Below are 72,089 nucleotides of genomic sequence, written 5' to 3'. Positions count from 1 at the left end.
GTCTCGGCCCTGAAATGTTCAAGGTCTCAGCCTCAAAGTTTCCATGGGTAAAGAGTTCAAAAGTTTCCCCACTCTCTGAGAGAAGAAATTCTTCCTCGAATCCATTTTAAATGAACACCCCCTTATTTTATGTCTGTGACCTCTGGTCCCTACACTCTCGCATAGTGGAAACATCCTCTGAACATTTACACTGTCTAACCCCGCACCCCCCACCCCGAGAATCTGACATGTTTCAATCACATCACCTCTCATTCTTCTGAGCACCAAGGAGAACAGACCAAACCTGTTTAATCTTTCCTCATATCGCAGAACCTCCGTAGACGGGATCATCCTTGTAACTCTCCTCTGCACTGCCTCCAAAGATAATATCAACTTTGCTTTAATAATGGGACCAAAACTGCAAACAGTATTCAAAATGTGGCCTCACATTTGTGCCCTTGTACAGTTGCAGTAACACCTCAGAACAAAAACAAAGAACAAAGAATGTTACAGCACAGGAACAGGCCCTTCGGCCTCCAGGTCTGTGCCGACCATGCTGCCTGACTGAACTGAAACCCCCTTCCACTCCGGGGACCATATCCCTCCATTCGCATCCTATTCATGTATATGTCAAGACCCTTAAAAGTCTCTATCAAATCTGCTTCCACTACTTCTCCCGGCAGCGAGTTCCAGGCACCCACCACCCTCTGGGTACATCTCGTACATCTCCTTTAAATCTTGCCCTTTGCACCTTAAACCTATGCACCCTATTAATTGACTCTTCAACCCTGGGAAAAACCATCTGACTATCCACTCTGTCCATACCCCTCATAATCTTGTAGACTTCTATCAGGTTGCCCCTCAAGCTCCATCATTCCAGTGAGAACAAACCTAGTTTCTCCAACCTCTCCTCATAGCTAATGTCCTCCATACCAGACAACATCCTGGTGAATCTTTTCTGTACCCTCTCCAAAGCTTCCACATGCTTCTGGTGGTGTGGCGACCAAAATTGAACACTATATTCCAAGTGCGGCCTAATTAATGTTCTATAAAACTTCAATATGACTTGCCAATTATTAAACTCAATACTCCGGCCGATGAAGGCAAGCATGCCGTATACTTTCTTGACTACCTTCTCTAACTGCGTTGCCACTTTCAGTGACCTGTACACCCAGATCCCTCTGCCCTATCAATACTCTTAATGGTTCTGCCATTTACCGTATATTTCCTACCTGTATTAGACATTCCAAAATGCATTACCTCACATTTGTCTGTATTAAACTCCATCTGCCATCTTTCTGCTCAGGTATCCAACTGATCTATATCCTGCTGTATCCTCTGATGGTCCTCATCGCTCACCGTAAATCTTTGTGTCGTCCACAAACTTACTAATCAAACCAGTTACATTTTCATCCAAATCATTTATATATATATTACAAACAGCAAAGGTCCCAGCACTGATTCCTGAGGAATGCCACTTTTCACAGTCCTCCATTCAAAAATGCACCCTTCCACTGCTACCCTCTGTCTTCTATGACCGAACAAGTTCTGTATCCACATTGCCAGCTCACCTCTGATCCCATGCGACTTCACATTCTGCACCAGTCTGCCATGAGGGACCTTGTCAAAGGCCTTACTGAAGTCCATGTAGACAATATCCACTGCCCGACTCTCATCAATCATCTTTGTCACTTCCTTACTTTAAAAGTCCAGCCCACTTGAAATAAAGGCCAGCTTTCCATTTGCCTTCCCGATTATCTTATGCACCTGTATGCTAGCTTCCTGGGTTTCATGATCAAGGACCCCCAAGACCTTTTGTGCTACAGCTTCCTGCAACCACTCTCCATTTAAGTAATAAACCTCCCCCTCATTTTTTCTTCCAAAATGAACAATCTCACATTCTCCCACGTTGAATTCCATTTGCCAGTTTTCTGCCCACTCACTTAAACTGTCAGCATCTCTCTGTAAACTATTTATTTCTGTCTTACAACCTACCTTTCTTGTCACCTTTGCATCATCTGCAAATTTGGCCACAGTGCACTCTGTTCCTTCCTCGTATCACCGAAGGTGGCACAGTGGCAGTGGTCAGCACTGCTGCCTCACAGTGCCAGGGACCTGGGTACAATTCCAACCTTGGGTGACCAACTGAGAGGAGTCTGCACGTTCTCCCCATGTCTGCATGGTTTTCCACCGGGTGTTCCACTTTCCTCCCACAATCGAAAGATGTGCAGGTTAGGGGCTTGGCCATGCTAAATTGTCCCTTATTGTTCCAAGATGTGTATGTTCGGGGGATTGGCCATGCTAAATTGTCCCTTATTGTCCCATGATGTGTATGTTCGGGGGATTGGCCATGCTAAATTGTTTCTCATTGTCCCAAGATGTGTATATCCGGGGGATTGGCCATGCTAAATTGTCCCTTAGTGTTCAAAGGTATGTGGGTTAGGGGAATTAGCCATGGCAAGTGTGTGGAATTATGCGGGAAGGGTGGAAGGGAGGGCCTAGTTTCGACTTCTCTCACAAGAAGAAACATCCTCTCCACGTCCAACCTGTCAATACCCCTGAGGATCTTGTGTGTTTCAATTGAGTTGCCTCTTACTCTTCTAACCTCCATACGACCATAAGACCATAAAAAATAGGAACAGGAGGAGACCATTCAGCCCTTCGAACCTGCTCCACCATTTAATAAGATCATGGCTGATCTAACACTCACTAAGTCCACTTACTGCCTTCACTCGGTAACCATTAATTCCCCCGACTAATTAAAAACCCGATCTGTCTCGGCCGTGAAAATGTTCAAGGTCTCCACTTCAAAGGTTTCCATGGGTAAAGAGTTTAAAAGGTTCCCCACTCTTTGAGAGAGGAAATTCTTCCTTGAATCCATCTTAAATGAGCACCCACTTATCCTGGGACAAAACTATCTGGTCCCTACACTCTCGCACGAGTGGAAACATCCTCTGAATATTTACCCTGCCTAAGCCCCCCTGAAAATCTGATGTGTTTTTAATCATATCACCTCTCATTCTTCTGAACTCCAAGGAGAACAGACTCAACCTGTTTAATCTTTCCTCATACCGCAGACACTCCTTACCCAGGATCATCCGAGTAAACCTCATCTGCACCTCCTCTAAAGATAATATAAACTTTGCTTCACTAATGGGACCAAAACTGCACACAGTATATGTAACATGGCTTCACTAGTACCTTGTACAGGTGCAGCAACTCCTCTTTACTATAAGACTCCTGTCCCCAAATATAAAGCACAGCTTTCCATTTGCCTTCCTGATTACAATCCGTCCCTGGAAGCTAACTTCCTGGGTTTCATGAACAAGGAACACTAAGTTTCTTTGTGCAACAGCTTTCTGCAACCACTGTCAATTTAAATGATAATCCGCCTTCTCATTTTTTCTTCGAAAATGAACAATCTCGCATTCTCCCACGTTGAATTCGATTTGCCAGTTTTCTGCCCACTCACTTACCCTGTCAGTATCTCTCTGTAAACTATTTATTTTCACCTTACAACCTGCCTTTTCTCTCATATTTGCATCGTCTGCAAATTTGGCCACAGTGCACTCTGTTCTTTCCTCGCATCACCTCAGGTGGCCTGGTGACCCAATGGAGGTCTCGACATCTTAAGCTTCCATGGATAAAGAATTCAAAAGGTTCCCCACTCACTGAGGGAAGAAATTCTACCTCAAATCCATCTTATGTGAGCTCCCCATTATCCTGGGACGACACCCTCTGGTCCTTATACTCCCCCATGAGTGGAAACGTCCTCTGAACATTTACCCTGCCTAACCCCCCTGTAAATCTGACATGTTTCAATCACATCACCTCTCATTCTTCTAAACGCCAAGAAGAACAGACTCAACCTGTTTAATCTTTCCTCATACCGCAGACCCTCCTTACCCAGGATCATCCCAATAAACCTCCTCTGCACTGCCTCCAATGATAAAACAAACATTGCTTTAATAATCAGTCCAAAATTGCACACAGTATTCGAAATGTGGCCTCACTATTACCTTGTACAATTGCAGCAGCTCTTTCCTTTAAAACTCCATCCCTTTTGAAATAAAGACCAACTTTCCATTTGCCTTCCCGATTACCTTCTGTACCTGTATGCTTGCTTCCTGGGTTTCATGTACAAGGACCCCCCAAATATTTTGGCGTGACATTTAAATAATATTCCACCTTCTCATTTTTTCTTCTAAAATGAACAATCTCGCATTCCCCCACATTGAATTCCATTTGCCAGTTTTCTGTCCACTCACTTACCCTGTCAGTATCTCTCTGTAAACTATTGATTTCCACCTTACAACCTGCCTTTCCTCTCACCTTTGCTTCATCTGCAAATTTGGTCGCAGTGCACTCTGTTCCTTCCTCGTATCTCCTCAAGTGGCCTGGTGACACAGTGGTCAGTACTGCTGCCTCACAGTGCCAGGGAACCAGGTTCAATTCCGGTCTTGGGTGACCAACAGTGAGAAGTCTGCATGTTCTCCCCATGTCTGCATGGTTTTCCTCCAGTGCTCCACTTTCCTCCCACAATCGAAAGAAGTGCAGGCTAGGTGGATTGGCCATATAAGTTGTTCCTTAGTGACCCAAGATACGTAGGTTAGGGAGATTGGCCATGGTAAATTGCCTCTTAATGTTCAAACGTGTGGGGATAGGGTGGAATGGAGGGCCTGGTTTTGGATTCTCCCACGAGAGGTAACATCCTCTCCACGTCCAACCTGTGAATATCCATGAGGATCTTGTATGTTTCAATTGAGTTGTCTCTTACTCTTCTAACCTCCGTATGACCATAAGACCAGACAAAAAAGGAGGAGGCCATTCTGCCCTTCAAATGTACTCTACCATTTAATAAGATTATGGCTGATCTAACACTCACTAAGTTCACTTTCTGCCTTCGCTTCGTAACCCCCGACTGATTAAAAACCCGATCAGTCTCAGCCCTGAAAATGTCCAAGGTCTTGGCCTCAAAACCTTGCATGAGTAAAGAGTTCAAAATATTCCCCATTCTCTGAGAGAATAAATTCTTCATCGAATCCATTTTAAATGAGTACCCGCTTATTCTGTAACTATACCCTCTGGTCCTACAATCTCCCATGAGTGGAAACATCCCCTGAACTTTACCCAGTCTAACCGTGCAGAGAATCTGACGTGTTTCAATCATATCACCTCGCATTCTTCTGAATTACAAGGAGAACAGACCCAACCTGTTTAGTCTTTCCTCATACCGCAGACCCTCCTTACACGGGGTCATCCTCGTAAACATCCTCTGTGTTGCCTCCAAAGATAACATAAACGTTGCCTTAATAATGGGACCAAAACTGCGCACAGTATTCTAAATGTGGCCTCACTCATAGTTTATAGAGTTGCAGTAACACCTCGTAACTTTAAAACTCCATCCCACTTGAAATAAAGGCCAGCTTTCCATTTGCCGTCCTGATTACATTCTGTACCTGTATGCTAGCTTCCTGGGTTTCATGAACAAGGAACCCCAAGTCCCTTTGTGCTACATCTTTCTACAACCACTTTCCATTTAAATAATAATCCACTTTCTCTTTTCTTTCTTCCAAAATGAACAATCTCACATTCTCCCACATTGAATTCCATTCATCAGTTTTCTGCCCACTCACTTACCCTGTCAGTATCTCTCTGTAAACTATTTGTTTTCGCCTTACAACCTGCCTTTCTTCTGCAAATTTGGCCACAGTACACTCTGTTCCTTCCTTGTCCCTCCTCAGGCGGCATGGTGGCACAGTGGTCAGCCCTGCTGCCTCACAGGGTCAGGGACCTGGGTTCAATTCTGTCCTTGGGTGACCAACTGTCTGCACATTCTCCCCATGTCTGCATGGTTTTCCTCCGCTTTCCTCCCACAGTTGAAAGAAGTGCAGGTTAGTGGGATTGGCCATGCTAGATTGTCCCTTTGTGTTAAAAGGTATGTGGGTTCAGGGGATTAGCCGTGGAAAGTGTGTGGAATTATGGGGTTAGGGTGGATGGGAGGGGCTGGTTTGGGATTCTCCCATAAGAGGAAACATCCTCTCCACGTCCACCCTGTCAATATCCCTGAGGATCTTGTGTGTTTCATTCATAGAGCCATTGAGTCATAGAGGGTTAAAGCATGGATACAGGCCCTTCGGCCCAACTTGTCCATGCCGCCCTTTTTTTTTAAAACCCCTAAGCTAATCCCAATTGCCCGCATTTGGCCCATATCCTCTATACCCATCGTACCCATGTAACTACCTAAATGCTTTTTAAAAGATAAAATTGTACCCGCCTCTACTACTACCTCTGGCAGCTTATTCCAGACATCACCACCCTCTGTGTGAAAAAATTGCCCCTCTGGACACTTTTGTATCTCTTGCCTCTCACCTTAAACCTATGCCCTCTAGTTTTAGACTCCCCTACCTTTGGGAAAATATATTGACTATCTACCTTGTCTATGCCCTCATTATTTTATTTTATTTGAATTGCCTCTTACTCTTCTGCCCTTCACAAGCCCATAAGACCAGAAAATATATCAACAGGAGGAAGCCATTCAGCCCTTCGAACCTGCTGTACCATTTAATCAGATCATTGCTGATCTAACACTCACTAAATCCACTTTCTTGCCTTTGTTCCGTAACCCTTAATCCCCCGACTGATTTAAAACACGATCAGTCTTGGCCCTGAAAATGTCCAAGTTCTTGGCGTCAAAAGCTTCCTGGGTAAAGAGTTCAAAAGGTTTTCCACTCTCTGAGAGAAGAAGTTCTTCCTTGAATCCATCCAAAATGAGCACCCCCTTATCCTGGGACTGTGCCGTCTGGTCCCTACACTCTCCCATGTGTGGGAATCTGATCATTTATCCTGTCTAAGCCACGTGAGAATCTGACATGTTGCAATCACATCACCTCTCATTCTTCTGAACTCCAAGGAGAACAGACTCAACCTGTTTAACCTTTCCTCATACCACAGACCTTCCTTACCTGGGATCATTCTAGTAAACCTCCTCTGCACCTCCTTCAAAGATAATATAAACTTTGCTTTAATAATCGGTCCAAAATTGCACACAGTATTCAAAATGTGGCCTCACCAGTATCATGTACAGTTGCAGCAACTCCTCTTTACTATAAAACTCCAGTCCCCTTGAAATAAAGACCAGCTTTCCATTTGCCTTCCCAATTATCTTCTGTACCTGTATGCTAGCTTCCTGGGTTTCATGAACAAGGATCCCCCAAGTTCTTTTGCACTACAGCTTTCTGCAACCACTCTCCATTTAAATAATAATCCGCCTCCTCATTTTTTCTTCCAAAATGTACAATCTCGCATTCTCCCACATTGAATTCCATTTGCCAGTTTTCTGCTCATTCACTTACCCCGTCAGTATCTCTCTGTAAATTATTTATTTTCTCCTTACAACCTCTCACCTTTGCATCATCTGCAAATTTGGCCACAGCGCACTCTGTCGCTTGCTCGTATCTCCTCAGGCAGCACGGTGGCACAGTGGCCAGCACTGCTGCCTCACAGTGCCAGGGACCTGGGTTCAATTCCGGCCTCAGATGGCCAACTGTGAGGAGTCTGCACATTCTCCCCATGTCTGTATGGTTTTGCTCCGGATTCGAAAGAAATGCAGTCAGGGGGATCGGACATGCTAAATTGTCCCTTAGTGTCAGAGGCATGTGGGTTCGGGGGATTAGCCATGGTAAGTGTGTGGAATTATGGGGATAGGGTGGAAGGGAGGACCTGCTTTTGGAATTTCCCACAAGGGGGAAAAATCCTCACCATGTCCAGCCTGTCAATATCCCTAAGGATCTTGTATGTTTCAATCAGGTTTCCTCTTACTCTTCTAACCTCCAAATGACCATAAGCCCCTAAAAAATAGGAGGGGGCCATCCAGCCCTTCAAACCTGCTCCTTCATTTGATAAATCATGGCTGGTCTAACATTCACTAAGTCCATCTTCCCACCTTCTCTCCGTGACCCTTAATCCCTGACTGATGAAAAACCCGATCAGTCTCGGCCTTAAAATTGTCTGAGGACTCGTCAGTTTCCAGGGTAAAGAAGTCCAAAGATTCACCGCTCTCTGAGAGAAGAAATTCTTCCTCCAATCTGTCTTAAATGAACACCCCTCATTCTGGGATTGTGCCCTCTGGTCTGCACTCTCCCATGAGTGGAAAGATCTTCTGAAAATTCACCCTGTCTAAACCCCCCCGAAGAATCTGACATGTTTCAATCATGTCACCTCCCATTCTTCTGAACTCCAAGGAGAACAGACTCAACCTGTTTAATCTTTTCTCATACTGCAGACCGTCCTTACCCGGGATCATCCTCGTAAACCTCCTCTGCTCCTCCAAAGATAATAAAAACTTTGCTTTAATAATCGGTTCAGAATTGCACACAGAATTCAAAATGTGGCCTCAGACATGCCTTATAGAGTTGCAGCAACTCCTCTTTACTTAAAACTCCAGTCCCCTTGAAATAAAGGCCAGCTTTTCATTTGCCTTCCCAATTACCTTCTGTACCTGTAAGCTAGTTTCCTGGGTTTCATGAACAAGGACCCCCAAGTCCCTTTGTGTGACAGCTTTCTGCAACCACTCTCCATTTAAATAATAATCCGCCTTCTCATTTTTTCTTCCAAAATGAACAATCTCGCATTCTCCCACATTGAATTCCATTTGCCAATTTTCTGCCCACTCGGTTACCCTGTCGGTATCTCTCTGTAAACTATTTATTTTCTCCTTACAACCTGCCTTTCCTCTCACCTTTGTATCATCTGCAAATTTGGCCACATCGCACTCTGTTCCTTCCTCCTATCTCCTCAGGCGGCACGGTGGCACAATGGTTAGCACTGCTGCCTCACAGCGCCAGGGACCTGGATTCAATCCCCAGCTTGGGTCACTATGTGTGTGGAGTCTGCACATTCTTCTCTTGTCTGCGTGGGATTCCTCCGGGTGCTCCGGTTTTCTCCCACAATCCGAAACAGGTGCTGGTTAGGTGAGTTGACCATGCTAAAATTCTCCCTTAGTGTAAGACCATAAGACCATAAGACATAGGAGCGGAAGTAAGGCCATTCGGCCCATCGAGTCCACTCCACCATTCAATCATGGTTGATTTCAACTCCATTTACCCGCTCTCTCCCCATAGCCCTTAATTCCTCGAGAAATCAAGAATTTATCAATTTCTGTCTTGAAGACGCTCAACGTCTCGGCCTCCACAGCCCTCTGTGGCAATGAATTCCACAGACCCACCACTCTCTGGCTGAAGAAATTTCTCCTCATCTCTGTTCTAAAGTGACTCCCTTTTATTCTAAGGCTGTGCCCCCGCGTCCTAGTCTCCCCTGTTAATGGAAACAACTTCCCTACGTCCATCCTATCTAAGCCGTTCATTATCTTGTAAGTTTCTATCAGATCTCCCCTCAACCTCCTAAACTCCAATGAATATAATCCCACGATCCTCAGACGTTCATCGTATGTCAGGCCTACCATTCCTGGGATCATCCGTGTGAATCTCCGCTGGACCCGCTCCAGTGCCAGTATGTCCTTCCTGAGGTGTGGGGCCCAAAATTGCTCACAGTACTCCAAATGGGGCCTAACCAGTGCTTTATAAAGCCTCAGAAGTACATCCCTGCTTTTGTATTCCAAGCCTCTTGAGATAAATGACAACATTACATTTGCTTTCTTAATTACGGACTCAACCTGCAAGTTTACCTTTAGAGAATCCTGGACTAGGACTCCCAAGTCCCTTTGTACCCGAACAAGAACCGGAGTGTGATGACTAGGGGACTTTTGCGGTAACCTTATTGCAGTGTTAATGTAAGTCTAATTGTGACTAATGAATAAACTTTAACTATAAGTTGGATGGGATGATGGGAGATGTTGAGAGAGGTGATGGTAATGCTGCTGAAGATGCCAGTGAAACAGTCGGACATGGCAGATAGGTTTGTGCAAGCTTATAGCCGCTTGGAAGGCAAATGATATGTTGGCCTTCATTCCAAGTGGATTTGAGTTCAGAAGTAGGGGTGTCTTAATGCACTTATTGAGCAGGCCTTGTTGAGACCACACCTGAGGTGCTGCATGCAATTCTGGTCTTCCCTACTATGAAAGGTTATACTTGCCATAGAGAGTGTGCAGCAGAGGTTCACGAGGCTGAGATTAGGGTTGGTGAGACTCTCCTATGAGGAGAGATTGGTTCAACTGGACTTGTAGTTACTGGACTTCAGAAGGAAGTTTGCTGCTGACATGAACATTGGTGGTGCAGTTAACAGTGAGGAGGAAGTTATGAGGTTAAAGGAAGCTATTGACGGATGGATCAGATGGGCAGATCAGTGGCAGATGGGATTTAACGCTGAAGAGTGTGAGGTGATGCACTTTGGAAGGGTAGTCAATGAATGGCTGGACACTGGGGAGATCAGACAAACAGAGAAATCTGAGGGCGCTTGTCCACAGATCCCCAAAGGTGGCAGGGCAGGTTAATAGGGTATACCAAAATGCATATGGGACACTTTACCAGTTATGGCACAGATTTTAAGATGTGGAGATGCCGGTGTTGGACTGGGGTAAACACAGTAAGAGTTTTAACAACATCAGGTTAAAGTCCAACAGGTTTATTTGGTAGCAAATGCCATTAGCTTTCGGAGCGCTGCTCCTTCGTCAGATGGAGTGGATATCTGCTCTCAAACAGGGCATACAGAGACACAAAATAAAGTTACTGAATACTGATTAGAATGCAAATCTTTACAGCTGATCAGGTCTTTAAGATACAGGCAAAGATACACATTGTCTGTATCTTTCAGACCTAATCAGCTGTAAAGATTTGCATTCTAATCAGTATTCAGTAACTTGATTTTGTGCCTCTGTATGCCCTGTTTGAGAGCAAATATCCACTCCATTTGACGAAGGAGCAGCGCTCCGAAAGCTAATGGCATTTGCTACCAAATAAACCTGTTGGACTTTAACCTGGTGTTGTTAAAACTCAAACAGATTTTAAGAGCAGAGAAGTTATGTTGGAGCTGTAGAAAACTTTGGTTAATGCACAGTTGGAGAGCTGTGTGCAGTTCTTGTTGCCAAAATATAGGAAGGATGTGATGGCACTGGAAAGGGTACACAGGAGATTCACCAGGATGTTGCCTGGGATGGAGCATCTGAGCTATGAAGAGAGGTTGGAAAAGTTTGAATTGTTTTCTTTACAGCAGAGAAGGCTAAAGGGTTACCTGGTTGAGGTGTATAAGATTATGATGGGTATGGACAGAGTGGATAGGAAGCAGCTGTTCCCCTTATCTGAAGGGTCAATAACAAGGGCATACTTTTAAGATGAGGGGAAGGAGGTTTTGAGTTAATCGGAGGAAAAAGTCTTTCACCCAGAGGGTGGTGGGAGTCTGGAATGCACTGCCTGTGAAGGTTGTAGAGGGGGGAACCTCACAACCTTTAAAAAGTATGTGGATGAGCATTTGAAATGTCATAACATTCAAGGTTATGGGCTAAGTGTTGGAAAGTTGGATTGGTGTAGATTTAGTGTGGTTTTGTTGGTGCAGACTCGATGGGCTGAATGGCCTGTTCTTTACTGTATGATTTCATAGCTCCATGGATGGGAGCAGGTCTGATTGAAACATATACAATTCTAACAGGGTTGGGACAGATGAGATGCAGGGAGAATGTTTTCCTTGGCTGGGGAATCTAGAACCAGGGACACAGACTCAGGATATGGGGGAAACCATTTAAAATTGAGATGAGGAAAGATTACTTCACTCAGAGGCTGGTGAACCTGTAGCATTCTCCATGACAGAAGGCAGTAGATGCTTGTGACTGAATATATTCAAGAAAGGGAAAGATGGGGTGGCACAGTGGCACAGTGGCTAGCACTGCTGCCTTATAGCGCCAGGGAGCCGGATTTGACTATGGCCTTGGGTACAGTATGGAGTTTGCGTGTTCTCCTTGTGTCTGCATGGGTTTCCTCCAGATGATCCGGTTTCATCCCACAGACCAAAGATGTGCAGGATTGGCCATGCTAAATTGCCCCTTAGTGTCCAAAGATGTGCAGGTTATCAGATTAGTAATGGTAAATGCATAGAGTCATGGTGACAGAGCAGAGGGGAGGGCCTGGGTGGGATGCTCTTTCAGACAGTCGGTGCTTACCCAACAGGCCGAATTGCCTCTTTCTGCACTGTAGGGCTGCTACTGTAAGATGGCATCGAGGGGGATGGGAAGAATGTGGGAATTTGACATTGAGATAGAGGATCATCCAACATCATATTGAATGACAGAGCAGGCTTGAAGGGCAGAATGGCCTATTCCTGCTCGTGGTGTCTATGAGTATGTGTTTCTAGGGTCAAGGCCGAAGGAGTTTCTACAAATGTACAAGGTCACTCAGAGTTGTGAGCAGGCTGAGGCCTTTCTGCCTCTCAGTGGAATTAATTTCTGTTACTCCCCAACTCCTGTGTGACAGCCCTCTGTGATCTCAAACTTACAATGGTTCACATCCTGATTGAGTGTGACTTTGCATTGAGTAGAAAATGACACTTAACCCTGGCGAAGTGCGGCAGATCAAAAATTCTGTTCCCTCCTCCAAATCATGAATATATGTGGTGAAGAGCTGCGGCCCAGCACTGATCCCTCCGATACTCCACTGGTTACTGCCCTCCAAGCTGATAAAGACACCCATATTGTGACTCGCTGCTTCCTGCTAGTCAGAAGATATGAGCCTCACCCTGTCAAACCTTTCCTCATAAGACAACACACCCATTCCTGGTATTAGTCTGGCAATCGTCCTCTGAACCACTTCCCGCAGATTTTCATGCTTAAGTGCTTCAGAAAGGGAGTGTCGCAGTGTGGATAGTTGTAGACTTTTGGGTGAGTCATTTGAACAGTGGTTACGACTGCTCTTTCTGAAGGGCACAACAGTGATCCCGTGTGACCAATTCAAAAGAGAGCTGGGAAGTCCTCTCTCTCTGGTGTTACATAGAAAACATAGAAACATAGAAAATAGGTGCAGGAGTAGGCCATTCAGCCCTTCGAGCCTGCGCCACCGTTCAATATAATCACGGCTGATCATGCACTTTCAGTATCTCACTCCCGCTTTCCCTCCATACCCCTTACTCCCTTTAGTGCAAGGCCCACCTCCAGCTCCCTTCTGAACATATCTAACAAACTGTCCCCAACAGCTCTCTGTCGTGGAGAATTCCACAGGTTCACAACTCTCTGAGTGAAGATGTTCTTCCTCATCTCAATTCTGAATGGTTTACCCTTTATTCTTAGACTTTGACCCCTAGTTCTGAACTTCTCCACCATCGGGAGCATTTTTCCCGCATCTAGCCTGTCCAGTCCCATTTTATTGCGGCCATTATTCTCCAATCAGCCTTACATAAATTGACTGCATATTTACGATGTGACAATCAAGTCCTCACTTTCCAGCCAATTAATTATTGTTGTTTTGGAGGTCTGTAAGGTTGGTAATCTGATAAGGTGACACAGTAGTTAGCAGTGCTGCATCACAGCGCCGGGGACCTGGGTTTGATTTCAGCCTTGATTAACTGTGTACACAGTGTTTGCACAATCTCCCCGTGTCGGCACAGGTTTCTTCCGAGCGCTCTGGTTTCCTTCCGTAATGCATATTAGGTGCATTGACCATGCCAAATTGTCCCTTTGTGTCCCATGATGTGTAGGTTAGGAATATTAGCAGGGCAAATATGTTGGGTTACGGGGATAGGGCCTCGGTAAGACACTCTGTTGGAGTCAGTGTAGACTCAATGGGCTGAATGGCCTCCTTCTAACGGACGGATTCTATAGATCTGTCCTGGGTGTAATTAGCAGCAGAACAAACCTTCTCGGGTGGCATGGTAGCATAGTGGTTAGCACTGCTGTCTAACAAAGCCAGGGACCTGGGTTCGATTCCAGCCTTGAGTGACTGTCTTTGTGGTGTTTGCATGTTCTCCCCATGCCTGCTTGGGTTTCCTATGGGTGCTCCAGTTTCCCCCCACAGTTCAAATATGTGCAGATTAAGCAGATTGCCTTGCTAAATTGTCCCTTAGTGTCCAAAGATGTGCAAGTTAGGTGGATTGGTCATGCTAAATTTCCCGCTGGTGTCCCAAGATGTGTAGGCAAGGGAGATTCTTGGGGTAAATATGAGACGTTATGGGGATAGACGCTGGGTAAGAAACTCTTTTAGAGAGTCAGTATCAGAGAATTGGTACAGACTTGATGGGCCGAATGGCCTCCCTCTGCACTGTAGGGGTTCTTTGATTCTTTTCTGACATGGACTATGAGTTAGGGAAAAATAATTCCAGAATATTGAAGAACTTATCCCTGTTTCGTTTGATTTCAGCTCCAACATCACAGCAAATGGAAGAAATACCTTCACGACAGAGGAATTCTGGAAGGAGTATCCAAGCCAACTTTCCCCAAGCTATACAGCGTGATTGAGCGTGACAAATTCTACATCTCTGTCAGCTACTCATGCTGGGTGGGAGCAGTGGGCATGATGTCCCCATGATAGCTTATGATGCCATCCGGGATGCAGGCAGTTCCTGGGACCAGCTCTGCGACAAGCACCATGTTTTTCATGGTGGTGATAATGATTCCAGTGGTGCCATTGCGGCAGCCTCGTGGGGGGCTTTGTATGGCCTCAGCCAGCTTCCCACACCCACAAAGGTGTGGAATATCGGAGCCAGTTGACATTGTTCCACTCGAGCAATCCCGATTCTTGTCCATCTCAAAAGAATCAGATGGAATGAGGGCTGAGGAAGGATCTAGTGCTGCCTTATAAAACCCTGGCTGCCATTCCTCAATCTTTCGTCTAAGTTGGAATATAGCTAGGCTGCACACAAAATATGGCCACTTTACTGTTCATAGATACAAATTCCATTGCAGATCATGCCTATCCACCTTTGCTTCTGTTTTACCTGGGCTAGATTCACCCCTTATCCCATCCATGCTAGCTCGCTTCCAAGTTACAGCATCAACCTTTGATTGATCCACACCCTTCTCCATTCCTAGCCTGATGATTATATATAATGGTCACTCTTGCCTGAATGCTCTCCCAGGGAGACCTGGTCCCATGTCTTTTCCCAGTGCCAGATCCAGCGATTCCTCCTTTCTAGTTTGGCCGAGCACTTACTGATCAAGGAAGTTCTCCAGGACACATTTTGGGAACTCCTCCCACTTCCTATCCTTTACTCCAGGGTTTCCCAAATCTTTCAAGCTGCTGACCTGGTGACCTCTGAAATGCTTCAGGGAACCCCAAGCACTCTCAGAATGTTCTTTGCTGCAATATGGGTGCTACTGGAGAAATGAAATGTGAACAGGAGTTTTCGAGCTAAAACTGTGCATCTCGATAGAACCAGAAAGAGTTACACAGTCACAAAAAGATTTGCAAGAAATATGGCTCCTTCACATTAACCCCAGGTCAAACCACACTCCACTGCCCTTTAACATTAATCCCTGGAGCAGGGCTCAGTCGAGGAGTGGGGAATCTGAAATGTTCAGTTGTTAAAAAATATTCAAATCTCTTTGTCATTTTTGATGGAAGAAGTGATGCTGCAAAATTGATACGCGCACACGCGCACACACACCTCTCTCTCCTAACAGTCACCCTCTTCACTCACATGCACACATCCTCCTCTCTCACACACTCACCCCAATCTCTCATACACATGCTCACCCCAATCTCTCATACACACTCATCTCACTCTCTTGCACACACTCACCCCACTTTCTTGCACACACACTCACCCCTCCCTCTCACACATACTCACCCCTCCCTCTCACACATACTCACCTCTCTCCCACAAACACTCAACCCCCTCTCTCACAAAGTCACCCCCTCTCACACACACGCACCCCTCTCTCTCATACACACTCACCTCTCTCTCTTAAACACACACTGCTCTCCCTCACACAGACTCCCACCCCTTCTTTCACACAATCCTCTCTCTCACACCTCTCTCTCTCACACATACACTTCTCTCACCCACACTCATCCTTTTCTCCCTCTCACCGACTCATCCCACACACACTCACCCCTCTCCCATATACACTCACCCCTCTCTCATACACTATCTCATATTCCCTCTCTCTCACAATCTCACATTCCCTCTGACATTCAATCACAGCTGCCACACATATTCACCACCATATTGGATGGATTACAATATTGACAAATGATTTGACACTCTGACCTCAGCTGAGTTACATTACCTGTCTCATGCAGTGCCAGAGATTATCAGAACATTTACCCTTGAATAAAAAAGATATATATAATGTACAGCACACTCAGAATATTCCTCTGACACAGAAATTACTCAAAAAGGCCAGGCGCAGTTCCAGAGATTTCCATAGAAACACACAAAATCAGATGCAGGAATAGGCTATTCGGCCTGCTTGGATATTCATTATGATCATGGCTGATCATAACATAATAGCTTGATCTCACCTTCCACTCATATCCTTTGATCTACTTCACCTCAAGTGCTATATCTAACTGCTTCTTGAAAACATACAGGGCACAATTTTCCCACCATGCTGCACTGGTTGAGTCGTGTCGTGGGGTGGTAAAACACAGTGGGAAGGAAAATTCTGAATTGGGTCCAGTGTCCCTTGCAGAAACAATATATTGCAGAAATTAAAAGCATTGTGAAGTGTTATAGGGAGGACATTTAGAAGGTGACTGCATTTGCCTCTTGGCAAAGGCTACTTTAATTGCTCAAAGTGCAGCATCAGGTCCATTGCTTTCCAGTTTTCTGTTTACAGACAGCAAGCTCCAATTTGTTGTGAGCTGTTGCCATCTGCTAGTTGAAAATGAGACATATAACAATCAGAAGAACATACGAACATAGGAATTAGGAGCAGCAGTTCGCATATGCAGCCCTTCAAGCCTGCTCCGCCATTCAATCAGATCATGGCTGATCTCTCCCCCATCTCAAATCCACCTTCACTCCTGTTCCCCTAATCCCTCTTTCCCTTTTTTTATTAGAAAGCTATCTATCTCCTTGTTGAAACCATCCGACAATTCATACTCCACTGCATTATGGGGCAGCGAGTTCTACAATTTAATTTTCCTTTGCGAGAAGTAATTCCTCCTCATCTCAGTTTTAAATCTCCCACCTCTCAACCTATATCTTTGACCTCTTGCTCTAGATTACCGCAAAAGATGAAACATTTAGTCTCCATTTACTTTATCAATCCCTTTTAAAATGTTATGTAACCACAATCAGATCACCTCTAATCTTTCTATCCCAGAATCATTACAGAATCAAAGCATCCCTACAGTGCAGAAGTGGCCATTCTGCCCATTGAGTCTGCACTGACTCTCTGGCAGAGTACCTTACCCAGGTCCTCTTCCCTGCACTATCCCTGTAAATACACACATTTACTAAGGCTAACCCCATCAAACCTGCATATCGTGGGACAGTAAGGGCAAATTAGCATGACCAATCCATCCAACCCACACATTTTGGGACACTAAGAGGCAATTTAGCATGGCTAATCCACCTAACCCAGACATCTTTGGAAACTAAGGGACAATTTAGCATGGCTAATCTACCTAACCTGCACATCATTTAACACGAAGGGGCAACTTTCCATGGTCAATCCACCTAACCGATACATCATTGCACACTAAGGGGTAATTTAGCATGGTCAATCCACCTAACCTACAGATCTTTGGAGTGTGGGAGGAAACTGGAGCACCTGGCGCCAGTGAGGAACAGTGCTTAGCACTGCTGCACCACAGTGCCAGGGACCGGAGTTCAAATCCGGCCTTGGGTCACTATCTGTGTAGAGTCTGCACATTCTCCCGTTTCTGCGTGGGTTTACTCTGGGTGCTCCAGTTTCCACCCACAGTCTGAAAGTCGTGCTGATTAGGTGCATTGGCCATGCTAAATTTTCCCTCTGTGTACCTGCAGGTGCCGGATTGTGTGACGATTAGGGGGTTTTCACAGTAATTTCACTGCATTTTTAATGTAAACCTAATCTACTTATGACACTAATAAATAAACTTTTTAAAAAACTTAAAACACAGACACAGGGAGAGAATGCAGACTCCTCACATTCACCCAAGGCTGGAATTGAAACAACATCTCGGGCACTGTGAGGCAGCAGTGCTAACCATTGTGCCACCACACCTGCCAAGTAAATATTCATTCAGAAACATTGAAGTAACAGGAACTTGATATCTACAGATCCAATTGTTCGCATATCCTTATATTAATCAAATTTAAAGTCCCAAAGTTCAAGGGTGTGAAGCATTTCTACAAATGTGCGTTTAGTGTGAAGTTCAGTGATGAGATAGCAGTGAAAAATCCAACATGGTTTGATGGCCAGTTTTTACAATGATCCCTTATGAACCATCCTGTTAATGCATTTCATGAACTAGTTCCAACATTGAACTAAGTCACTATTAAAATGAGAGCAATAAAAAAATCCTTTCAAAACTGTGTTTTCAATGTAAAATTCTGTTTGTTATCCAAAAGAAACCTTGTTTCAATGAAAGCATAGGCCTGTAAATTAATAAATGAATTTTAAGTCAAAAACAATTGTTAAAATAGTACTGGGTTGAAACATACAATTTAAAAAATGAGCAAACCCGGGCAATGGATACTCCTGATGCCTGCTGAAGTCACTAATTGAGGTAGATACAAAATAGCATGAATTTACAAAGACAGAATGTAAACACCTGAAATTCCAAGCTAATTCTGACATAATGTAGATAAAGCATCACTCACAAAGTACACAGAGATACTGCCAGGTCATTAGGCCCAATGTAACAAAGAAAATAATTATTCAGTCTTGCACTGTTCCCAAGGTAAGAGAACAATTTTCAATCCAAGAGTTAAACAGAGCGCCATTGAGTGACTTTACAAAATTTCTCTCTAACCCAGGTGAGAGGTGCAGACATCAATTGCAGAATGTTGTAAAAAAGCCACTATCAGATTTATGTATCCTTTGTGACATTGCCAGAAATAAAATAGCTATTCTTAGCTGGAACGGACAGAGTATAACTTATAGACAGAAGCTATATAAATTGCCCAAGAATTCAGTCAAGGCCACATGTTGCATACTGGTCCAACATAATAAAAAAATCACATTACATAAAACTGAAAATTAAGATGACAATTCCTTTACTACACACTCCAAGAATTACATATGATGCCATAGATCTGATTGAAGCATCCACATTTTATTATTCACATAGTTTCAAAATGAATACCATTCCACAACTCAAATACAACTAGTGAGATTAACCTGTTACTATAACACACATCAAATCCGTATCATAAATTGGACCCCATGGGTTAATGTATTGATAAGGTGTTTAATGAATAGTTTCCAACATGGTGCCTGAGATAAAAATAAAGTTCAGATATAGCATACTCCACACTTACATGCAACAAGAGACAGAGATGGTGAATGAAAACTAAATGGATAAGCAGAGAATCATAGCTGCAAAATGAATCAATCATTCACATTCTTGCCTCAGACAGACACAAGGACAATACCATCAAATACATATTAGAGAAGAAACATACACACCATATTAGAGGCTGACAAATTTAGGATGCAGCCCTTAGTTATAGAAACTACCAAGAACCTGGAAAATAATTGCATTCACAAAAAATCTAAATGAATACAGGAGCTACCCTACAATCAAATATAAGCCAGTCCCAAAATGATGCAATGTATCAGCCACTGAAAGACACAGATAGTGGTACATTCACTCACAATGGCATTCAACACAGGGAATTTAAATGAATCACACACTCAATGTCAGCTAGATCTTGATGAGAACTCAGTTAATTTATACTGACATTTGCTTTGAGAAACTGACTGACATAGAATCGTGTCCACACTCACAGGCTGTCCAAGAAACTCAGAAGCAAGACAATAACCCCACATCATAGACATCACAAAATAAAGTGCAGAGCTATAACGGCAGTTGTATATGCAGTAGATTTCTGGAGAAAAGTCTAATAGACACAGAGCTGAATCCATAGACATATGACACGCCACAGATTGAATGACACAAAATAAAATTAACACAAAAGCTTTGATTGGATTACAAGCAACTACAACTTCAGACTTGGTACAGAATAAAAGCAGAAATAACATAACATAAAATGGTACAGAATAACACCAAAAATAATAGGCCAGAAATGGACAGGTACAGAACAAACCAAAAATAGTAGATCGGAAGAGGACAGAGAGAGAGTAACACATATATCAGAATGTGGCAGGTACAGAGAGATCCCACATTAACATACCAGAACATAAAATGTACAAATAAATGACTTTTCATCCATACCCAAAACTGCCATATATCAAGTAAAATAATGATTTACATAGCTGTAACTGACAGGCACTGAGAGAAATCCAGATTCACAAATTAGAAACTGATGTGCAAGCGCGCAATTTTAAGATAACAGATGAGACACTGACAGGTTAACAATGATGCTACAAGTGGTCCAGATTAAAATCCATATTCACACATTTGAATATGAGATGCAAAAGAAAGCACCAGATTTTCATCAATATGGCAGCCAAATACAAAATTGTAAGCAAAGACACGTAAATACCAAACACATACTGATACAAACACAATTCATATTCCGTAATAAAAACAAAAATCTCCCCAGTACAGATTAGAAACATCAAAATGTGAGAGAACCCGATAATTTGATGGAAAAACATAATCACATACAAGTGAAAGAGTGTGAAGAATTATTCCACTCTCACACACCAGAAACTCACAGATACTGAGCAGAATAGCAATTAGTGAAGCAGAATATGACAAGGACTGGACCATTATAATTTACCTGGGATGGCAGGTCTGTCACTTAAGGAGAGACTAAATTGGTTATGATAATATTTGCTGGAATTTAGAAGAGTGAGGTGGCATCTCAGTGAAACTTATAAATTTCCAACCGTTTTAGACAGTGTTGATACAGAAAGGATGTTCCTGATGGTGGGGGTATCCAGAATTAGGTGTCATAGTGCAAGAATAAGGGGTAAACATTTTAGGACTGAGGTGAGGAGAAATTTCTTCACCCAGAGGCTGTGAATCTGTGGAATTCTCCCCCAGAGGAAGTAACTGAGGACAAAACGCTGTGTGATTTCAAGAAGCAATTAAAAATAGGTTTTGAGGCTAAAGAGATCAAGGGATATGGGGGTGGTGGGAGGTGGGAACAGGATATTGAATTTGATGATCAACCATGATCATAATGAATGGAGGAGCAGGCTTGAAGGGCTGAATGGCTGACTCCTGCTTCAGTTATCTATGTTTCTATGTCTACTTCATCAGAAACAGTTAGAAACAAACAATAAATAACATTTGATTTTGATTTAACATAGAAACATAGAAAAACGACAGCACAAACAGGTCCTTTGGCCCACAAGTTGTGCCGAACACATCCCTGCCTTCTAGACCTACCTATAACCCTCTATCCTATTAAGCTCCATGTACTCATCCAGGAGTCTCTTAAAAGACCCTATTGAGTTCACCTCCACCACCACTGATGGCAGCCGATTCCACTCGCCCACCACCCTCTGTGTGAAAAACTTACCCGTAACATCTCCCCTGTACCTACCCCCCAGCACCTTAAACCTGTGTTCTCTCGTAGCAGACATTTCCACCCTGGGAAAAAGCCTCTGAGAGTCCACTCGATCTATGCCTCTCAACATCTTATACACCTCTATTAGGTCTCCTCTCATCCTTCGTCTCTCCAAGGAGAAAAGACCGAGCTCCCTCAGCCTATCCTCATAAGGCATGCCACTCAATCCAGGCAACATCCTTGTAAATCTCCTCTGCACCCTTTCAATCTTTTCCACATCCTTCCTATAGTGAGGCGACCAGAACTGAGCACAGTACTCCAAGTGGGGTCTGACGAGGGTCTTATATAGCTGCATCATTATCCCCGGACTCCTAAACTCAATCCCTCGATTGATAAAGGCCAGTACACCATACGCTTTCTTAACCACCTCCTCCACCTGCGGGGCCGATTTCAGAGTCCTATGGACCCGGACCCCAAGGTCCTTCTGATCCTCTACAGTACTAAGAGTCTTTCCCTTTATATTGTACTCCTTCATCCCATTTGACCTACCAAAATGGACCACGACGCATTTATCTGGGTTGAAGTCCATCAGCCACTTGTCCGCCCAGTCTTGCATCCTATCTATGTCCCTCTGTAACTTCTGACATCCCTCCAGACTATCCACAACTCCTCCAACCTTCGTGTCATCGGCAAACTTACCAACCCATCCCTCCGCTTCCTCATCCAGGTAATTTATGAAAATGACAAACAGCAAAGATCCCAGAACAGATCCCTGGGGCACACCACTGGTGACACACCTCCATTTAGAAAAAGACCCATCTATACCCACTCTCTGCCTCCTTTGGGCAAGCCAGTTCTGGATCCACCGGGCAGCAGGCCTTTGGATCCCATGCCCTCTCACTTTTTTCTAGAAGCCTTGCATGGGGGACCTTATCGAACGCCTCGCTAAAATCCATACAAACCACATCTACCGCCTTCCCTTCGTCAATGTGTTTAGTCACATTTTCAAAGAACTCCACCAGGCTCGCAAGGCATGATCTACCCTTGACAAAGCCATGCTGAGTATTCTTGAGCATACTAAACCTCTTTAAATGCTCATATATGCTGTCCCTCAGGATCTTCTCCATCAGTTTACCAACCACTGAGGTTAGACCCATTTGATTGATACTTGTCACATGTATTAACATACAGTGAAAAGTATTGTTTCTTGCGCACTATACAGACAAAACATACCGTTCATAGAGAAGGAAACGAGAGAGTGCAGAATGTAGTGTTACAGTCATAGCTAGGGTGTAGAGATAGATCAACTTAATGCAAGGTAAGTCCATTCAAAAGTCTGACAGCAACAGGGAAGAAGCTGTTCTTGAGTCGGTTGGTACGTGACCTCAGACTTTTGTATCTTTTTCCGAAGGAAGAAGGTGGAAGAGAGAATGTCCAGGGTGCGTGGGGTCCTTAATTATGCTGGCTGCTTTGCCGAGGCAGTGGGAAGTGTAGACAGAGTCAATAGATGGGAGGCTGGTTTGCATGATGGATCTCCTTAGATCGTATCTGGCTTTCTTGTACAGGTCAGTGTCGCCTGACTTGAACGCCTCAGGTCTAGACTTCAGCAAGCAGTGGATATCCCTGTTTATCCGTGGTTTCTGGTTGGAATACACGGATTTGCTTCTTTGGCACACAGTCTTCTACAGACTTACTAATAAAGTCAATTACTGAAGTGGCGTACTCGTTCAGGCTGGTTGCAGAGTGTTTAAATGCTGACCAGCCCACTGACACCAAGAAGCCCCATAGGGGATCATCCAATTCCTCAGACCAACATTGCATGACTTTCTTTGATGGATTCTCCTGCTTCAGTTTTTGCTTGTAAGCCGGAAGCAGGAGCACAGCCTTGTGATCTGATTTGCCAAAGTGTGGGTGGGCGATAGAGCATAGGCACGTTTGATATTTGTGTAGCAGTGGTCTAGGATGTTTGGTCTTCTGGTGGAGCAGGAGACATGTTGGTATTAACTTGGTAGTACGCTCTTGAGCTGGGCCTAATTGAAGTCATGAAGTGGAGATGCCGGCGTTGGACTGGGGTAAGCACAGTAAGGAGTCTCACAACACCAGATTAAAGTCCAACAGGTTTATTTGGTAGCACGAGCTTTCGGAGCACTGCCCCTTCATCAGGTGAGTGGGAGTTCTGTTCACAAACAGGGCATATATAGACAAACTCAATTTACAAGATAATGGTTGGAATGCGAGTCTTTTCAGGTAATCAAGTCTTAAAGGTACAGACAATGTGAGTGGAGAGAGGGTTAAGCGCAGGTTAAAGAGATGTGTATTAAGATAACTGTCCTGGCTGTAGACAATACACACCTCTTTAACCTGCACTTAACCCTCTCTCCACTCACATTGTCTGTACCTGTAAAAACTTGATTACCTGAAAAGACTTGCATTCCAACCATTATCTTGTAAATTGAGTTTGTCTATGTATGCCCTGTTTGTGAACATAACTCCCACTCACCTGATGAAGGGGCAGTGCTCCGAAAGCTTGTGCTACCAAATAAACCTGTTGGACTTTAATCTGGTGTTGTGAGACTCCTGACTGAAGTCCCCAGCCACGATGAACAAGGCCTCAGGATGTTTTGTCTCAAGGCTATCCGTAGTGGTGTATATTTTGTCCAGCACGCTCTTCACATCTGCATGGGGTGGGATGTAAACTGCCATCAGGATAACGGAGGTGAACTCCCACACAAGATAATAGGGGTGACATTTTAGCTTCAAGCATTCTAGATCTGGGGAACAGGAAGTTGCCAGTGTTGCTACGTCTAGGACAACGAGGTGTTGATTCGGAAGCAGACCCCACCTCCCCTAGCCTTGCCTGAGGCCATTGTATGGTCCATTCGATTGATTAAGAAGCCTTCTGGTTGTAGGACACTGTCCGGTGAAGCAGGAGTGAACCATGTCTCCGTGAAACAGAGTACACAGCAGTCCCTCAGTACTCACACACATGTGGTTAACAGAATCAGGTTGCCACACTGCCACAATTAACAAAGTTTAGCAGCTATATAGAAAAAGCCCACATCTTCCATGCACTGACATACACAAAGTATAAAAAACACGTCATCTGCAGCAACTCAGCTTTTCGGTACAAAACGCCACTGGACATATGCTCCAAGGTAGAGACTTAGTTAAAAAAAAATCTTCCATGTCAGAAGCTGTAAGTTATGGAATAGTATCAATGGAAATAAGGAAGAATGTCTAGTGCAGAATAAAACCACATCTCTGCATGAGGAACAGATAGATGGCAGAGTTGATTTTCAGTCAGGTTTATGATATTGCCCCGATACATGTGTCAGATGGGAGACTTGGAGTTGCTGCTTATCAAACTTTACAACCCCAAAACATTCACAGCAATTTACACATGACCCACCGTTTCATAGAATCCTTACAGTGCAGAAGCAGACCATTCGGCCCATTGAGCCTGTGCCAACTCTCCAAAAGAGCATCTCATCCAGGCTGCTATCGCCATAACCCCACATATTTACCCACAAATCCCTCCGTAATGTACACATCTTGGGACACTAAGGGGCAATCCACCTGACCTGCACATCTTTGGACTGTGGGAGGAAACTGGAGCATCTGGAAGAAACCAATGCAAACATGGGGAGAATGTGCGACACAGACAGTGACTCGAGGCTGGAATTGAACCCGGGTGCTAACCAGCAGTGCTAACCACTCTGCCACCCAAGTAGCAGTCCAGAATACTTGAGCTGAAACTCAAAAGGTGATTAGCATTGCTGCCTCACAGCACCAGGGACACAGGTTCGATTCCACCCTTGGATCACTGTCTGTGTGGAGTTTGCACGTTCTCCCCTTGTCTCTGTGGGTTTCATCTTGGTACTCTGGTTTCCCCCCACACTCCAAAGATGTGCAGGTTACGTTGCTTGACCATGCTAAATTGCTGTCAAGTGTCAGGGGGATTAGCAGGGTAAATTGTGGTGAGGCAATGGTTTGTATCAACAGGTACAGAGCTTGCAAAATCTTACTAACTGTCCTGGCTTGAGACAATTCACACTTCTTTAACCTGACATTATCCTTCTCTCCACTCGCATTGTCTGTACCTGTAAAGACTTGATTAGAACATAACATAAGAACATAAGAACTAGGAGCAGGAGTAGGCCATCTGGCCCCTCAAGCCTGCTCCACCATTCCATAAGATGATGGCTGATCTTTGTGGACTCAGGTCCACTTACCCGCCCGCTCACCATAACCCTTAATTCCTATACCTGTAAAGACTCGCATTCCAACCATTAGCTTGTAATTTAAGTTTGTGTCTATATATGCCCTGTTTGTGAACCCAACTCTCCATTCACCTGATGAAGGAGCAGTGCTCCAAAAGCTGCTGCTACCAAATAAACCTGTTGGATTTTAACCTGGTGTTGTGAGACTTCTTGCTATTCTGCACAATGAGGTGGTACTACCAGCAGAGACAATGTGCTGGTACCACCAGAGGGAGTCAGGGCGTCAGGAAATTGTGTGAATAAGGAAAAGGAGTGCAGGACGTGACTGCACTGAGAATTTGTGGATGTGAGGAGCAATAACTGTGATTGGCTATCTGAACTAACCAATCAGATAAATCTTTAAAGTCACATCATTCTAAATTCTCCATGTCTTTCTCCTATCCCTCATTTGCATAGTTATCTGGGTTCGGTCTATAAAAGAAGAATTCTGGCAGAAATTTCAGTTATTGTGTGTCTGTTGACTGTATGTACCATGCCTGAAGAAAAGAAACCCCAACTGTCTAAGAAGGGCGCTAAGAAAGCCCAGAAGAAGACGCAAACAAAGACCGGCAAGAAGAGAAGAAAGTCCAGGAAGGAGAGTTACTCTATCTACATCTACAAAGTGATGAAGCAGGTTCACCCCGACACCGGCATCTCGTCCAAGGGTATGAGCATCATGAACTCGTTCGTTAACGACATCTTTGAGCGTATCGCGGGTGAGGCTTCCCGCCTGGCCCATTACAACAAGCGCAGCACCATCAGCTCCCGGGAGATCCAGACCGCAGTGCGTCTGCTGCTGCCCGGGGAACTGGCCAAGCACGCCGTGTCGGAGGGGACAAAGGCAGTGACCAAATACACCAGTTCCAAGTGAAACTACAATGCACTAAAATACTCAACCCCAAAAAACCCAAAGCCTCTTATAAGAGCCACCCACAACTTCTATGAAGTAGCTGAACCCACTTTTAGTAATTATTTGCTGATGTTTTATTACAAATAGTCATCCAAAAAAAGTTAAGATCCTGCAAGTTTGGCGCTTTTATTTTTGAGCTAGAGTAAAAACAATAAATTCAGCCAGTCTGGCCGAATGTGGTGAGCACAGTAAGAAGTCTCACAACACCAGGTTAAAGTCCAACAGGTTTGTTTGGTAGCACAAGCCACAAGCTTTCGTAGCGCTGCCCCTTCATCAGTTGAGTGGGAGTTCCGTTCAGCAACAGGGCATGTGAAGAGACAAACTCAATTTACAAAATAACTGTTGGAATGCGAGTCTTTACAGGTAATCAAGTCTTAAAGGAACAGACAATGTGAGTGGAGAGAGCGTTAAGCACAGGTTAAAGAGATGTGTATTATTTCCAGCCAGGACACTTAGTGAGATTTTGCAAGCCCAGGCAAGTCGTGGGGGTTACAGATAGTGTGACATGAACCCAAGATCCCGGTTGAGGCCATCCTCATGTATGCAAAACTTGGCTATCAGTCTCTGCTCAGTGATTCTGTGTTGTCGTGTGTCGTGAAGGCCGCCTTGGAGAACACTTACCCGAAGATCAGAGGCTGAATGCCCGTGACTGCTGAAGTGTTCTGAAATGTGGTGAAACAGTTATGGCTCTGGGTGGAAATTACCCTTGCTCAGATACAAACCATTAACTGTTGTTTCTCCACAGGTGCTGAGTTTATCCAGCATTTTCTGTTTTTAATTCCGATTTCCCGCAGTATTTTATTTTTCAAATAATTTGGGGTTTGCTGTCAGAAATCTCACAAAATAGAACTGACTTATGAGGAAAAAAATGAGGTTGGGGAGAGATTTGGAGTGTTTCCAATAATCTTGAACTGAAATCTTAATATATTAACATTTTTTGTTACAATTCCTCCTGGAATTTTTCTATGTATTTTGGCGCTTATTTAAGATTTGAAATAAAGAATCGGTTGGAATCTGAGAATTTGGCGCCCTTACTTTCCACCCTCAGCACCGTGGCCTTTCCCGATTGGTGCTTTAAACAGATATCTGATTGGTTTTGTGGAGAAGATGTCATTAGGCTTTCCCCATAGCCAATCAGCAATGTGTGCACCGCCATCCCTCCCCAAGCTATAAGAGAAGTGAATCTGGGCGGCTTTTCTCATTCTCTGTCAAAATCTTTGTGAGATTGTTACAATGTCTGGAAGAGGAAAGACCGGCGGGAAAGCTCGGACCAAGCCCAAGTCTCGCTCCTCTCGGGCTGGACTGCAGTTCCCGGTGGGCCGTGTTCACAGGCTCCTGAGAAAGGGCAACTATGCGGAGCGTGTGGGTGCCGGAGCCCCGGTCTACCTGGCTGCAGTGCTCGAGTATCTGACGGCTGAAATCCTAGAGCTGGCCGGCAACGCGGCCCGGGACAACAAGAAGAGCCGCATCATCCCCAGACACCTCCAGCTGGCCGTGCGCAACGACGAGGAGCTCAACAAACTGCTGGGAGGAGTGACCATCGCTCAGGGCGGGGTGCTGCCTAATATCCAGGCCGTGCTGCTGCCAAAGAAAAGCAGTTCTGAGCGCTCCCAGAAGAAGTAAGGCGGCCATTCGTTAATCTAACAACCCAAAGGCTCTTCTCAGAGCCACCCACTTTCTCTGGAAAAAGGGCTGATCGTTGGCAATGAGGTGTTATTTATATTAGACAGCCCCTGTACTATACTATCATCCTCAGCGTTGTTTCGAGAGCTTTTTTATTCCGGCTTTAAGGCCAGTTATACATTAGAGTCATAGGATTTGCAACAGAGAATTCTAACAATTTTAACATTCTAACATATACTAGTAAATGTAGGAGGGGAGAAAGTGATAGAGAAACTACATCAGTGTCGTTCGATTTCGACATGTTCAACAGTGTCATGTTTGAGATTCTGTTTTGATGTTGGTAAGCAGTTAGAATCATAATTCCTGCAGTGCAGAACGAGGCCATTCAGCCCATCGAGCCTGCACTGACCCAGGACGTATGCTCGTAACCCCACGCATTTTCACTGCCAACCGCCTAAAGGAGGAAACCCACGCAGAGAACGTACAAACTGCACACACCAAAGCGAAAGTGACCCGAAGCCGGAATTGAACCCGTGTCCCCTGGCGCTGTGATGCATCAGTGCAAACGACTGTGCCACCGTGCCGTCCACTCTGCAACACCAGGCTCAATATCAAATGCACTTTTACAAAATACTTAATGCCCCTGTGTAATACCTCCCAACTAATTACTGGGGGTGCGGGAGGACAACTGTATCAAACTCCATAGCCTTCCCCACCCCAGACTGTATGCTTAACCCTAACTGCTTGTAACTTTATTGCAACACGTCACAATGCAACATTACCGAAGTATATAGAATCGTAGTATCCCTACAGTACAGAAGGAGGCCATTCAGCCTCGGAAGGATGAGGGGGGATCTTATTTGAAACTTGCAGGATACTGCGAGGCCTAGATAGAGTAGATGTGGAGAGGATGCTTCCACTAGTAGGAAAAACTAGAACCAGAGGGCACAACCTCAGATTAAAGGGACGATCCTTTAAAACAGATGAGGAGGAATTTTGTCAGCCAGAGAGTGGTGAATCTGTTGAACTCTTTGCCGCAGAAGGCTGTGGAGGCCAGGTCATTGAGTGTCTTTAGGACAGAGATAGATAGGTTCTTGATTCATAAGGGGATCAGGGGTTATGGGCAAAAGGCAGGAGAATGGAGATGATAAAAATATCAGCCATGATTGAATGGCAGAGCAGACTCGATGGGCCGAGTCGCCTAATTCTGCTCTTTCGTCTTATGATCCTATTGCCCATGGAGTTTGTACGGACCACAATCCCAGCCAGGCCATATTCCTGTAACCTCACATATTTATCCTGATAATCCCCTGATGTTAGGATCAATCAAATATGGCCCATCAACCTAACCTGCACACCTTTGGACTGTAGGAGGGAACCGGGGCTCCCGGAGGAAACCCACGCAGACACGGAGAATGTGCAAACTCCACACAGACAGTGACCCGAGGCCGGAATTTAACCCAGGGCTCTGGCACTGAGGCAGCAGTGCTAAACATTGTGCCACCGTGCTGTCCAGTTTCTGTTTATAGAGTTTGAAAAAAAAATATCCTCTAGTGAACAAAATGAAAGAAATGTATTCTTATTACTACGGGCGGCACGGTAGCACAGTGGTTAGCACTGCTGCTTCACAGCTCCAGGGACCTGGGTTCGATTCTCGGCTTGGGTCACTGGTTGTGTGGAGTTTGCACATTCTCCTCGTGTCCACGTGGGTTTCCTCTCGGTGCTCCGGTTTCCTCCCACAGTCCAAAGATGTGCGGGTTAGGTTGATTGGCTATGCTAAAAATTGCCCCTTAGTGTCCTGGGATGCGTAGATTAGAGGGATTAGTGGGTAAAATATGTAGGGATATGGGGGTAGGGCCTGGGTGGGATTGTGGTCGGTGCAGACTCGATGGGCCGAATGGCCTCTTTCTGTACTGTATGGTTTCTATGATTTCTATGACACTAAACTGAATCACATCAGAACACCAGAAATAAAGGCCACGAGGGCCTTGAAGCCTGCCCTGCCGTTCAATATCATGGCTGATTTACATCGGTCTCAACTCCTTTTCTGTGTCATTTTGCCGAAGCCCTCCATTCCTCAATCTATCAAATCATTTATCCACCTCCAACTTAAATGCTTCAAGTGTTCCACCCACCACTATCCTTTGGGGCAAAGCATACCAGAAACTCACCACCATCTGCGAGAAGTAATTTCTACACAACTCAGTTTTAAATGACCAACCCTTAATCTGTCCCCTTGTTTGAGACATTCCCACTAATGAAAACATCTCACCATCTACCATGCCAAGTCCTCTCAGGATCATACATGTTTGAGTAAGGTCATCCATACTCTTCGCAACCCCAAGGAATACAGACCCAGATTAAGTCTTTCTTCAAGAGAACTTCCAATCTCATAGAAACTCAGTAGTCTCACAAGACCAGGTTAAAGTCCAACAGGTTTATTTGGTAGCACAAGCTTTCGGAGCTCCAAAAGCTCGTGCGACCAAATAAACCTGTTGGAGTTTAACCTGGTCTTGTGAGACTACTTACTGTGCCTAGTCCAATTCAATGCTGGGAACTCCACAGCATAGAAAATTATAACATTCTAACAGTATTATACAGGGTAGATTCAGAAACAGTGTCCTCACTGGTGGAGTTGAAAACTAGCGGCCACAGTTGGATAGGGCACAAACATTTAGGACTGAATTGAGGAGGAATTTCTTCATCCAGAGAGTGGTGAATCTGTAGAATTCATGACCACAGAAAGTAGTTTAGGTCAAAACATTGAGTGATTTCAAGAAGATTTCTTCTGTCAGGAAAAAATACAGAAGTCAGAGAACATGTACTAACCGATACAAGAACAACTTCTTCCCTGCTGCCAACAGACTTCTGAATGGTCCTATTACATGTTAAGCTGATCTTTCTCTTCACCCTGTCGGTAACTGCAACATTATATTCTGCACCCTATCCTTTCCTTCTCCCCATGTACTCTATAAACGGTATGTTATTTTCTGTAACAACCCGGAAGAAACAATACTTTTTACTGCATTGGAATACATGTGAAAATAATAAATCAATCAAGAAATTAGGTATATCTCTTGGGGCTACTGGAACCAAGGGATATGGCCGAGAGGGAGAAATCAGGATATTGAATTTGATGATCAGCCATAATCATAATGAATGGCGGAGCAGGCTTGAAGGGCTGAATGGCTCACTCCTCCTCCTATTATCTGTTTTTATGTTAAAACATCAATATCATTGCATTTTTACCATTATAACAATTTGAACTGGGCAGCATGGTGGCACATGGGTGGCATTGTCGCAAAGTGGTTAGCACTGCTGCCTCAGCGCTAGGGACCCAGGTTCGATTCCCAGCTTAGGTCACTGTCTGTGTGGAGTTTGCACGTTCTCCCCATGTCTGCGTAGGTTTCCTCCGGGTGCTCTGGTTTCCTCCCACAGTCCAAAAGACATGCTGGTTAGGTTCATTCTCCCTGAGTCTACTCGAACAGGCGCCGGAGTGTGGCGACGAGATTTTTACAGTAACTTCATTGCAGTGTTAATGTAAGCTTGCTTGTGGCACTAATAAATAAACGTTTCAATGTTTTGTAATGTGTCTTTCAGATTTCAGATGAATAAAGTAGAGTTTTGCAAAAATAATATCCACTTGTCATATGTCAGGATATGACCAGTGCAAAATCAACCACCAATGGGAAAGAGGTAAATCACAGAAATTGACATAATCCTAAATGAGCCAATCATGAAAACTGGTCTCAGCAATCCTTCATTAGCATAGAGCCCAGGGCTTGGTTATAAAAGAAGCGGCCCTGGCGCCCTCTCACTTATTCCGTGTCTGCAGTGAAACAGTATCATGGCTGAGGACAAGAAAACAGCAGGAGCACCCAAGAAAGGGTCCAAGAAAATCGTGAAGAAAACCGCCCCAAAGGGCAGCAAGAAGAGGAAGAGGACCAGGAAGGAGAGTTACTCCATCTACATCTACAAAGTGATGAAGCAGGTTCACCCCGACACCGGTATCTCCTCGAAGGCCATGAGCATCATGAACTCGTTCGTTAACGACATCTTCGAGCGCATCGCGGGTGAGGCTTCCCGCCTGGCCCATTACAACCGGCGGCAGACCATTAGCTCCCGGGAGATCCAGACCGCCGTGCGCCTGCTGCTGCCCGGGGAACTGGCCAAGCACGCCGTGTCGGAGGGGACAAAGGCGGTGACTAAGTACACCAGCTCCAAGTAAAACTGCACAATGCACTGAAAACATACCCCAAAGGCTCTTCTAAGAGCCACCCACAACCTCTCAGACAGAGCAATGCCATCTGCACAGAATCCTTTCCGAGTTTTGCCTTTGAACAAACATTTGTTTCTGTAATTGTATGTCTTTGTCTCAAACACAAAGGGTTATGCAGTTTCAGTGCCCGTGTTTGTCTGTCTATGTCTGAATTTAGTCATTACGTATGATAACATTGTTACTGTAAGCGGGTGTGTGAGTTTTGGCAGTATTATTTGTCGGTGTGCGGCTGTTTTATCAGAATGTGTGATAGCTTTGACCGTGTAGCTATGTGTCAGTGTGTAATCGCTTTGTCAGTATGTGTCTGTCAGTGTGTCTGGTTTTGCATGTTTGTTTCAGTGTATCTGTGCCGCCCGTTCAAAGTCGAACCCTTCAAGCTTCAGTCACTTGATGCTTGCCCTCCGTTTATACAGTGAATTTATTATATGCCATTCTGTAGCAGTTCAGTCACCAGTTTACACAAGTTTAAAATAAAAACCAGTCCTTCATTTTGACATCCTCGATTAAGATTCACGCTATAAGACTCATCCTTGCAAAGATTGGCCAGAATAGTGTTGGGTTACAGCATGCTGTGAATGGGGTGCGATGTCCAAGGAATGGAATACACCAGAAAAGAGTAAGTTACAGAAGGGAAGCTGTGGCTTGAGGAAATGTGCAATAATCAGTGAGGAGAAATGTTTTTGATGAATCTAAGAACGTTTCTCATTAAGAGAAGTATTACCTCTTGATGTGATATTTTATATAATGCCATTGCTTATTTCACAAATATATTGATGGGCTTTTCAAATATGAGCCTAAAAGAAAATCGTTTGGCATCCTGGAACTTTGGTGTGCTTTATTTTATGGCCTCGTCGCATTTCCCTGTCTGGACTGGCGCAGAATGACAAGCTGTTTGGTAGAATGAGCCATGCGATGGGATCCAATGCAGAAGGTCCAAGCGCAGGTATATCCAGTATTATTCCGGAGGGAGGTAAATTAGTGGGTGAGTTATACCATTCTCCTGTGAGTGAAACAAGCTGCTGGGAGGGGTGGGTTGCTGTCCAAGAAAAACAGCATTGCGAGCTCCCAGAAGAAATTAAGCAGCGACTCTTGAATACTTGAGTAACCCAAAGGCTCTTTTCAGAGCCACCCACATACTCAGTGAGAGGGCTACTATTTCTGAATGTTCATTTCATTCATTCATTGTTGTTGGAAGAGGTAGGTACTTTAGCCTTTGATCTAGTGTAAGCACCTCCCCAGATGTATCACATTTATTTACAACGATCAGAACGATAAGAATTTAAAAAAATATACCATTGTAAGTCCAAAGATGTGCAGGTTAGGTGGAATAGCCATGCTAAATTTCCCCTTTGTATTCAAATAACAGAAAATTACAACACAGGAACAGGTCCCTCGGCCCTCCAAGCCTGCACCGGCCATGCCGCCCATCTAAACTAAAACCCTCGACTCTCCCTTGGACCATATTCCCATCTATTCCCATCCTATTCATGTATTTGTCAAGATGCCCCTTAAAAGTCACGATTGAATCTGCTTCCACTACCTCCATCGGCAATGAGTTCCAGGCACCTACCACATTCTGTGTAAAAAAAAATTGCCTCGTGCATCTCCTTGAAACTTTGTCCCTGATACCTTAAACATATGCCCCCTGGTAATTGACTCTTCCACCTGAGGAAAAAGGTTCTGCCTATCCACTCTCTCCATGCCCCTCATAACCTTGTAGACTTCTATCAGGTCATCTCTCAACCTTTGTCACTCCAATAAGAACAAATCAAGTTTCGCCAACTGTCCTCATAGCTAATGCCCTCCGTACCAGGCAACATCCTGGTAAATCTTTACTGTACCCTCTCCAGAGCCTTCACATCCCTCTGGTAATGTGGCGACCAGAATTGAGCACTATATTCCAACTGCGGCCTAAATAAGGTTCTGTAAAGCTGCAACATGTATATTTGAACTCAATGCCCTGGCCAATGAAGACAAGCATGCCAGAGGCCTTCTTGACTACCTTCCCCACCTGTGTTTCTGCTTTCAGTGACCTGTGTACCTGTATACCCAGATCCGTCTGCCTATCAGTACTCTTAAGGGTTCTTCCATTTACTGTATCTTTCCCATCTGTATTAGACCTTCCAAATTGCATTACTCACATTTGTCCAGATTAAGCTCCACCTGCCATCTCTCCGCCCAAGTCTCCAATTGATCTATATCCTGCTGTATCCTCTGATGGTACTCATTGCTATCTGCAATTCAACCAATCGTTGTGTCATCTGCAAACTTACGAATCAAACTAGTTACATTTTCCACCAAATCATTTATATATATTACAAAAAGCAAAGTTCCCAGCACAGATCTCTTAGGAGCGCCACTAGTCACAGCCCTCAATTCGGAAAGGCACCCTTCCATTGCAACCCTCTGTCTTCTATGACCAAACCAATTCTGTATCCATCTTTCCAGCTCACCACTGATCCCATGCGACTTCACCTTCTGCACCAGTCTGCCATGAGGGATCTTGTCAAAGGCCTTACTGAAGTCCATGTAGACAACATCCACTGCCCTATCCTCATCAATCATCTTCATCACTTTCTCGAAAAGCTCGATCAAGTTAGTGAGACATGACCTCCCCGTCACAAAACCATGTTGCCTCTTGCTAATATGTCCACTTATTTCCAGGTGGGAGTAAATCCTTGAAGAATCCTCTTCAATAATTTCCCTACTACTGATGTAAGGCTCACTAAATTGTAATTACCTAGATTATCCTTGCCACCCTTCTTAAACAAAGGAACAACATTGGCTATTCTGCAATCCTCTGGGATCTCCCTGTAGCTAGTGAGGATACAAAAATTTCTCTCAAGGCCCCAACAATTTCCTCCCTTGCCTCTCTCAGTATTCTGGGGTATACCCCATCAGGCCCTGGGGATTTGTCTATCTTAATGTTTCTCAAGACCCCCAACACCTTCTCCTTTTTGATCTCAACGTGACCCAAGCTACCTATGCACGCTTCCCCAGACTCATCATCCCTTCTTTCTGGTGAATACTGACGTAAAGTATTCATTTAATACCTTGGTTATTTCCGCTGGCTCCATGCATAGATTCCCTCCCCTGTCCTTGAGTGGGCCATCCCTCTCCCTGGCTAACCTCTTTATATATGTATTAAAAGCATTGGGATTTTCCCTAATCCTGCTGGCCAATGACATTTTGTGACCCCTTTTATCCCTCCTGACTCCTTCCTTAAGTTTCTTTCTACTTTCCTTGTATTCCACACATTCTTCATGTGTTTCCAGCCTCCTAGCCTTGATAAATGTTTCCTTTTCCTTTTTGACCAGGCTCACAATGTCTCTCATTATCCAAGGTTCCCGAAACTTGCCATACATATCCTTCATCATTACAGGAACATGCCGGTCCTGAATTCCTATGAACTTACACTTGCTATCACTTCCATATGCCAGATGTTGATTTGCCCTCAAACATCTGCCCGCAATCTACATTCTTCAGTTCAATATTACAATATTGTTGTAAATAGTCTTCCCCCAATTTAGCACCTTCACCTGAGGCATATTAAAAGGGGAGGATAAAGAAACAGGTGTCATTGTACACATTGGTGCAAATGACGTAGATAGGAAGAGCAGGGGGATCCTACGAGAGCAATTCAGGGAGATGGGAAATAGGCTAAAAAGTAGGGCCTCCAGGGTGGCAATCTCTGGGCTGCTCCCAATACCTAGGGCCAGTGAGGCTAGGAATAGGGAGATAGTACAATTGAACGCTTGGCTAAAGGACTGGTCCAGGAGGGAGGGCTTCATATTCCTGGATCACTGGGAAATTTTCAAGAGAGGAGGGCACATGTACAAGAAGGATGGCTCACAACTAAATTGGAAGGGCACGAATATCCTGGCTGGGAGTTTTGCGAATGCAGTTCGGATGGGTTTAAACTAATATGGCAGGGGGGTGGGGATCAAAAAATTATGTCTACAAGTGTAGAGGCTGGGGATGAACTTGGGGCCAGGACAAGGCTGGCAAAGAAGAAGAGCACTCTGGGGGAGGATGGCCTCACTGGGCCTGGAGGTCTGGTGTGCATCTACTTCAATGCAAGGAGCGTAGCAGGTAAGACAGACGAACTTAGGGCCTTAATGCTTACGAGGAATTTGGATGTGGTTGCGGTGACAGAGACTTGGTTGAAAGAGGGGCAGGACTGGCAACTGAATATTCCAGGGTATAAGTGTTTTAGGCGAGACAGAGGAGGGGCCAAAAGAGATGGGGGAGTAGCAGTATTAGTTAGAGAGCATATTACCGCGGTGCAGAGGGAGGACAATTCAGAGGGGTCGTGTGACGAGTCACTGTGGGTGGAGCTCAGAAACAGGAAGGGCGCAGTCACTATGTTGGGGGTATACTACAGGCCCCCCAACAGCCCAAGTGAAGTGGAAGAATGGATATGTCGGGAGATAATGGATAGATGCAGGGAAAATAGGGTTGTTGTAGTGGGAGACTTCAATTTCCCTGGTGCAGACGGGAAATTGCGTAGGGCTGGGAGTCTGAATGGGGAGGAATTTGTAAAATGCATACAGGAAGGTTCTTTGGAACAATATGTAGATAGCCCGACTAGAGAGGGGGCTGTACTGGACCTACTACTGGGGAATGAGCCTGGTCAGGTCTTCAAAGTTTCAGTAGGGGAACATGTGGCAAATAGTTACCACAATTCTGTTAGCTTTAGGATAGTGATGGAAAAGGATGAGTGGTGTCCCAAGGGTAAGGTGTTGAATTGGGGCAAGGCTAATTTTAGTGGGATTAGGCAGAAATTGGCAGCTGTTGATTGGGAGAGGCTGTTTGAGGGTAAATCCACATCTGGCATGTGGGAGTCTTTTAAGGAACAGTTGTTAGGGCTGCAGGATAGGCATGTGCCTGTAAAAAAGAAGGATAGGAAGGGTAGGATTCAAGAACCGTGGATAACTATGGAAATTGAGGGATTGGTCAAAAAGAAAAGAGAGGCGTACGTTAGGTCCAGGCAGCTAAAAACAGAGGGAGCTCTGGAGGAATACAAAGAAAGTAGGAAAGAACTCAAACGAGGAATTAGAAGAGCAAAAAGGGGTCACGAAATGTCCTTGGCAGACAGGATTAAGGAGAATCTCAAGGCATTTTATTCATACGTTTGGAACAAAAGGGTTGTCAGGGAAAAAATCGGACCTCTCAGGGACAAAAGTGGGGAATTATGCTAAGAGCCCAAAGAAGTAGGGGAGATCCTAAATGAATATTTTGCGTCGGTATTCACAAAGGAGAGGGATGTGTTGACTGGGAGTGTCTCGGAGGGGAGTGTTGACCCATTAGAGAAAATCTCCATTACAAGGGAGGAAGTGTTAGGCTTTTTCGGGAATATAAAGACTGACAAATCCCCAGGGCCTGATGGAATCTATCCAAGGCTGCTCAGGGAGACGAGAGACGAAATCGCTGGGCCTCTGACACAAATCTTTGTCTCGTCACTGGACACAGGTGAGGTCCCAGAGGATTGGAGGATAGCTAATGTGGTCCCATTATTTAAGAAGGGTAGGAAGGATAACCCGGGAAATTATAGGCCGGTGAGCTTGACGTCCGTGGTAGGGAAGTTGTTGGAGAGGATTCTTAGAGATAGGATGTATGCGCATTTAGAAAGGAATAAACTCATTCATGATAGTCAGCATGGTTTTGTGAGAGGGAGGTCATACCTCACTAACCTGGTGGAGTTTTTTGAAGAAGTGACTGGAATGGTTGACGAGGGAAGGGCCATGGATGTCGCCTCTATGGACTTTAGTAAAGCGTTTGAAAAAGTCCCTCATGGTAGGTTGGTGCAAAAGGTTGGATCTCATGGGATAAAGGGGGAGGTGGCTAGATGGGTGGAGAACTGGCTTGGTCACAGAAGACAGAGGGTGGTAGTGGAAGGGTCTTTTTCCGGCTGGATGCCTGTGACTAGTGGTGTTCCGCAGGGCTCTGTATTGGGACCTCTGCTGTTTGTGATTTATATAAACGATCTGGAAGAAGGTGTAACTGGGGTGATCAGTAAGTTTGCGGACGACACGAAAATGGCTGGACTTGCAGATAGTGAGGAACATTGTCAGAGGCTACAGATGGATATAGATAGGCTGGAAATTTGGGCAAAGGAATGGCAAATGGAGTTCAATCCAGATAAATGCGAAGTGATGCATTTTGGTAGAACTAATGAAGGGGAGCTATACAATAAATGGCAGAACCATAAAGGGTGTAGATACACAGAGGGACCTGGGTGTGCAAGTCCACAGATCCTTGAAGGTGACATCACAGGTGGAGAAAGTGGTGAATAAGGCATATGGCATGCTTGCCTTTATAGGATGGGGCATAGAGTATAAAAGTTGGGGTCTGATGTTGCAGTTGTATCGAACGTTGGTTCGGCCGCATTTGGAATACTGCGTCCAGTTCTGGTCGCCACACTACCAGAAGGACATGGAGGCTTTAGAGAGAGTGCAGAGGAGGTTTACCAGGATGTTGCCTGGTATGGAAGGGCTTAGTTATGAGGAGAGATTGGGTAACCTGGGGTTGTTCTCACTGGAAAGACGGACGATGAGGGGTGACCTAATAGAGGTGTATAAAATTATGAAAGGCATAGATAGGGTGAACGGTGGGAAGCTTTTTCCCAGTTCGGTGGTGACGTTCACGAGGCGTCATAGGTTGAAGGTGAAGGGGGGGAGGTTTAACACGGATATCAGAAGGACGTATTTTACACAGGGTGGTGGGGGCCTGGAATGCGCTGCCAGGCAAGGTGGTGGAGGCGGACACACTGGGAATGTTTAAGACTTATCTAGACAGCCACAAGAACGGAGTGGGAATGGAGGGATGCAAAAGAATGGTCCAGTTTGGACCAGGGAGTGGCGCGGGCTTGGAGGGCTGAAGGGCCTATTCCTGTGCTGTATTGTTCTTTGTTCTTTGACTAACTTATCTTCATCCATCAGTACCTTAAAGCTTGAATTGTTGTCCCTGTTCCCAAACTGCTCCTCTCCTGAAACGTTGACAACCTGGCTGGGCTCATTCCCCAATACCAGGTCCAGTACAGCTACTTCTCTCGTTGGACTATCTATGTACTGTTTCAAGAAGCCCTCCTGGATGTTCCTTACAAACTGTGCTCCATCAATGCCCGTAGCACTAAGTGAGCCCCATTCATCCACCAGAATTTGCACCTTGTCAACATCTGCCTACATATCTGTTCCTCTATCTCCCGCTGGTTGTTGGGAGGCCTATAGTAAACCCCAACATTGTGACTGCACCAAAGAACAAAGTAAATTACAGCACAGGAACAGGCCCTTCGGCCCTCCAAGCCTGCACCGACTACGCTGCCCGACTGAATTAAAACCCCTTACACTTCCGAGGACCATATCCCTCTATTCCCATCCTATTCATGGATTTGTCAAGACACCCCTTAAAAGTCTTATCGTATCCGCTTTCACTACCTCCCCTGGCAACGGGTTCCAGGCACCCACCACCCTCTGTGTAAATAATCTGCCTCATATATTTCCTTTCAACCTTGCCCCTCGCACCTTAAACCTGCACACCCTAGTAACTGACTCTTCCACCCTGTCCATGCCTCTCATAATCTTGTAGACTTCTATCAGGTCGCCCCTTAACCTCCGTCGCTCCTGTGAGAACAAATGAAGTTTCTCCAACCTCTCCCCATAGCTCATACCCTCCATGCCAGGCAACATCCTGGTAAATCTTTTCTGCATCCACTCCAAAGCATCCACATCCTTCTGGTAGTGTGGCGACCAGAAATGAACACTATATTCCAAGTGCGGCCTAAATAAGGTTCTATAAAGCTGTAACATGACTTGCCAATTTTTAAACTCAGTGCCCCGGCTGATAAAGACAAGCATGCTGTATGCCTTCTTGACTACCTTCTCCACCTGCATTGCCACTTTCAGACCTATGTACCTGTACACCCAGATCCCTCTGCCTATCAATACTCTTAAGTATTCTGCCATTTACTGCATATTTCCTATCTTTATTAGACCTTCCAAAATGTATTATCTCACATGTGTCCGGATTAAACTCCATCTGCCATCTCTCTGCCCAAGCCTCCAACCGATCGATATCCTGCTGTATCCTCTGGTGGTCCTCTTCACTATCCGCAAATCCACCAACTTTTGTGTAGTCCACAAACTTACTAATCAAACTAGTTACATTTTCTTCCAATTCACTTATATATATTACAAACAGCAAAGGTCCCAGCACTGATCCCTGAGGAACGCCACTTGTCACTGCCCTCCATTCAGAATCACATCCTTCCACTGCTACCCTCTGTAATCTATGACTGAGCCAATTCTGTATCCACCTTGCCAGCTCACCTCTGATCCCATGCGAGTTCACCTTCTGCACCAGTCTGCCATGAGGGACCTTGTCGGAGGCCTTACTGAAGTCCATGTAGACAACATCCACTGCCCTACCATCATCAATCATCTTCGTCACTTCCTCGAAAAACTCGATAAAATTCGTGAGACATGACCTCCCTTCACAAAACCATGTTGCCTCTCGCTAATACGTCCACTTATTTCCAAGTGGGGGTAAATCCTGTCTCGAAGAATCCTCTCCAATAATTTCCCTACCACTGATGTAAGGCTCACTGGCCTGTAATTACCTGGATTATTCATGCTACCCTCATTAAACAAAGGAACAACATTGGCTATTCTCCAATCCTCTGGAACCTCCCCTGAAGCCAGTGAGGATACAAAGATTTCTCTCAAGGCCACAGTAATTTCCTCCCTTGCCTCTCTCAGTATTTTGGGGTTCAGCTCATCAGGCCCTGGGGACTTATCTTGTCTACCCTTCCTGTTCCTGAGCTCTACACATATTGCCTCAATGTATGTGCCCTGCAAGGTGTCCACCTGCAGCACAGATGTGATATTCTCCTTAACTAGTATTGCAAACCCCCCACCCCTTTTACATCCCCCTCTATCCTGCCTGAAACATCTGTATCCTGGAACATTAAGCTGCCAATCCTGTCCTTCCCTTAACCAAGTATCTATAATGGCAACATCATAGTTCCAAGTACTAATCCAAGCTCTAAGTTCATCTGCCTTACTGTTACACTTCTTGCATTGAAACAAATGCACTTCAGTCCACCAGACCCTCTTTGATCAGCAACCACACCCTGCCTGCTCTTCTTCTGAGTCTCACTGGCCCTACTCTCTTGTTCCCCTTCAGTTAATTCACCTCTGCTTTGGTTATCACCCCATCCACAGATGTGTAGTTTAGGTGGATTGACCATGGTAATTGCCCATTAGTGTCCAAAGATGAGTAGGTTAGGTGGATTGGCAGACTAAAATTGCCCTGTCATATCCAATGATGAGTAGGTTCGGTGAATTGGCCACTCGAAAATTGCTCCATCCTATCCAAAGATGAGTAGGTTAGGTGGATTTGCCATGCTAAATTTGCATCTTCATAGCCACAGATGTGCAGTTTAGGTGGATTGACCATGTTAATTGTCCCTTACTGTCCAAAGATTTGCAGGTTAGGTGGATTTGCCATGATAAATTGTCAATTTGTGTCCAAAGATGTATAGGTTAGATGGATTGGCCATACTAAAATTGCCCCTTTGTATCTGAAGATGAGCAGCTCAGGTGGATTGGCCATACTAAAATTGCCTTTTCATATCCACAGATGTGTAGTTTTGGTGGATTGGCCATGATAAATTGTCACTTTGTGCCCAAAGATGTATCGGTTAGGTGGATTGGCCATACTAAAATTGCCCCTTTGTATCTAAAGATTAACAGCTTCGGTGGATTGGTCATGCTAAAATTGCCTTTTCATATCCACAGATGTGTAGTTTAGGTGGATTGGCCATGATAAATTGTCACTTTGAGCCCAAAGATATGTAGGTTAGGTGGATTGGCCATGCTAAATTGTCCCTTAGTGTCCAAAAATGTGAAGTTTAGGTGGATTGGCCATGATAAATTGTCCCTATGTCCAAAGATGCATAGGTTAGTTGGATTGACCATGATACTTTTTTAAAAAATTATATATTTGTGGGAGGGGGGCATTGCTGGCTGGCCACCATTTATTGCTCATCCCTAGTTGCCAGACAGGAATTGAAATTCAAGCACATTGCTGTGCCTCTGGAATCACTGGAAGGCAAGACAGGTAAGGATGGTGGATTTCCTACCCAAAAGGATATTAGTGAACCAGGTGGATTTTTCTGACATTTGATTCATGGTCTTCAGTAGATGCTTAATTCTAGATTTCTTTCCATTGCATTTTAATTTGATCATCTGCTGTGGTGGGATTTGAACTACGGGTCCCCAGAAGATTAGTTGAGTTTTTGGATTAATAGTCTAGCGATGATACCATTAGGCCATCGCCTCCTCGTATGACTATGAAAGCTCAGTCATTGACCATGTTCAAAAGAGAAACCAAGAGATTGCTTAATCCTTTGACATCAAGGGACATGGGATGAGTGAAAGAAAGTGACACAAATGTATATGATTAGCCATGAGATGTTTGAATGGTGGAGCAGGCTTGATAGGCTGAATGTTCTCCTCTTCTGCATAAGTTTCTTCCAATTACATTTCCTACCTCTGTCAGAATGAAGACATTTTTTCTCCTTGGTAAAGAGGTCAATAACCAGGAGGCATAGAGTTAAGGTAAGATGATTTAGAGGGGAATTTGAGGAAAAGGTTTTACACCCAGAAGGTGGTGGGAATCTGGAACTCTGCAGGAATCGTCACAACATTTAAGAAGCATTTAGATGCACGCTTAAAACACCGTAGCATACAAGGTCCCAAACCAATGGCTGGCAAATTAATGAGGATAGATTGGGGTTTGATGGCCACCACCAACAAGATGGGCTGAAGGGCCTCTTTCTGTGCTGTAAAACTCTATGACTCTAAAAACATGCTCCACCCAAACATTTTTGTTCAACATATGTAATCTCTTGCCCGCCATACACCAGTGATATAGGGAAATGGACACCAAGGTCTGTCTTCTGAGATTTTTCTTCCAAAACTGCACTCATAATACAATATTGTCTTTCCAAAGTGCATTCCTTCTCCAAATTGGGCTCTATTTGAATTATTACCGGTCATTTGACCACCTTGTCATTGTCATCTTGGAACCTGAATGACATTAACATCACCGCACAGTATTTGTTTTCAAGTATCATAACTCCTGCAAAAGCTAATCCCTGCACCATTTATAAATCCTTCATTAAGAACATAAGAAATAGGAGCAGGAGTAGGCCATCTAGCCCCCCGAGCCTGCCCCGCCATTCAATAAGATCATGGCTGATCTGAAGTGGATCAGTTCCACTAACCCGCCTGATCCCTATAACCCCTAATTCCCTTACCGATCAGGAATCCATCTATCCGTGATTTAAACATATTCAACGAGGTAGCCTCCACCACTTCAGTGGGCAGAGAATTCCAGAGATTCACCACCCCCTGAGAGAAGAAGTTCCTCCTCAACTCTGTCCTAAACTGAGCCCCCTCTTCTAGTTCTAGCTTCCTTTCTAAGTGGAAAGAATCTCTCCACCTCTACCCTATACAGCCCCTTCATTATCTTATAGGTCTCTATAAGATCCTCCCTCAGCCTTCTAAATTACAACGAGTACAAACCCAATCTGCTCAGTCTCTCCTCATAATCAACACCCCTCATCAACCTGGTGAACCTTCTCTGCACTCCCTTTAAGGCCAGTAAATCCTTCTGCAAATAAGGGGACCAATACTGTACGCAGTATTCCAGCTGTGGCCTCACTAATGTCCTGTACAGATGCAGCAAGACATCTCTGCTTTTATATTCTATCCCCCTTGCGATATAGGCCAACATCCCATTTGCCTTCTTGATCACCTGTTGCACCTGCAGACCGGGTTTTTGCATCTCATGCACAAGGACCCCCAGGTCCCTTTGCACAGTAGCATGTTGTAATTTTTTTCCTTTTAGATCATCCAATTTGCTATTATTTCCTCCAAAGTGAATAACCTCGCATTTGTCAACGTTATACTCCATCTGCCAGATCCTCGCCCACTCACTCTGCCTGTCCAAATCTCTCTGCAGACCTTCTACGCCCTCCACACGATTCACTTTTCCACTTATCTTTGTGTCATCTGCAAACTTTGTTACCCTACACTCAGTCCCCTCCTCCAGATGGTCTATATAAATGGTAAATAGTTGAGGCCCCAGAACCGATCCCTGCGGCACGCCACTAGTTACCATCTGCCAACCAGAAAAGCACCCATTTATTCCGACTCTCTGCTTCCTGTCGGATAGCCAATCCCCGATCCACGCTAACACCCTACCCCCAACTCCGTGTGACCCAATCTTCTTCAGCAACCTTTTGTGAGGCACCTTATCAAACGCCTTTTGGAAATCCAAAAACACCGCATCCACCAGTTCCCCTCCATCAACCGCACTAGTCACATCTTCATAAAAATCCAACAAGTTCGTCAAGCACGACTTTCCCCTCATGAATCCATGCTGCGTCTGCTTAATCGAACCATTCTTATCCAGATGGCCTGCTATTTCTTCTTTAATGATGGATTCCAGCATTTTCCCAACTACAGATGTTAAGCTAACCGGCCTGTAGTTATCCGCCTTTTGTCTATTTCCTTTTTTAAACGACGGCGTAACATTAGCCGTTTTCCAATCCACCGGCACTACCCCAGTTTCCAACGAATTTTGATAAATAACCACAACGCATCCGCTATTACCTCTGACATTTCTTTCAGTACCCGGGGATGCATTCCATCCGGGCCCAGGGACTTGTCCACCTTCAGTCCCGTTAGTCTACCAAGCACTGCCTCCCTGGTAACATTAATTGTATTGAGTACCTCTCCCCCTACCAACCCTCTATCGTGAATATTCGGTAAACTATTTGTGTCTTCCACCGTGAAGACCGACACAAAAAACGTATTTAAAGTTTCAGCCATTTCCTCATTTCCCATTATTAAATCCCCCCCTCTCGTCCTCCAAGGGTCCAACATTCACTCTTGCCACTCTATTCCTTTTTATATATTTGTAAAAGCTTTTACTATCATTTTTTATATTTAAAGATAGCCTAGCTTCAGAACCTATCTTTCCTTTCTTTATCACTTTCTTAGTCGTTCTTTGTTGTTTCTTAAAGTTTTCCCAATCTTCCAATTCTCCACTATTTTTGGCCACTCTGTACGCATCGGTCTTTAATTTAATACTCTCCTTAATTTCCTTCGTTATCCATGGCTGGTTATCCCTTTTCTTACAGTTCTTCTTTATCACCGGAATATATTCATTATCACGTAAAATAATACTTGTCAATGGAACTGACTCCTGAGCTTTGTGTCCCACACTGACCTCTGTGCTTTTTTTTTCCCCCTTACTCTTTTATTGTATGTGAGTGCCACCTTTAAGGCCAGTTTTTGTTGATTATTCCTCATTGCCCTTGAACTGAGTGTTTTCCTGGGCCATCTCAGAGGTCATGATGTGGAGATGCCGGCGTTGGACTGGGGTGAACACAGTAAGAAGTCTCACAACACCAGGTTAAAGTCCAACAGGTTTATTTGGTAGCAAATACCATAAGCTTTCGGAGCGCTGCTCCTTCGTCAGATCGTGTGGAAATGTGCTCTCAAGATGTGCAGAGACACAAAATCAAGTTACAGAATACTGATTAGAATGTGAATCCCTACAACCAGCCAGGTCTTAAAGATACAGACAATGTGGGTGGAGGGAGCCTTAAACACAGGTTAAAGAGATGTGTATTGTCTCCAGACAGAACAGCTAGTGAGATTCTGCAAGCCCAGGAGGCAAGCTGTGGGGGGGTTACTGATAATGTGACATAAATCCAACATCCCAATTTAGGCCGTCCTCATGTGTGCGGAACTTGGCTATCAGTTTCTGCTCAGCGACTCTGCGCTGTCGTGTGTCGTGAAGGCCGCCTTGGAGAACGCTTACCTGAAGATCCAAGGCTGAATGCCCGTGACTGTTGAAGTGGTCCCCCACAGGAAGAGAACAGTCTTGCCTGATGATTGTCGAGCGGTGTTCATTCATCCGTTGTCGTAGTGTCTGCATGGTTTCCCCAATGTACCATGCCTCGGGACATCCTTTCCTGCAGCGTATCAGGTAGACAATGTTGGCCGAGTTGCAAGAGTCGGTACCATGCACCTGGTAGATGGTGTTCTCACGTGAGATGATGGCATCGGTGTCGATGATTCGGCACGTCTTGCAGAGGTTGCTGTGGCAGGGTTGTGTGGTGTCGTGGTCACTGTTCTCCTGAAGGCTGGGTAGTTTGCTGCGGACAATGGTCCACGGGCATTCAGCCTTGGATCTTCAGGTAAGCGTTCTCCAAGGCGGCCTTCATGACACACGACAGCGCAGAGTCGCTGAGCAGAAACTGATAGCCAAGTTCCGCACACGAGAGGACGGCCTAAACCGGGATGTTGGATTTATGTCACATTATCAGTAACCCCCACAGCTTCCCTCCTTGACTTGCAGAATCTCACTAGCTGTTCTGTCTGGAGACAATACACATCTCTTTAACCTGGGTTTAATGCTCCCTCCACCCACATTGTCTGTATCTTTAAGACCTGGCTGGTTGTAGGGATTCGCATTCTAATCAGTATTCTGTAACTTGATTTTGTGTCTCTGCACTGCTTGAGAGCACATTTCCACTCCATCTAACGAAGGAGCAGCGCTCCGAAAGCTTATGGTATTTGCTACCAAATAAACCTGTTGGACTTTAACCTGGTGTTGTGAGACTTCTTACAGCATCTCAGAGGAGCAGATATGATTTGACCACATGGCTTGTGTGCCTGGATTCACATATTAGCCACACAAGCCATGTAGGATATCAGTCAATGATTCAGGTTATTATGGCAATTGATAGTGATGTGGTCCTCATTATTAAACTTTTATATCCCAGAATTATTATTTTCTTTACTCATTTATGGGACATGGGTGTTGCTGGCTGGCCAGTATTTATTGCCCATTCTTAGTTGCCCAAGGCCAGCTGAGAGTCAACTTGACTCTGGTATCACATGTAGACCAGACCAGGTAGGATGGTAGATTTCCTTCCCTAAAGGAGGTTAGTGAAACAGATGGGGCTTTCCTACAATCAACAATCATTTCATGGTCATCAGTAGATTCTTAATTCCAGATGCTTTTTATATTGAATTCAAATTGCACCATCTGCCTTGGTGGGATTTGAATCCAAGTCCCCAGAACATTAGCTGTGTTCTGGATTAATAGTCCAGTAATAATACCACGAGGCCATCACCATTCAATTGAATTGATTTTAAATTCCACTAACTGCCATAGTGATATTTGAACCCCAAATCATTAGTTAGGCCTGCGGATTACCGGTCCAGAGACATTTTCACAACACTCCCACCAAACCTTTTATGCCACTGTCTGTCCTATGTCTTATATGAATGAAGCTCATGTAATGGATCAGAGTGAGATTCAATCCCCTTGAAATGAGAGTGTGATTTATTCATGCCATTCTCTGGTAACCTGTGTTCATTAAATTAATAATAGAATCCAGTCACTGACGCTGTATTTGAGATCTATTCTGAGGCTTGGAGTTTCTGTCTCGATTTGTAATATTGGAATGCATTTTGTATCTGTCATTGTCTCGCATAGTGCCTCACTGAGAGTGCCAGCTTGCAGATATGTACCACTTGTTGTTCTGTCATTTTCCAGATGTTTTGGAGCAGTTGGCAACTTCTCCTGTCTCAGCAGTTTGTGATAAAGATTGTGATTGAATGAATTGACATTCATCAATATCAGACTGTACGGAGGGACTGACAGGAAGGTACGGGAGCTCTGATATTTAAGGATGATATCAGGGCGGTAGTGAGAGATGGTATAGGTTCTATGGATAAAAGGTTGAATCCATATGGGTGGAAATTAGAAATAGTAAGGAGAAAAAGTCACTGATAGGTGTAGTCTATAGGCCACCAAATAATAACAACACGCTGGGGTGAGAAATAAACAAAGAAATAACTGATGCATGTAAAAATGGTACAGCAATTATCATGAGGGATTTTAATCTACATAGCAATTAGCCAAACCAAGTCGGTCAAGGCAGCCTTGAGGAGGAGTTCATAGAATGTTCTGTCATTTTCCAGGTGCTTTGGAGCAGTTGGCAACTTCTCCTGTCTCAGCAGTTTGTGATAAAGATTGTGATTGAATGAACTGACAGTCATCAATATCCTTGAGCAGTATGTAATAGAGTCTACAAGGGAGCAAGCTATCCAAATCTGGTCCTGTGTAATGAGACGGGAATAATTAATGATCTTACAGTTAGGGCTCCTCTCGGAAGAAACGATCACAGTATGGTTGAATTTAAAATACAGATGGAGCGTGAGAAGGTAAAATCCCAAACCAGTGTCTTGTGCTTAAACAAAGGAGACTACAATGGGACGAGGGAGGAGTTGGCTAAGGTAGACTGGCAGCAAAAACTTTATGGTGGGACAGTGGAGGAACAGTGGAGGACTTTCAAAGCAATTTTCACTGTGCTCAGCAAAAGTATACACCAGTGATAAGGAAGGAATGTAGAAAAAGTGATAATCAGCCATGGATATCTAAGGAGGTAAAGGAGAGTATCAAATTGAAAGAAAATGCATACAAAGTGGCAAAGATTAGTGGGAGACTAGATAATTGGGAAATATTTAAAGGTCAACAGAAAGCCACGAGAAAAGCTATAAAGAAAAGTAAGATGGATTATGCGAGTAAACCAACTCAGAATATAAAAACAGATAGCAAAAGTTTCTGCAAATATATATAAAACGAAATAGAGTGGCTAAATTGGTCTTTTGGAGGATGAGAAAGGAGATGTAATAACTGGAAATGGGAAAATGGCTGCGGCATTGAACAGGTATTTTGTGTCGGTCTTCACAGTGGAAGACACAAATAACATGCCAAAAATTGATGACAGGAAGGCAGGTGAGGACCTAAAAACTATCATTATCATGAAAGAGACAGTGTTGGGCAAGCTAATGGGGCTAAAGGTAGACAAGTCTCCTGGGCCTGATGGAATGCATCCCAGGGTACTAAAAGAGATGGCAGGGGAAATAGCAAATGCACTAGTGGTAATTTACCAAAATTCGCTGGACTCTGGGGTGGTTCCCGCAGATTGGAAAACAGCAAATGTGACGCCACTGTTTAAAAAAGGATGTAGACAAAAGACAGTTAACTATAGGTCGATTAGCTTAACTTCTGTAGTAGGGAAAATGCTTCAATCTATCATCAAGGAAGAAATAGCGAGACATCTGGATATTAATTGTCCCAATGGTAAGACACAGCATGGGTTCATGAAGGGCAGCTCATGTTTGACTCACTTGGTGGAATTCTTTGAGAACATTACATGCGTAGTGGACAATGGGGAACCTGTGGATGTGGTGTATTTGGATCTCCGGAAGGCATTTGACAAGGTGCCGCACCAAAGACTGCTGCAGAAGATAAAGGTGCATGGTGTTATGGGTAATGTATTAGCATGGATAGAGGATTGGTTAAGGAACAGAAAGCAAAGAGTGGGGGTAAATGGGTGTTTTTCTAGTTGGCAATCAGTGGCTAGTGGCGTGCCTCAGGGATCAGTGTTGGGACCACAATTGTCTATGATTTGCATAGATGATTTGGAGTTGGGAACCAAGTGTAGTGTGTCAAAATTCGCAGATGACGCTAAGATGAGTGGCAGAACAAAGTGTGCAGAGGACGATAAAAGTCTGCAAAGAGATATAGATAGTCTAAGTGAGTGGGGCAAGGGTCTGGCAGATGGAGTACAAAAACAGTGAGGTTATGTTGCAGCTGTATAAGGTGCTGGTGAGACCACACCTGGAGTACTGTGTACAGTTTTGGTCTCCTTACTTGAGAAAGGAAATACTGACACTGGAGGGAGTGCAGAGGAGATTCACTAGGTTGATTCTGGAGTTGAGAGGGTTGGCTCATGAGGAGTGACTGAGTAGACTGGGGCTATACTCATTGGTATTCAGAAGAAATATATAGAAACATGTAAGATTATGAAGGGAATAGATAAGATAGAAGCTGGAAAGTTGTTTCCAATGGCAGGTGAAACTAGAAATAGGGGGCATGGCCTCAAAATAAGGGGAAGCAGAGTTAGGACTGAGTTGAGAAGGAACTTCTTCACACAAAGGGTTGTGAATCAGTGGAATTCCCTGCCCAGTGAAGCAGTTGAGGCCAAGTTATTGAATGTTTTTTAAGGCAAGGGTAGATACATTTTTGAACAGTAAAGGAAATAAGGGCTATGGTGAGTGGGCAGGTAAGTGGAGCTGAGTCCACGAAAAGATCAGCCATGATCTTATTGAATGGCGGAGCAGGCTTGAGGGGCCAGATGGCTTACTCCTGCTCTAGTTCCTATGTTTTTATGTCATGTGATTTAAAAAAAAACATTCACAGATGTGGCATCACTGGCTAGGCCAGTATTTATTGCCCATCCCTAATTGCCGAGAACTAAGTGGCTTGCTAGGCCATTTCAGAGGGCAGTTAAGAGACAGTAACATTGTTGTCAATCTGGAGGCACATGTAGGCCAGACTGGTGAAGGATTGATGATAAGTGGGTGGCACAGTGGTTAACACTGCTACCTCACTGTGCCAGGCAACCAGGTTAAATTCTGACCTTGGGTGACTGTGTGTGGAGTTTGCACATTTGCCTTCAGTCTGCGTGGGTTTCCTCTGAGTGCTCCGGTTTCCTCCCAGAGTCCAAAGATGTGCAGGTTAGGTTGACTGGCTATGCTAAGTTTCCCCTTTGTCCCAGGATGTGTATGTTAGAGAGATTACATGGGTAAATGCATGGGGTTACAGGGATTGAGCCTGTGGCAGATGCTCTGTTGGACAGTTGGTGCAAAATGGCCTCCTTCTGCACTGCAGGAATTCAAAGATACTATGATTTCATTCCCGAATGGATGTTGGTGAAATCTATGGGTCTTTATGACAATTAGTTCATGGTCATCATTAGGCCCTTGATTCCAGATTTTGATTGAAATCAAATTTCACCATGGTGGGATTTGAACCCAGATTCCTAGGTCTCTGGATTTCCAATTAAGTAAAAATATCACTACCCCAGCATTTCCCCATGTGAGTAATGTATTGTTTATTGAAGTACAGTGTGGGAGATTGTACTTGATTTAGAAATTGTCATTCTCTCGCATAGTATTTGGATGTATGATTAACTCAGCCTCCATGTCCATCTCATATTGTGCGAGTGAAATTTATTCTGTATCTCTTAGTATCTTCACTTGTGTTTAAATATGAAATGCACATTTTCCATTTTTTTTATTTGGCTGAATTCTGAAATTAATGTTTTAATGTCAATCATTAGTACGACATGCAAATTGCAAGTTCATTCCAATATTTCACTCTGGTCCTCCATGTGAACAAGCATTTAATTCTAAATTTGCCAATCAGTGGTACTCTATGCAAGCGTGAGATAAATTGGACATTTGTCACTCTCCAGAAAGGTAGGTGTTTGTGGAAATAGTTAGGTTTCTGCTGAGTTATGTAAAGGTGGGATTTATTCAGATTTAGACAGACTGTTGATGTGAAATTCATTCTGACTCTCAACCTCTGGCAGTATGTTTAATACAGTAAGAAGTCTCACAACACCAGGTTAAAGTCCAACAGGTTTATTTGGTAGCAAAAGCCACGAGCTCCTTTGTCAGGTAAGTGGGAGTTCTGTTCACAAACAGGACATATAAAGATACAAACTTAATTTACAAAATAATGGTTGGAATGCGAGTCTTTACAGGTAATCAAGTCTTAAAGGAACAGACAATGTGAGTGGAGAGAGGGTTAAGCACAAGTTAAAGGGATGTGTATTGTCTCCAGCCGGGACAGTTAGTGAGATTTTGCAAGCCCAGGCAAATCATGGGGGTTACAGATAGTGTGACAGGAACCCAAGATCCCGTTTGAGGCCATCCTCGTGTGCGGAACTTGGCTGTCAGTCTCTGCTCAGTGACTCTACGTTGTTGTGTGTCATGAAAGCTGCCTTGGAGAATGCTTACCCACCTGGTACACGGTACATACACTTGCAACTCAGCCAACGTTGTCTACCTGATACGCTGCAGGAAAAGATGTACCGAGGCATGGTACATTGGGGAGACCATGCAGACGCTACAACAACGGATGAATGAACACCGCTCGACAATCACCAGGCAAGAGTATTCTCTTCCTGTTGGGGAATACTTCAGTGGTCACAGGCATTCAGCCTCTCATCGTCGGGTAAGCTTTCTCCAAGGCGGCCTTCACGACACATGACAACGCAGAGTCACTGAGCAGAGACTGATGGCCAACTTCCGCTCATACGAGGACAGCCTCAACTGAGATCTTGGGTTCATGTCACATTATCTGTAACCCCCATAACATGCCTGGGCTTGCAAAATCTCACTAAGTGTCCCGGCTGGAGACAATACACATCTCTTGAACCTGTGCTTAACCCTCTCTCCACTCACATTGTCTGTACCTTTAAGGCTTGATTACCTGTAAAGATTCGCATTCCAACCATTATTTTGTAAATTGAGTATTTGAAAATAACAATTATTCCAGGTCTCTCAGTGCCGAGCATGGTGTAAGTGTGTGACAGTCCACCATCTTCTAATTATTATGATGGTCATCCATATACTTGCAAGATTAATTATATAATTTTCAAACTTTGGAACTCAATAATTTGGTCTATATGACTGAATTTTGTTTTTGTTTTTCAGTTTGATGTCTAATCATTTTTTCAGAATATTTATCAATCCAAGTAGGATAATTGGCCAAGGCTATTATTTCCCTCTGCCTGGTTTTAGATCAGAGTTGTCGGTGTTGATCGCTTGTGAATACTGACGAGTGTGAATTGACAGTGTACCTGTTATATGAATATGAGAACGGGGTTAGTTAAATCAGTTGGCTGCATGGCTGGTTTGTGATGCAGAGTGATGCCAGTGCTGGTTCAATTCCTGAACCGGCTGAGGTTATTTCTGAAGGCCTTGTCTTCTCAACCTTGCCCCTTGCAAAACTGTCAGTGACGACACAAAACTGGCAGGACTTGCAGATAGTGAGGAACATTGTCAGAGGCTACAGAAGGATATAGATAGGCTGGAAATTTGGGCAAGGAAATGGCAGATGGAGTTCAATCCTGATAAATGCGAAGTGATGCATTTTGGTGGGAATAATGTAGGGAGGAGCTACACGATAAATGGAAGAACCATAAAGGGTGTAGTGACGCAGAGGGACCTGGGTGTGCAAGTCCACAGATCTTTGAAGGTGACGTCACAGGTGAAGAAGGCATATGGCATGCTTGCCTTTATAGGATGGGGCAGAGAGTATAAGAGTTTGGGTCTGATGTTGCAGATGTATAGAACGTTAGTTCGGCCGCATTTGGAATACTGCGTCCAGTTCTGGTCACCACACTACCAGAAGGACGTGGAGGCTTTGGAGAGAGTACAGAGGAGGTTTACCAGGATGTTGCCTGGTATGGAGGGGCTTGGTTATGAGGAGAGATTGGGGAAACTGGGGTTGTTCTCCTTGGAAAGACGGAGGATGAGGGGAGACTTAATAGAGGTGTATAAAATTATGAAAGGCATAGATAGGGTGAACGGTGGGAAGCTTTTCCCCGGGTCGGTGGTGACGTTCACGAGGGGTCATAGGTTCAAGGTGAAGGGGGGGAGGTTTAACACAGATATCAGAAGGACATATTTTACACAGAGGGTCGTGGGGGCCTGGAATGTGTTGCCGGGCAAGGTGGTGGAGGCGGACACACTAGGAACGTTTAAGACTTATCTAGACAGCTATATGAATGGAGTGGGAATGGAGGGATACAAAAGAGTGGTCTAGTTTGGACCAGGGAGCGGCGCGGGCTAATTGTTCCTTGTTTCTCGTTTCAAGGCTTCATTCTATGATCATCTTGCTGGTGCCAGTACAGAGCGAGACTGCGGATAGTTGGGAACCTGTCTCGGGGGCAGGGAATTCATATGGTGTTCGTGGAAGTGGAAATGACTAGGGTTGGGAAGCATTTTCCGATCAGGGCCAGTGTGATCTCCTGGACTCGTTTCGATCGCCTCAGGGGGTCGGAGAGGAATTTCCCAGATTTTTTTTTCCCCATATTGGCCCTGGGGTTTTCACTCTGGGTTTTCGCCTTTCCCTGGAGATCACATGGTCTGGAATGGGGGGGTGGGGGTGAGTTAATAGGTTGTGATGAACAAAGCATCGTAGCTGTGAGGGACAGCTCGGTGGATAGGATATTGGTATGTAGATAGGCTGGAAAATTGGGCGGGGATACTGGATTCAGGATTCAATCCTGGACCGGGGAGCGGCGCGGGCTTGGAGGGCCGAAGGGCCTGTTCCTGTGCTGTATTGTTCTTTGTTGCCTGAGGTGTGGTGATCCACAGCTCAAATCATCACCATTCAGCTCTCCTCCTCAAAGGGAGAGCAGCCTATGGTTATGTGGTACAATGCGACTTTACTTTAGCTTCATGAGGAAGAGGAATGCATCCATCTGTCAATGCCAATCAACATACGTTTGTACTGCTCTATGCATGTGTGTGGTTTTAATGCAACTCCAGTGGGTTGGACTGCAGTTATCCCCATGATAGCAGAAGTGATCCCAGTTCTGTGTTTGTACATTTGGCTTTGATAAGGTACCTACAGTTTGTGAGGAACAGGTTGTAAGGACCTTCTGGCTTGAGATGAGAAATTATCCAACATATTCTGACTGCATAAAGTTTATTGCTCTGAAAACAACTTAAAGAAGAGAAACAACATATTATAAGTTACAGACTGATATGGATTGAAATATGTTGATGTTATAATGAGTGAGTATGCCGATATATTGTCTAAGGTCTGGACAGGACCAAGGGAGGTGCAAAGATTGTAAACATCCGAGAAAACCGCAGGGTGGGAGCACTAGGTTTTTGTAAGTTATCAGCATCCAGACACAGTTGAACCTCTGACCTTGTCCTCAATTTGGACTTGCTTGACAGTGCAGTGAAATTGTCACAGTGCTGGTGTTAATCTCCCATTGCGGTGTGACTACCTGCAAATTTAAGCATCATGTCCTGCAAGTGGAAGTACCCAGGCTGTTGATCTGTTGGAACTGAGGTTAAGGCTAGTGTGCTGAACAGGTTGAGGGGAAGAAATCAGCTCTTATCTATGGAGGGATATCCAAAAAATGAGTTTTTGGAGATCTGAATGAACAGGATGTTTGAAATGTGTCTGTCCACACTTCTTCGCTGCTGCATGAAATAACAGCGCTTTGTAAATATTCCCCATTTTCACAGAGTGGGCCGCTGCTCAAATTGTTCACTGCCCAATAGCAACAAGCAGGACGAGATTGGAATGGAAACAGAAAGTGCTGGGAAATCTCAGTCAGTCCGGCAGCATCTGTGGAGAGATAAACAGAGGTTAACATTTTAAGTCCAATATGAATCTTTACTACAAGGCCCCACATCAGAGGTTAGCATGTAAAATTACAGCACATGGGATTGGAGACAGTATATTGAGATGGATAGAAAACTGGTTGACAGACAGGAAACAAAATTTAGGAATGAAAGGGTATATTTCCAATGGTAGGCAGTGACTAGTGGGGGAACTACAGGGATCAGTGCTGGGACCCCAGCTATTCACAATGTACCTTAATGATTTAAATGAGGGAACTGAATGTAATATCTCCAAACTTACAGATGACCCAAAGTTGGGTGGAAGGGTGAGCTGTGAAGAGGATGCAGAGTTGATTGTGTGTGTTTTAGACAAGTTGAGTTGAGTGGGCAATTACATGGCACATGCAGTATAGTGTGGATAAATGTGAGGTTATCCACTTTGGTAGAAAAAAAACCAGGAAGGTGGATTAGTAAATGAATGGCTACAGATTTGGAGAAGGGAACGTGCAATGAGACCTTGGTGTCCTTGTACACCAATTGCTGAATGTAAGGATGCAGGTGCAGCAGGCGGTAAAGAAGGCAAATAGTATGTTGGCCTTCATAGTGAGGGAATTGAGTATAGGAACAGAGAGGACTTGTGGCAATTACACAGGACTTTGGTCAGACAAACCTGGAATATTGTGTGCGGTTTTAGAGTCATACAGTCATACAGTACAGAAAAGGCTCTTTGGCCCATGAGTCAGCATCAACACTAAAGACGCACTAATGCCATTTCCAAGCACTTGTCCCATGTGCTGTCAATGTTATGATATTTAAAGGTTGTAAGTTTTTCGACCCCCACTACCTTCCCAGGCAGTGAATTCAGATTCTCACCACACTGAGCAATGTTTTTTTTCCTCAAATTTCCTCTGAATCTCCTGTCCCTCATCCTCGTGATCGACCCCTCAATGAAGTGGAACAGCTGCTTCCTATTTGCCCTGTCCATTCCCTGCATAATCTGATACACCTCAATCATGGGCTCCCTTAGCCTCATCTGCTCTGAAAAAAATCTAAGCCGACACAGCCTCTCCTTATAGATCAATGCTCCATCCTGGGAAAAATCCACACGGTGGCACAGTGGTTAGCACTGCTGCCTCACAGTGCCACGGACACGGGTTTGATTCCTGGCCTGGGTCACTGTCCGTCTGGAGTTTGCACGTTCTCCCCATTCCTGCATGGATTTCCACATGTTGCTCCAGTTTCCTCCCACAGTCCGAAAGATATGCTGATTAGGTGCATTGGCCATACTAAATTTAATCTCAGTGTACCCGAACAGGTGCTGGAGTGTGGCAATTAGATATTTTTCACAGTTACTTCATTGCAGTGTTAATATAAGCCTACTTGTGACAATAATGAATGAAGTCAAAACATCTCGGTGAATCTCCTCGGTACCCTCTCCAGTGCAATCACATCCTTCCTACAGTGAAGTGACCAGAACTGGACATAGTACTTGAGCCGTGGCCTAAACAATGTTTTGTACAGCTCCAAAATTATCTCCTTGCTCATATACTCTTATGCCTTGGTGGATAAAAGTAAGTGTCCCATCTGCCGTCTTAATTATCCTATTCACTTGCTCTGCCACCTTCACTGATCTGTGAATACATATCCCAAGATCCCTGTGTTCCTCTAAGTTTTCTAGTGTCCTGACATTCATTAAGTACTCTGTGGTCTTGTTCCTTCTTCCAAAGTGCATCACCTCACACTTATCAGAGTTAAATGCCATCTGCCACTGCTCTGCCAATTTGATCAACCCATCATATCTTCCTGTAACCTATGACCTTCTACTTCACTATAAACCACCCTAGAAATCTTAGTGTCATCTGCAAACAGGCTTATCATTCTCCACACGTTGTCATGTGTATAACAAACCATAAGGGTCCCAGTACTGAGTCTTGTGGCACACCGCTGGACACTGGCCTCCAGTCCCTCCAACAGCTTTCTACCAATAGACGTTGAGTCCAATTACTAACCCGGTTTCAGATCCACCTTGCAAGTTTCCCTGAATTCCACATGCTTCAACCTTCTCAATCAGTCTCCCATTTGGGACCTTGTCAAAAGGCTTTGCTAAAATCCATATAAACTACACCAACTGCACTTCCCTGATCCACACACTTGATCATATTTTTGAAAAATTCCATCAACTTTGTTAGGCATGGTGTCCCTCTGACAAAGCCATGCTGACTATCCCTAATTAACCCATGCCTTTTCAACTGGAGATTAATTCTCTTCTTCAGTAGTTTCTCCAATAGTTTCCCTACCACTGACATGAAACTCACCAGTATGTAATTTCCTGGTTCATCTCTCCCACCCTTCTTGAAAAGTGGAACCACATTAGCCATCTTCCAGTACTCTGGGCCTTCCCCCATGACTAGAGAGGAATTAAACATTTGCATCAGAGCCCCTGTAATTTCCTGCCCTGCCTCCCATGCAGCCTGGGATGCAATTCACCTGGGCCTGTGAATTTGTACATGTTTGAGCCCAAAATCTCCAATACCTCCTCCACTCCTATGTTAAACTGCTCAAGATCCTCATCGTCCATTTTCCTGAGTGAAGACCAATGAAATATATTCATTTAACATTCTCCCAATGTCCTGTGCTCTCGCACACAGTTTGCCCCATTGGTCTCTAATGAGCCCTACTCTATTCCTGGTTAACCTCTAATGTATTTATAGAATATCATAGGATTCTCCCTAATCTTGTTCACAAGTCCTTTTCGTGTCCCCTTTTGGGTCTTCTACTTGCTTTCTTAAGTTCCCTCTTCCATTTCCTATATTTGACTAGGGCCATAGCTGGATTGCTCCCTTTGGACATGCCTTTCTCTTCTTCCTTATCCAGTCCTGAATTGTCTTAAACATCCGGGGTTCCCTGAACTTATCGCTCCTAAATTTCCCCCTAAAGTGTACACTTTGGACCTGTACTTTACCCATTTCTGTTTTGAATGTCGCCCCACTGCTCTGCTGTAGACTTTCCCGCAAGGAGCTGTTCCCAGTTAATTTGATGTGGAGATGCCGGCGTTGGACTGGGGTGAACACAGTAAGAGTTTTAACAATATCAGGTTAAAGTTCAACAGGTTTATTTGGTAGTAAATACCATTAGCTTTCGGAGCGCTGCATTTCCACTCCATCTGACGAAGGAGCAACGCTCCGAAGGTTAATGGTATTTGCGACCAAATAAACCTGTTGGACTTTAACCTGGTGTTGTTAAAGCTCTTACCCAGTTAATTTGGCCAGATCCTGCCTTATTTTAATAAAATTTGCCTTACCACAATCCTAAGCAGTGTTTTACAGGCCATCTTTCCCCTTGTAAATAAAAAACTTCAACCATACCATGTTGTGGTCACTATCACTAAAATGCTCCTCCACTGCCACATTGCACATTTGTCCACATTCCTTCCCCAGATCCAGACTTGCTCTATCGCTTCAATATATTGAGACAAAAAACTCCTCTGAGTACATTTCAAGAAATCCATCCCCGCTAAACCATTTACAACTATCCTAATTTATGATGGGGGAGTTGAAATCCCGGAGTATACTTACCGGATTATTGTTCTTACACACCTCAGTGAGCTGTCTATATATCTGCTCCTTTATTTCCCACTGACTCTTTTGGGGTCTATAATATGCTCTCAGTAATGTGGCTACCCCCTTAAGTTCTACCCACAAAGCCTCATTTGAAGACCCTTGGAAGACATCATCTCTCCTTATTGATGTAATTGACTCCTGTTAAGGCACAGGCCAGAAAGTCCAAGGTGTTTTGTGAAGACCCTAGGTTTTACATTTCATTTTGGCATTCGTGAGCATAATGACCCACTAGAAAGTTTTTCTTAAACAAGATTTAAGAACACAGTTTGAATAGAATAAAATAAAGCATATCTTTTTTCAATTACAGGACTTAATCATGACACAGCATTACTCCTAACAGCGAGCTAACTCTGTTATTCCAAGTTGAAGCAATATCCTACAGACATACACACGTCTTCAGCATTAGATAGCACAAAAAGAAGTATGCTCACATGATACTGAATTTTCAGCTTTTTAATATTTCTGGACAGCGAAGTAGAGCAGTTTTTAAAGAAGGATGTATCCTCCAAACTGCAAAACATTAGAGGAAAACCCAGCCTCCAAAACAATCACCCAGGCAACAGAATCTGCAACTACAGAGAGGGGAAAAAAACACTGCCATCTCTCTCAGCTTCATGCATGAATACTCTGTGAAAAGACCAGCTTCCCCATCACATGACCATACCTGCCAATCATTCCAATGAATCCCCACTCTGCAAACGCCCAGGGGAAAACAGCATTAGTTTAGGTGAAAACCGACATTCTAGCCATTAGAAACAAGTATGCTTTTGCAACAATGCAGGATGCCAGTAAAAACTACAGCACCAACAAAATGCTGGGGATTGATCGAAACATCCTGCAGAGAAACAAAGCATGATTAAAATAGATTTCTTAAGGCACAGTATCGTCACTCTACTTATTTAATAGTGCTACACCACCTCCTTTTTTACACCCTCCTCTTTCTTGTTTAAAGATCCTATACCCTGGAATGTTGAGTTGCTAGTCCTGCCCTTTCCTCAACCATGTCTCTAGGACGGCAACAATATCAAACTTCCATGGTCTCCTTATCTGAGGAAGGATGTTCTTGCTATAGAGGGAGTGAAGCAAAAGTTACCAACTGACTCCTGAGATGACGGGACTGATGTATGAGGAGAGAAAATTGAACGGGGATTCTCATAGAAACCTATAATAATTTTAACAGGATGAGACAGGGTAGTTGCAGGAAGGATCTTCCCAATTGCAGTGGAGTTCAGAACCGAAGGTCATAGTTCAAGATAACATGACTGAGATGAGGAGAAATGTCTTCACCCAGAGAATGGTGAGCCTGTGAAATTCTCTCCCACAGAAAGCATTGAGGCCTGAACCTTTTTGTGTTTTCAAGAAGGAGTTAGATGTAACTCTTGCGACTAAAGGGATCAAAGTATAAGGGACAAAGTGGGAATACGTCACTGAGATAGATGATCAGCCATGATTTTAACGAATGGCAGAGCAGGCTCGAGGGGCCGAATGGCCTACTCATGCTACTATTTTCAATGTTTCTATGTTTTCAGAGCTTCTTCAGTGAGATGAAAACTGAATGAGCAATGGTCAATCAAGTTTTGGGAAAAAGCAAACAGTGGGTATTGAAGCATTGATCTTCCCCCTTCTAAAAATCAATCACATACACACACACAAACACAAGTACACATACAAAAATACACACAAATCTACAGTCACAACCAAATGAACAAATAACCTCACACAAATGCACAAACACAAATACGCACACAAACACTGTAATACAGAACATAAACGTGTACACACAAATACACAGAAAATGCAAGTACACATACGCACTTGCAAACAAATACACACACAAATTCAAATTCACAAACATTCACAGAAAATGTACACATAACGCACACACGGAGATAGACTCAAATCCACACTCACACATCGTCACAACCACACACAGAGCTTGAGAATGGCCTCTCCCCTCCCCCCACACACCTCCTTCTTCCCAATCCAGCCCCAGCCCCCACTCTGTGCTAACAAGCAGCCAGACACTTTGTCACATTGACATCTGCTCAGAGCCCTGCTGCAAGCACAGTGCACAAAGGGTATCCCCCTTTCAGGATACTTGCTGCTTGCTTCACTGCTGGGCTCCTGAGGGCTGAAGCTTCATTTGGGAGGAAGAGCATCTAGAATCACAGAATCCTGACAGTGTAGAAGGAGACCTTGAGGCCCATCAATCCTGCAGCAACAACAATCCCACCCAGTCCCTATCCCTGTAAACTCACGTATTTACTTTGCTAATCCACCTGACACTAAGGGGCAATTTAGCATGGCCAATCAACCTAACCCGCACATCTTTGGACTGTGGGAGGAAACCGGAGCATCCAGAGGAAACCCACGCAGACACTGGGAGAACATGCAAACTCCACAGTCTACATCCTAGCTATGACTGTAACACTACATTCTGCACTCTCTCTATGAAAGGTAGCTTTGTCTGTATAGCGCACAATAAACAATACTTTTCACTACATGTGACAATAATAAATCAAATCAAATCCAACACGATTCAAATAACATTTGCATCTTACAGAACATTTAACTTTTAAAATACTCCGAGGCATCTGAGGAATTTGCCTCTTTAAATATTATTGAAATTAATTGTTTCAGTATTCATTCAATGTTTCATTGTGTGGGTAAATGTAGGAGGAGTTGGCTGTGTATGAGTACAGGTCTTTGAAGGTGGCAGGACTGGGGGAGAGAGCAGTTAATAAAGCATACAGTATCCTGGGCTTTATTAATAGGGGAATAGAGTACAAGAGCAAGGAGGTTATGTCGAATTTATACAAGGCACTAGTTATGCCTTGGCTGGAATATTTGATTTGATTTATTATTGTCACATGTATTAACATACAGTGAAATGTATTGTTTCTTGCACACTGCACAGACAAAACATACCGTTCATAGAGAAGGAAACGAGAGAGTGCAGAATGTAGTGTTACAGTCATAGCTAGGGTGTAGAGAAAGATCAACTTAATGCAAGGTAACTCCATTCAAAAGTCTGACAGCAGCCGGGAAGAAGCTGTTCTTGAGTCGGTTGGTACGTGACCTCAGACTTTTGTATCTTTTTCCCGATGAAAGGTGGAAGAGAGAATGTCTGGGGTGCATGGCGTCCTTGGCTATGCTGGCTGCTTTTCCGAGGCAGCAGCAAGTGTAGACAGAGTCAATGGATGGGAGGCTTCATTTGATGCTCCCTCCAAGCTATCATCTCTCCTTACTGCAGTAACTGACTCCGTAACTAATAATGCAATGCTTCCTCCTCTTTTATCTCCTCCTCCGTCTCGCCTTAAGATTCTAGTTTTATAAAATCTCCTCTCCACCTTCTCCTCTCCAAAGAGAACAGTTACAATGTCTCTCAATCTATCCTCATTACTAAACATCTCATCCCTGGAACCATTCTTGGAAACATGTTTTGCATTCTCTCCCATCCTTTCTATAGTATGGCACCCACTCTCACCAACTTTTACAGATACACCATAGAAAGCATTATTTCTGGTTGTGTCACAGCTTGGTCTGACGCCTGCTCTGCCCATGACCGCAAGGAGCTATAAAAGGTTGTGAATTAGCCCAATTCATCACGCAAACCAGCGTCCCATCCATTGACTTTGTCGAGAATCATAGTGGTTTACAGCATGGAAACAGGTTATTCGGCCCAACTTGTCGATGCTGCCCTTTTTTTAAAAAAAAAACTTGGCTAGTCCCAATTGCCCGCGTTTGGCCCATATCCCTCGACAGCCATCTTACTCATGTAACTATCTAAACGCTTTTTAAAAGACAAAATTGTGCCCGCCTCTACTACTACCCTTGGCAGCTTGTCCCAGACACTGACCACCTTGTGTGTGAAAACAATTGTCCCTCTGGACCCTTTTGTATCTCTCCCCACTCACGTTAAACTGATGCCCTCTAGTTTTAGACTCCCCTACTTTTGGGAAAAGATATTGACCATCTAGCTGATCTATGTCCCTCATTATTTTATAGATCTCTATAAGATCACCCCTAAGCCTCTTATGTTCGAGAGAAAAAAGTCCTAGTCTATCCAGTCTCTCCTTACAACTCAAACAATCAAGTTCCGGTAGCATCCTAGTGTATCTTTTCTGCAATCTTTCCAGTTTAATAATACTCTTTCTACAATAGGGTGACCAGAACTGTACATAGTATTCCAAGTGTGGCCTTACCAATGTCTTGTACAACTTCTACAAGACGTCCCAACTCCTGTATTCAATTTTCTGACCAATGAAACTAAGAATGCCGAATGCCTTCTTCACCACTCTGGCCACCTTTGACTCCATTTTCAAGGAGCTATGATCCTGTATCGCTAGATCTCTTTGTTCTATAACTCTCCCCAATGTCCTACCATTAACTGATTAAGTCCGGCTCTGGTTCGATTTACCAAAATGCATCACCTCGCATTTATCTAAATTAAACTCCATCTGCCATTCGTCAGCCCACTGGCCCAATTGATCAAGATCCTGTTGCAATCCGAGATAACCTTCTTCACTGTCCACTATGCCATCAATCTTGGTGTCTTCTGCAAACTTACTAACCATGCCTCCTAAATTCTCATCCAAATCATTAATATAAATGACAAAAATCAGAGGACCCAGCAGTGATCCCTGAGGCATGTTCACAGGCCTCCAGTTTGAAAAACAACCCTCTATAACCACTTCTGTCATCAAGCCAATTTTGTGTTTATTTGGCTACCTCATCCTGGATCCCGTGAGATTTAACCTTATGCAACAACCTACCATGTGGTACCTTGTCAAAGACCTTGCCAAAGTCCATATCAATATCAACTGCACTGCCCTACTCTACTTTCTTGGTTACCCCTTCAAAAAACTCAATCAAGTTTGTGAACATGATTTTCCACTCACTCACTGTCCCTAATCAGTCCTCGTCTCTCTAAATGGCTGCAGATCCTGTCTCTCAGAATATCTTTTAACATCTTACGCACTACAGATGTTAGGGTCACCGGCCTGTAGTTCCCAGACTTTTCTCTGCAGCCCTTTTTAAACAAAGGCACAACATTTGCCAACCTCCAATCTTTAGGAACCTCACTTGTGGCTGTCGATGATTCAAATATCTCTGCTGGGGGACACACTATTTCCTCCCTCGCCTCCCACAACGTCCTGGGATACACTTAATCAGGTCCCGGGGATTTATCTACCTTGATGCGCTTCAAGACTTCCAGCATCTCTTTCTCTGAACTCCACTCCTCAAAACATCACTGTTTATTTTATTTTCCCAAGTTCCCTAATATCCATGCCTTTCTCAACAGTAAATACTGATGGGAAATATTCATTTAGGATCTCAGCCATCTCTTGTGGATCCGCACATAGATGACCTTGTTGATCCTTAAGAGGCCCTACTCTCTCCCTAGTTACTCTTTTGCCCTTTATGTATTTGTAGAATCTCTTTGGATTCTTCTTTGCCTTATCTGCCAAAGCAGTATAGTGTCCCCTTTTTGCCTTCCTGATTTCTCAGGTGTACAAGATTCAGAGAGACATGGACACAGTGGATAAGGAGCAGCAGTTCCCTTTACTTCAGTGGTTCCCAAACTTTTTTCACTGGGCCGCACTTTCGGAATAAAAATTAGCTCGCGCCACACCAAATTTTTTATTGATAAGAAATACATTTAAAAAAAACAACAACTCCGAGCAGTGCTTGATTCATAATATAAAACACAACTACTTTATAATATGATCATGGGACATCCAGAAAGTATAAAACAATCACTTTGGAAAAGTATCTAATTCATGTTTAAATCTTTCTTTGATTGTCCTTGAATCTTCCTACCACCCTTGCCATCCTCTCTTGCCGCACCTGTGTGGCGCGCCACACCCTTTGGGAACCACTGCCTTAGTTGAATGTCAGTCACTAGGGGGCTTAAGTTCAAGGTGAGGAGCAGGAAGTTTATAGAATCAAAGAAACCCTGCTGTGTATAGAGGCCATTTGGCCCATTGAGTCTGCACTGACAATAATCCCACCTAGCCTTTATTCCCACCCTACATATTTACCTCACTAATCCCTCTGAGCTACGTATTCTGGAACATTTAGGGACAATTTATGATGGCAAATGCACCTAACCTGCACATCCTTGGACTGTGGGAGGAAACCGGAGCACCCGGAAGAAGCCCACGCAGAGACAGGGAGAATGTGCAAACTCCACACAGACAGTGACCCCAAGCCGGGAATTGAACCCAGGTCTCTGGAGCTGTGAGGCAGCAGTGCTAACCACTGTGCCACCGTAGCGCCAATTAGCTTGAGGACAATCCTACTAATCCTTAATAATCCTACCCCCCACATAGTAGGGGGGATGTGAGGAAAAACATTTTTACCAGAGGGTGGTGATAGTCTGGAATGTGCTGCCTGGGAGGGTGGTAGAGGCGGGTTGCCTCACATCCTTTAAAAAGTATCTGGATGAGCATTTGGCACATCATATGATTCAGGCCTCTGGAGCAAGTGCTGGCAGATGGGATTGGGTGGGAGTTGAGGCATTTCTAATGTGTCGATGCATACTCGATGGACCAAAGGGGGTCTTCTGTGCTGCATGATTCTATGATGAACACTCTGAGAGGTGCTGGACAGAAGAGATTGGGAGAAACTGTTCCGACTTGTAAAAGGATGGAGAACGAGAGGACACAGATTTAAGATTCTTTGAGAAAGAATCAATTCTGACGTGAGAAAATAATTTTTTCTCTCAACGAGTGGTTGGGGTCTGGAATGCACTGTCTGGAAGTATGACGAAGGTAGGTTCAATTGAGACATTGAAGAAGGCATTCGACTATTATTTGAATAGAAACTGTGTGTAGGGGTATGGGGAAAAGGCAGGGGAATGGCATTAGTCACAATGCCTTCATTGCAAAAATATTTACACAGGAACAATAAAGTCTTATTGCAGCTGGACAGGGCCTTGGTGAGACCACACCTGGAATACTGTGTGCAGTTTTGTTTTCCTTATCTAAGACGGAATATTCTTGCCGTAGAGGGAATATGCTGTAGTGAAGGTTCAGGAGAATGATTCCTGGGATGGCAGTCATGCCATATGAGGTGAGATTGCGATGACAATGTCTGGATATAGAAACATCGAAACATACAAAATAGAAGTAGGATTTGGCCATTCAGCTATTCAAGCCTGCTCTGCCATTCACTTTGATCATGGCTGTTCAAATTCAATATCCTGATCCCACCTCCACCCCATATCGCTTGATACCTTTAGTCCCAGAGCTATATCTCATTTATTCTTGAAAGCATAAAACATTTTGGCCTCAGCTACTTTCTGTGGGAGTAAATTCCACAGAATCACCATTCTCAGGGTGAAGAAAGTTCTCCTCACCTCAGTCCTAAAAGGACTCAAACTACGACCCCTGATTCTGGACTCCCCCACCATTGGGAACATTCTTAATGAATCTATCCTGCTTAATCCTGTTAGAATTTTATAAGTTTCTATGAGATCCCCTTCCACACTTCTAAATCCAAAGAATATAATCCTAACCAACTTAGTCTCCCCTCATTATTCATTCGCGGGGCATGGGCATTGCTAGTGATAATACCACTAGGCCATCACCTCCCTTCAAACATACCTCCCAGGAAGTAGCCTCATGCACCTTCTCTGCACACCCTCTATAGCAATGACATCCTCCCTCAAATAACACCACCAAAACTGCACTCAATACTCAAGATGTGAACTGGCACTCAGAAGAATGAGAGAGGAGCCCATTGAAAGATTGAACATTTTGACAGGACTGGACAGACAGAATGCAGGGATGATTTAGCATTCTAGAACAAGGGATTGCGATCTCAGGATACAGGATTGACAATTTAGGTCTGAGATGAGAAATTTCTTCATTCAGTGGTTGGTGAATCTGTGGAATTCTCTACCACATAAGGCCGTGTAGGCCAAGTCGCTCAATATATTTAAGAAATAAATGATTAGATTTCAAGACTCGAAAGGCATTAAGGGTTTTCGGGTGAACGTGGGAATGTGGAATCGAGATGCAGATCCGCATGGGTGGCACAGCAGTTCGCATTATTATCTTAGCACCAGGGACCCGGGTTCGATTCCCGGCTTGGGTCACTGTCTGTGCGAAGTCTGCACGTTATCCCCGTGTCTGCGTGGGTTTCTTCCAGGTGCTCTGGTTTCCTCCCACAGTCCAAAAGACGTGCTGGTTAGGTGCATTGGCCATGCTAAATTCTACCTCAGTGTATCCCAGCAGGCACTGGAATGTGGCGACGAGGGGATTTTCACAGTAACTTCATTGCAGTGTTAATGTAAGCCTACTTGTGACACAAAGAAATAAACTATAAACTTTTAAAAAGCAATGATCACATTGGAAGGTGGAGCTGGCTCAGTTGTCTGAATTACCAACATCTTCAATTCTTGTTATTTCTACGATATCTATGAAATTGAGGCAGTTCAGAGAGGAACATTGAATACAAATAAAGTTGCATTCTATTAGACTTTCTGCGGTTTTCAGACACAAACACAATTGGAAGGGCATGCTGGGTTTGAACACAACTGTAGCCCAGATCTGCAGTTGTGTACTGTCTGTATATTGTAACGGTTAAGGGGAGGCGATGGTGTAGTGGTATTGTCACTGCATATGTAACCTCAAAAACCCCAGGGTAGTCCTCTGGAGACCCAGGTTTTTCAATATAAAATTGGAACTAAAAAGTGAATGATAACCACAAAGCCATTGTCTATTTTTGTAAATACCCATCTGGAAATCTGCTATCCTTACCTGGTCTATGTATGACTCCAGATCAATAGCAATAGTAGACTCTGAAATGTCTCAGGAAGCCATTCAGGGATGGGCCCTAAATGTGGCCCCAGCCAGCGTTGCCCACAGCCCATGAATGAATAGAAAAAAAGCCAGATTCACTGGTAATAAAGGGCAGACAAGTTAATGCCACTATCTGATACTGTGTGCTAATTTTGTTTGTTTTGTGATTCCATTTGATACATTTTTCTGCATAGGATTTTTAAGTTGGATACTGCCTCTGGAAATATCTCTGTAATGCCAGTGTTGTGTTGACCAGTGAATGCAAGGTGCTGACCGTATCTGCTTCTTCATGGTGCAATGGACAAAGACGTGTGCAGAGACTGGACACTGACTCTGTCAATTCCTGGTACAGTGAAACAACGTGGGATTCAGGATTACTATAGGAAGGTGACACCACTCAGACTCTCTGATGCCGTGTGCCATTGCTGGGTTTGCAAATGAGTTTGGGATTTACCCTTTCCCTTTCGACAGTGTATCAGAGAGAGTTTAGCTGGTGGAATTACAAAGATGGCACAACTTGAAACACTTCATGCACAGAATGAGTAGAAATGCATATAATTCATCTGTCAATCACTTGAACCGTGTGACAAAAAGTGATTCATAGTTAAACCGAGGTAAGGAATTGTCACTGTGTTAACTGTGTGTCATTGATTTGTTAAGCAAAAATCAATGGTGTATAGTTTTCATTCTCAGATGCTCCATATCAATGTAAGGTTTATTTGCATATAGATGCACAGACACAGCATGTCTCGCTCCCTGGTGCTTTGTTAGAACAAAGAGTAGTACAGCAAAAGAATAGGCCCTTCGGCCTACCAATTTGGCACCAACACATGGCGCCTTTCTAAACCAAGGAACGTTTGCCTCTACGTGATCCATATCCCTCTATTCCCTACTTATACATGTATCTAGTAAGATGCCTCTTAAATGTTGCTATTATATCTGCTTCTACCACCTCCTGTGGCTGCACATTCCAGGCACTTACCACCCTCTGTCTAAAAAAAAAACTGCCTCTCCCGTCTCATTTGAACTTTCCCCGTTGTATTTTAAACCAACTTCCCCCAAGTAATTGACATTTTTACGCTAGGAAAAATAACTCTGGTAATGCATTCTATCCATGACTCTCATAATTTTGTAAACATGTGTCAGGTCGCCCCTCAGCCTCCGACGTTCAAGTGAAAACAAATCAATTCTGTCCAATCTCTCCTCATAGCTAATACCCTCCAAATCAGGCAACATCTTGGTAAACCTTCTCTGCGCCCTCTGTAAAGCCTCCACATCCTTCTAGTATGTGACAGTGATTAGTACTGCTGCCTCACAGTGCCAGGACCCAGGTTCAATTCTCGACCTGCCTGAATGGAGTCTGCACATTCTCCCCGTGTCTGCGTGGGCTTCCTCCAGGTGCTCCGGTTTCCTCCCACAGTCCGAAAGATGTGCAGGTTAGGTGCATTGGCCATGCTAAGTTCTCCTTCAGTGTACCCAAACAGGTACTGGAGTGCGGTGACTAGGGAATTTTCACAGTAATGGCATTGCAGTGTTAATGTAAGCCTATTTGTGACACTAATTAGTTAACTTTAAACTAAATGTGGCAAACAGAATGGTGCATTATATTCCAAACGCGGCCTAACTAAAGTCGCAACATGACTTGCCAATTGTGACATTCTATGCCTTGACCGATGAAGGTAAGCATGCCAAATGGCTTCTTAACCACCTTATCCACTTGTATTGCCACTTTCAGGGAACTGTGGACCTGTACACCTAGATCCCTCTGTCAATGCTTCTCAGGGTTGCCATTTAATGTATACTTCCCTGCTGCATTAGACCTTCCAAAACGCATCGCCTCACATTTGTCTGGATTAGATTCCATCTGCCATTTCTCTGCCCATGTCTCCAGCCTACTTGCATCCTGCTGTATTCTCGGGCTTGACACCTTTAGGGGCTAGAAATAAATCTATTTCCTTTTTCAATACACACAGTGATTTGACCTCCACAGCGTTCTGTGGTCGAGAATTCCACAGGCTCATTGCCCTCTGAGTGAAGAGGTTTCTCCTCATCTCAGTCCTAAATGGTCCACATTTCAATGAGAACTCCTTTCGTTCTTCTAATGCCAGTGAATACAGGCCCAGTCGACCCAATCTCTTCTCATACAACAATCCTGCCATCCCAGATTGGTGAACCTTCACTGCACTCCATCTATGGCAAGTAAATCCCTTCTGAGGAAAGGAGACTAAAGCTGCACGCAATACTCCAGATGTGGTCTCACCAAGGCTCTGTACAGCTGCAGTAACGATGTGGAGATGCCGGCGTTGGACTGTGGTAAACACAGTAAGAGTTTTAACAACACCAGGTTAAAGTCCAACAGGTTTATTTGGTCGCAAGCGCCATTAGCTTTCGGAGCACTGCTCCTTCGTCAGATGGAGTGGATATCTGCTCTCAAACAGGGCATACAGAGACACAAAATCAATTACAGAATACTGATTCGAATGCGAACCTCTACAGCCAACCAGGTCTTAAAGATACAGACAATGTGAGTGGAGGGAGCATTAAGCACAGGTTAAAGAGATGTATATTGTCTCCAGACAGGACAGCCAGTGAGATTCTGCAAGTCCAGGAGGCAAGCTGTGGGGGTTACTGATGGTGTGACATAAACCCAAGATCCCGGTCCTCATGTGTGCGGAACTTGGTTATCAGTGTCTGCTCAGCGACTCTGCGCAGTTGTGTGTCGTGAAGGCCGCCTTGGAGAACGCTTACCCAAAGATCAGAGGCTGAAGATCAGAGGACTTGCAGTATCTCACTGGCTGTCCTGTCTGGAGACAATACACATCTCTTTAACCTGTGTTTAATGCTCCCTCCACTCACATTGTCTGTACCTTTAAGACCTGGTTGGTTGTAGAGCTTCGCATTCTAATCAGTATTCTGTAACTTGATTTTGTGTCTCTGTATGCCCAGTTTGATGTGGAGATGCCGGCGTTGGACTGGGGTAAGCACAGTAAGAAGTCTCACAACACCAGTTAAAGTCCAACAGGTTTATTTGGTAGCAAATACCATAAGCTTTCGGAGCACAGCTCCTTCGTCAGATGGAGTGGATATCTGTTCTCAAACAGTGCAAACAGACACAGAATACTGATTAGAATGCAAATCTCTACAGCCAGCCAGGTCTTAAATGTACAGACAATGTGGGTGGAGGGAGCATTCAACACAGGTTAAAGAGATGTCGAGAGCAGATATCCACTCCATCTGACGAAGGAGCAGCGCTGCGAAAGCTAATGGCATTTGCTACCAAATAAACCTGTTGGACTTTAACGTGGTGTTGTTAAAAATCTTACAGCTGCAGTTAGACATCCTTGCTACATAACTTAAGTCTTCTTGCAATGAAGGCTAACATACCATTTGTCTTCCTAACTGCTTGCTGCACTTAAATGCTTGCTTTCAGTGACTGGTGTATGAGGACACCCGGGTCCCTTTTACATCAAATTTTCCCAATCTATCACCATTTAAATAACATTCTACCATTGTTACTTTTTTCCTGCCAAAGTGGATTACATCACACTTATGCATGCATCACTGCATCTGATATGTACTTGTCCACTCTCTCTCCCTGCTGTTACGAGGTATGTGTGGAATTTCTAATCTGACCTTCGGTCATGCAAACATTTTGTGAGCCTGTGATTCATTCTGTGCCTGCCAAACTCTCAAACAGTGTGTGGGGGTGCCTTATTTATCCCTCTGTGTTTGGTGGGGTGGTTTGAGTGCAGGATTCAATCTGCATTTGTCAGTCTCCAGT

General features: G+C 44.3%; 2 protein-coding genes and 1 pseudogene across 2 annotated transcripts; all 3 read left to right on the top strand.

The window, feature by feature from the left end:
* Positions 1-26,244: 26,244 nt before the first annotated feature.
* LOC144493906 (histone H2B pseudogene) lies at positions 26,245-26,671 on the top strand (annotated as a pseudogene).
* A 1,218-nt stretch (positions 26,672-27,889) lies between these two features.
* LOC144493898 (histone H2A-like) lies at positions 27,890-32,016 on the top strand. Its single transcript, XM_078213484.1, has 2 exons — positions 27,890-28,280; positions 31,885-32,016. The coding sequence occupies exons 1-2, from the start codon at positions 27,895-27,897 to the stop codon at positions 31,946-31,948; spliced, it is 450 nt and encodes a 149-aa protein (XP_078069610.1). The 5' UTR covers positions 27,890-27,894; the 3' UTR covers positions 31,949-32,016.
* On the top strand, positions 31,891-33,252 carry LOC144493905 (histone H2B 7-like). Its single transcript, XM_078213490.1, has one exon. It carries the CDS (start codon positions 32,132-32,134, stop codon positions 32,510-32,512), a length of 381 nt encoding a protein of 126 aa, XP_078069616.1. The 5' UTR covers positions 31,891-32,131; the 3' UTR covers positions 32,513-33,252.
* Positions 33,253-72,089: the final 38,837 nt, after the last annotated feature.

This window comes from Mustelus asterias, chromosome 5, assembly GCF_964213995.1.
Source record: "Mustelus asterias chromosome 5, sMusAst1.hap1.1, whole genome shotgun sequence".
NCBI classification, from domain to species: Eukaryota; Metazoa; Chordata; class Chondrichthyes; order Carcharhiniformes; family Triakidae; genus Mustelus; species Mustelus asterias.
The sequence above is the reverse complement of the archived record's forward strand: the minus strand, read 5'-3'. Positions and strand labels throughout refer to the sequence as shown.

Bases quoted from the DNA above. Each gene is read 5' to 3' on its own strand.
- LOC144493898 (XM_078213484.1), top strand. From the start codon at position 27,895: ATGTCTGGAAGAGGAAAGACCGGCGGGAAAGCTCGGACCAAGCCCAAG. The intron at 28,281-31,884 runs GTAAGGCGGCCA...TGTGTCTTTCAG, and splicing joins TCTGAGCGCTCCCAGAAGAA to ATTTCAGATGAATAAAGTAG.
- LOC144493905 (XM_078213490.1), top strand. From the start codon at position 32,132: ATGGCTGAGGACAAGAAAACAGCAGGAGCACCCAAGAAAGGGTCCAAG.